A 71588-nucleotide genomic window follows, 5' to 3' on the forward strand; every position below is an offset into this window, starting at 1 on the left:
TTTTTCCTCATCAATCTACACACAATACCCCATAATGACAAAGCAAAACAGGTTTTTAGTCATTTTTGCAAATGTATTAAAAAAAAAAAAAAAATGAAATATCTTATTTACAAAAGTATTCAAACCCTTTGCTATGAGACTCTACAGTATACTGTTTACTTTACTGTATGTAGTATTTCTGTTTGTCATACAACTGCCCCAACTTTCTTTATCCATCAGTTATGATCCGATAAAATAAGTAGGGATCACTTATTACCCCTCCACTCTAATTAGAATGTCATAATCACAGTTAAACCTTAGTGGTAGGCTGTTTGTCTTGGCAGGGTGGCACACTGTGTGGGCATTGCCAGCAGTGCCCTTCTGGTGCCTAGCTGGCTGGCTGTAATTAATGAGGAGCTGGCTGGTTGATAGACACGCCACAGTCCCATTAATCACTGTCCTGGTCTTAACACACTGGGTTTGTTTGTGTGTGTGTGTGTGTGTGTGTGTGTGTGTGTGTGTGGAAAATGATTTACATAGTTTAGGGCTAGTGCCGTATCTGGATTTAGATCCTGACTTCACAGAGCTCTGACACCGAACTGTCTCCAACAGGACACACCTGTCCCTGGGACCTCATTATGCTCTGGATGACTCCTACAGTAGTGATGATGTATTTAAAATGCACAAATGATTTTTTTAAACAAGGTGGTGCCATTTCCTGCAATCCTGCAAAAGGCTTAAATGATTACATAGGGGCGCAGCCAGTCCACAAGGTGGGGCAGTAGCCCTCTTACATTCTTTGGGGTGAACCCTGGCACAGCTGGGTGCCTGCAAACACGAAGCGAGACCTCATCATCATGCGCCATGTCCTGTCTACCATTGTTCTCCCCTCACCACCAGACGCTGTGCCTTGGGACTGATGATGTCACAGTCTATCTGTGTAGTGTTGCAGTTTGGATGAGATCACCGGTTGGGAGGAGATGGTTGCCATGGTGTGCACGTGTGTGTGTGTGCGTCAGGCTCGTGTGTGCGATATCATTTCTATCTGCAATATTCAGAACACTGAGCCCTCCTGAACACGACCCTGGATGGTTTGATAGTCCAAACAAGCTGTATATTCCTAATATTCCTACTGTAACGCTTTGTTATTGCTTTGCTACTTTGCTAGTTCCCATTCATCTGACTGACTGTGTCCCTCTGTTTCTCCCTCTGTCCCCCAGATCGTGTGGGTGTCCCACTGAGCAGCAGCCACCATGGCCCTGATTCAGGCTCTGCCCATGCCGGCTGAGCGCCACCACACCCCCGGCCTCAACGGAACCCCCCGCCGTCGCCCCTCTGCCCCCTACACGCCCCCCAACCTCCCCTCCACCTCACCCGCCTCCAACTCCCAGGAGGCCATGGGCTCCGTCAGCAGCCTCATCGCCCACCGCCCCGGCCCGGCCCACCTGGCGCATCAATACCGGCCCGTTGATATAGGCCCCGAGCCGGGCACCTCCAGGCTCCACAGAACCACATTGGGCGCCACTTCCTGCCTGGGCTCCTCTGACACATCCCAGGATCAGCTGCTTAGTAGCCTCACTCCGCCTGGCAACAGGAAGCCCTTGATGGTGATTGGCTCCAGTAAGGACAGCAGGACCAATGGGAATTACTCATATCTGAACCAGCACTATGAGGGGGACTGGAATGACAACCATGTGGCTCATGGAAGCCCCAGGACCGGGATTGACACAGAGGAGGCCAAGGAGGGGCAGCTGGAGAGCCTCAACGGGAACGTAGGAGGAGCCCCGCCCAAACTGGTCCTCGTGTCGGGGAAGCTGGAGAAGGTGAGTATGGCCCTGTCCAGGCTATATGGTAGTCATTCAGTCTCCTCGAAATGTACAGTAGATCAATCTACTCTCACAGTAACACGATTAGAGCAAATAAATTAAACATTCACTGAATATACATTATTTACAACCTCTTACCCAACAATCCTCTCACCCCTCAGAACATGGAGAAAACAGTGATCCGGCCCACCGCCTTCAAACCCGTCATCCCCAAGAGCCGCAACTCCATGCAGTACCTCTCCCCTCGCCACGACCGGGCCAGCCTATCAGACAGCCAGAACAATCTCAACCTGTTGTCACCTGGTAGCCAGACGGACACTTTGTCGCCCTGCTTGGAGAAACGCACCTCCTACAGCAGTGGGCGCCACACGGGCGGTGGCAGCCAGACCTGCTCCATGTCTGACTCGGGCCGGAACTCCCTGTCGAGCCTGCCACCCTATGGCAGCGTCCCCTACAATCTGGCGCCCGCAGACACCCCGCTTGGCAGTGGCCACCTGGAGCCCATGAAGACGGCGCCTGCCAATGTGCACGGGCACTCCAACTCGGACAGCGGGCTCTCCTCGTCCAGTAAGAGCACAGGGTCGGGGTCGCTGAGCGGGCGCGTCCAGCCCCTGTCGGACAGTGGGTCAGGCGGGCGGTCGCCAGCCCCCGTGGAGGGTGGGTACGAGGGGGTGGTGAGGGACCTGGAGGAAAAGCTGAGGGAGAGAGATGTGGAGCTGCAGCAGCTCCGAAACAACCTGGACGAGAACGAGATGGCCATTTGTCAGGTACGTGGTGGTATAAATGGAAGACACAATCATCTTCCTTCACATATTCTAAAACACATGAAGGCATGCAAACGTACATACACCTGGCACACACACCATTTACCATCACACTCAAACCATTACAATCACTGTACACACACGCAGGCATGCATGCACACATACGATGCAACCCCCCCCCCCCCCCCCACCCAACTTCCTTCCCTGTCTCCCCTCTCCCCCCAGGTTTATGAGGAGAAGCAAAAGCGCTGTGAGCTGGAGCTGGAGGAGCTGCGTCAGACCTGTGCCACACGGATGCAGACCCACTCACAGAAGGCCCAGCGCGCCCAGCAGGTGCTCCAGCTGCAGGTCTTCCAGCTGCAGCAGGAGAAGAAGAAGCTCCAGGAGGACTTCAGCCAGCTGCTGCAGGAGAGGGAGCAGCTGGAGGAGCGCTGCACCTCCTACGAGCACGAGAAGATCGAGCTAGGGCCCCGGCTGGAGGAGACCAAGTGGGAGGTGAGATGGGCCATAATACTGTCTGTGGCGGCCCCCTACCTCCTAGGCCTTGGCACTTCAGTATATATTGTAGACAAAGCGGATGGAGGTCTGTCCCAACACTAGCAGTATGTGTACTACTCAGGTAGAGACAGTGGATTTTAAATACCACTGTAAACCCTTTTGAGTAATTGCTGTAGTCTAGTACAAACGGTCCGCTCTGTAAGATGCTGGCGGGCAAGAGTCTGGCACGGTGTCGCATCATCATCAATCACATTATAACAAAGACACCAAGCTGGCTGCCTTCCTGTCTCTATCTCTTCTCTCTCGCTCTCTCTCTCTCTCTCTCTCTCTCTCTCTCTCTCTCTCTCTCTCTCTCTCTCACTCAGTCACTCTCTCTCTCTCTCTCTCTCTCTCACTCAGTCACTCTCTCTCTCTCTCTCTCTCTCTCTCTCTCTCTCTCTCTCTCTCTCTCTCTCTCTCTCTCTCTCTCTCTCTCTCTCTCATACAGTGCATTCGGAAAGTATTCAGACTCCTTCAATTTTTCCACATTTTGTTACGTTACAGCCTTATTCTAAAATAGATTAAATATTTGTATTTTCTCATCGATCTACACACTATACCCCATAATGACAAAGTGAAAACAGGTTTTTAGAAAATGTATTAAAATAAAAAACAGATACCTTATTTACATAAGTATTCAGACCCTTTGCTATGAGACTAGAAATTGAGCTCAGGTGCATCCTGTTTCCATTGATCATCCTTGAGATGTTTCTACAACTTGATTGGAGTCCACCTGTGGTCAATTCAATTGATTGGACATGATTTGGAAAGGCACACACCTGCGCTCCGAGACAGGATTGAGTCGAGGCACAGATCTGGGGAAGGGTACCAAAACATTTCTGCAGCATTGAAGGTCCCCAAGAACACAGTGGCCTCCATCATTCTTAAATGGAACAAGTTTGGAACCACCAAAACTGAGCAATTGGGGCAAAATGGCCTTGGCAAGGGAGGTGACCAAGAACCCGATGGTCACTCTGACAGAGCTCATGCTGTGGGGATGTTTTTCAGTGGCAAGGACTGGGAGACTAGTCAGGATCGAGGGAACGATGAACGGAGCAAAGTACAGAGAGATCCTTGATGAATACCTGCTCCAGAGAGCTCAGGACCTCCGACTGGGACGAAGGTTCACCTTCCAACAGGACAACGACCCTAAGCACACAGCCAAGACAACGCAGGAGTGGCTTTGGGACAAGTCTCTGATGTCCTTGAGTGGCCCAGCCAGAGCCCGGACTTGAACCCGATCAAACATCTCTGGAGAGACCTGAAAATAGCTGTGCAGCGACGCTCCCCATCCAACCTGACAGAGCTTGAGAGGATCTGCAGAGAAGAATGGGAGAAACTCCCCAAATACAGGTGTGACAAGCTTGTAGCGTCATACCCAAGAAGACTCGAGGCTGTAATCGCTGCTAAATGTGCTTCAACAAAGTACTGAGTAAAGGGTCTGAATACTTATGTAAATGTGATATTTCCGTTTTTTTTTTATTAAAACTTTGCATAAATGTCTAAAAACCTGTTTTTGCTTTGTCAATATGGGGTATTGTGTGTAGATTGATGAGGGGAAAAAACAATTGAATCCATTTTAGAATAAGACTGTAACGTAACAAAATGTGGAAAAAGTCAAGGGGTCTGAATCCTTTCCGAATGCACTGTATATTGTCATATTCCCTCATATATTCATAGGACTTAGTTTGTGGTGTGACTCCTCTATATATTAATGATGGGTTGTTCGCGAATGAACATCTCTTTTTGAACAGATCTTTTTGGTGAACGTCGGGAACCGAATCGCATTTGTAAAAGAGCCGTTCATTTGGCTCCCTGATTTGCATACTGTTACTATTGCTTTTAAGCTCACAATTATCTGCGGATAAATTATAAAAACATTCTGTGAAGATGGTAATTCCTCACCGCAGGAACAATAGAAAGTGAGGAGAGAGAGAGCCTCATTCTGGTCCACACATGTTTTTGCAGTGCGTAAAAATGTTTTCTTAAAAAACATTTGTTGGCCATCTAATAATTTGGTCAGGTAAAAATGTATTTGAACTCTCATGTCGGGATCTGACATAATGGCAGGCAACTTTATAGGTTTAACATAAGAGATTTGCTATTTTTGTCATGGTTTGGACATGTCATGGTACATTTTTAAGCACTACTGAACGAAGAGCCGTTTGGGAGCCAAATGAACAGCTCTTTTAGCTGAACGGAGCCAAATGATCCGGCTCACCGAAAAGACTCGGAATGCCCGTCACTACTACTGAGTGTAGAAAACATTAGGAACACCTGCTCTTTCCATGACATAGACCAGGGATGGGCAACTCCAGTCCTCAGGGGCTGGGGTGGTGTCACACTTTTTCCCCATCCCTAGAAAACACAGCTGATTTAAACTAATTGCATTCTAAACTGAAGATCATGATTAGTTGATAATTGAAGTCAGGTGTGTTAGCTGGAGCAAAAGTATGATACCAATCAGGCCAACGAGGACTGGAGTTGCCCATCCCTGACATAAACTGACCAAGTGAATGCAGGTGAAACCTATGATCCCTTATTGATGTCACCTGTTAAATCCACTTAAATTAGTGTAGATGAAGGGGAGGAGACAGGTTAAAGGATTTTAAATCCTTGAGACCTAGATTGTGTATATGCCATTCAGAGGGTGAATGGGCAAGACAAACTATTTAAGTGCCTTTGAACGGGGTATGATAGTAGGAGCCAGGCGCACCAGTTTGAGTGTGTCAATAACTGCAACGCAGCTGGGTTTTTCACGCTGTGTATCAAGAATGGTCCATCACCCAAAGGACATCCAGCCAACTTGACACCAGCATTGGAGTCAACATGGGCCAGCATCCCTGTGGAACGCTTTCAACACCTTGTTGTCCATGCCCCGACAAATTGAGGCTGTTCTGAGGGCAAAAGGGGGTGCATTAGGTGTTCCTAATGTTTTGTGCACTGCGTATATGACACTAGTTGTGTTTCCTCCAGGTGTGTCAGAAGTCTGGGGAGATCTCCCTGCTGAAGCAGCAGCTGAAGGATGTCCAGGGGGAGCTGGCTCAGCGCGTGGGGGAGATTGTCTCTCTGCGTGGCCAGCTCCGGGACTCCCGTGGTGAGCTCACCACCAGCCAGGCCCTGCTGCAGGAGGCCACCTCCGCCGGCCGCCTGCGCACCCTGGAGCTGGAAGTTTGCCAGAACGAGCTGCAGCGCCGCATGAGTGAGGCCCAACTCCTCCGTCAGAAGGTGGGCCGCCTGGAGGAGGAGACGGCCCGCTTCCGTGCAGACGCCGCAGCCAATCAGACAAGCCTCCAGGGCCCCGCCCACAATGGTAGTGGAGGCAGGCAGTGCCAGGCCTTCCCGGAGGAGCCACATTTGTTGACCTATGAGAGCGACGAAGCCAAGGCCAAGCTGGCCTATGAGAGCGAGGCCCTCCAGAGCCTCCGGGTGCAGATGGAGAGTCTGAGGGCGGAATTAGCCACAGAACGCCAGCGGGGGGAGGAGCAGGCGTGCAGCTTTGAGGAGGAGCATAGGGTCTGGCAGGAGGAAAAGGACAAGGTGATCCAGTACCAGAAGCAGCTGCAGCAGAACTACGTGGGGATGTACCAGAGGAACCGGGAGCTGGAGGGTATGCTGCGGGAGCTCAGTCTAGAACTGGAGACTCGGGACGAGCTGGAGGAGCTGGACGAAGGCAGCGGCAACGAGATCAACTTTGACGAGATCACCGCTACTGAGATCTGACACCACCACCTTTTCTCTCTGTGTCTCCTTCTGTCTCTCTATCTGCCATATGCATGTGATCCACTAGGAGCGTCTATAGGAAGCCGGATAGCCTCTATAATTACTTAGGTCACTTCAGAATCCTTCAGTAGGTCTCCATCAGGGTCTCTACAGTATGTAGTAGTCTTTCTATAGTTGGTCTACTCTCCCTATGTTCCTGCGCTTCCACTCCGTCTCACAAATGTCTTATTATTATGGTTGACTCCCACTGGCTAATGTCGACAAACACACACACAGCGGCTGTTTCTAATCTATATTTCAAAAAGGAGTTGAAGCTCTGTGTGCTACAGTAGGCTCCTCCCACTTGTGAACATCTAGTCAAAACATGGATATTCTAAGCAGATATTACTAATTTGGTTTGTTTCCCTTACCTTTTTTAGATTACGCTGGGCTTATGTTCAATGTAATATAAGACTGCCAACATTTATAAGACCTTGATATTAAGCACACAAACAAAAAATATGAATTTAAACAAAACATTTAAATGCTATATCTGAGGAACTGAGGAAGTCTTAAAATTCTACAAAAAACATACCACTGTGGCAAGCATTTTTGGAGGGTTGAATTTATTGGGCCTTTCTGAAACTGGAGCTGGTGGAGGGGTTGCAGGTAGTCCCTCAGATTTCTGAAAAGATAACACAATTTCAACCCTTATGGGCTTTAAATCGTACACACACAAACACAGTGTGATCTGATGTGACAATATAAGAGTGCACTGACAGGGAGAGTGATGGTGAAGTCAGATGAGTCTCGTACAGCGTGGCGGGAATACATCCTTTCTTTCTGTGGTATTCACTGAACATCATGTAACTCTCCTCCAAATGTGGACTTCCTCCTTGTTCACTGTGGGTGTTCTTGGTAGGTAGAGCCTGATGACACTCGATTTCTTCGGCATGTTGTTCTCGAATACAACAGGTTAATTGGCAAAAAGAAGGGAAACGCTTCAATGTTACCATTACCAAAAGTCTCCTCTTTCCATGACACATTTGAGTATCTAAATATGAATTTTCCTTTTACACACACAGGATGTCATTTTATTCCGTATCTGCACAGTATCTTTAGCTAGCAAAACGGAAACCGTGGAAATTCTAAGGAAACATGTCACTAAAGCACACTCAGACAACAGATATGCTTTCTATTGTTGTGAAGAGAATCAACTTTACCTTTGTGATCTCACTTCCGTAGAAGTACAATAGCATGGATGGATTAATCTCTATGGATCGTTGTGTTTCTCTGCCAATATTTATATGCCGCTCTGGCTATTTGTGAAAGTGCTTTTTGTACAGGTGAGAGGACATGCACTAAGTGAGAGATGTTTAGTCTTTTATAAAGTTAAATTAGACTGGCCAAGCTATGACTGTTATCTTTTCATAAACTTCTGTATAAAGAAGCACACCCATCCACAAGAGGAAGACACTTACATGTCCCCATATCGCTGTTAACCCTTCATTGTAGATATCCCTAATACTGACAAATCATATATGGTGAAATATAGATATTATCTATTTCAAAATAAACATAGCCACTGTGAATAGACCAAAGCAATGTCACATGTTCTGTTGGGTCCTTACAGTACCATGTCTGCATATTGATGTTTGAGTGAATGCCCCTTCATATATTCTAAAGAAAATTATCCACAGTATTTGTATGAAGACATTAAATGTATATTTTCATGCTGTACATTTATTGTACCAACTGACTATGTTTTTAATAAAACGATTGATAAAAACGCATAGCTGATTTTTAAATGGCTAACTGATTGTTTGTTCTAAATGTCATTTTATGACATTTCTGTTATATAATTGTTTGATCAAACAATGTAATTATCAAAAAGCATGTATTGAGTGGTTGATTCTATTAGTAGGTCAGACAAGGAACATCAAGCCACAGCAGTAAAAGAAAAATGGTCAGTTGCTCTTTATTTTATTATGTTAAGTCCCGTTTATACATGTACGTTGTGCTAACATGTCACTCCCCTGTATCCCGATTGTCTGGCCTGTAGACACTTCACCAAGAATTGGAGAAACTTAGGGCATGTTTACACCTGATAATAACATGTGAATTTCCAATCAAGATGATCACTATAGTTATTGGCTCGGTGTGTCTATACATGGTTTTAACATTACCATCAACTGACAGGTGGATCTGATCCAAGCCTGCCATCTTCTGGTCTCCGCTGCACACTGCTCAGACCATAGTGAATTATAGAGGCCTCTAGTGGCCAAAAGGCTGTAATTAGCATGGGCTGATCCCTCCTTGTGACTCTGTTGGAGTCATGTTCAGCCGGGTCATCAGGAGGGATCTGCCAATCGTGAAGAAGAAAAAATGGACTACTTCAAAATGGAGATTGCCTCAATGGCGCTGCCCATGCTGTCACAGACGCTATTAATGGCACATATACAAAGATGAGCCCTCTATTTTTCTCTATGGCTCAGACAGACAACCATTAGTTCAGTTCACAGGGGTCCTGGAAGGCACTCGGATTACAGTTTGCATACATTAGCCGGTGTATTTAATGATTTAAGTAAAGTATTGTCCAAAGAAATGTCTGTATATAAATGTGTATATTTATTTTGCATCATTTGTGAAAGTGATGTGAAAATTAATACACTATAACAAATAATGAAAAGTGAAGGATTGTGTGAACTGGCCTACTATTGGCTCTGAGTGGCTTGACGCTTTAGGTAAGCACACACATCACTGGCTGCTGGTTCCCGTGGCGGCAGGTCTCTTAGTCCCCTCGTTTGATTGGCCAGATCCTCCTGGTTCACCATTGAGGGAACAGGAGTTTCCTAGTAACCCACATAATTCCTTCAGACCGTCACTTTTCACTCCTCACTCTTCTCCCCTTCTTCCAACATACTGCAGCTCTGTTTGTGTTGCTTCTAGGGTTTAGGTCTTGGGCCTCCAGGCCAAAGCTCAATTTTTCTGTGCAGTGAGTCAGTCTTAAGTCAAGGGCTTTTGGGGACTTTGACTATAAACACCATGGGGTCTTTGGCCTTGTTGCTGAAAGCCCTGCGGATGATCTCCACAGCGTGGGGGTGAGTCACGCCCTGCAGGGACACTCCATCCACTGACACCAGCTCAAATCCAGCCTGGGGATGCAACCAGAGGAAGGAAGGTTAGAGATAATGCATTTGCCTTGTGCATGCTCTCAGTTGCTCTATTTTGCACTCACACACACACCTAGCCATCTTTCAATTCAACAACATCACGTTACTTTGTCCTTTGGGCTCAAAAACCTCATTTTGATTGTATTGTCCTATGTTCTCTTTCTATAATGTGGTGCCAAAGAGTCTAAATGCCTCGGTTCAAAGCATGAGTTACTCAAATAATTCCCCCCCTCATATCAGTACTCTGGCTTCAAATAAAAGAGCTCCTTCAAAAGGCTTATTATAACAAGGATCCCTTGAGATTACCTTGGGCCTCTATCTCATCACTATGTTTGATTTCATCACTAGCTACATTCATATTTCCATTAATCAGGTAAGTCAATTCAAATTAGTTGGAAAAGATCTGAATGGAATATGTGGCGTGATGTTCATAAGGTGAAATGCTTATCTGAATGGTGGTTTATGGGTCATGTTGTACTGAGACTGGTTATAGCCTTAGTGGTTATAACAGGTCATATCACAGGTTATAACAGGTATACCTTCAGGACTTCACACGTGGAGGCGGCTCCTCCTGGGAAGATCTTCTCTATCTTCACCACCGGCTGCACCTTGGACTCCATCCCACCAGAAATACTGATCCCTGGACCAGTAAAACACAGGCATTATTACATACACAAACAATAAAAAATCTATTGAATTGTATGAGTGAAACTTTGTATTGTCTCTGTTGTAAGAGCTACTTTGCTGATCCCTTCTATAATAGTGAATAAATATTACAGAGAGGTACTGGAGGTGCAACTGTTTGGTAAACCATGAGGATGGCAAACTGTTGATTTCCCTGACTCAACACATACACATAAGGATATAAAAAGTCTACACACCCCAAGTTTTTGTGATGTAAAAGAATGAGACAAAGATAAATCATGTCAACTTTTTCCACCTTTAATGTGACCTATAACGTGAACAATTCAATTGAAAAACAAACTGAAATCTTTGAGGGGGAATTTTTTTTAATTAAAAACTCACAATAACCTGGTTGCATAAGTGTGCACACCCTCAAACTAATACTTTGTTGAAGCACCTTTTGATTTTATTACAGCACTCAGTCATTTTGGGTAGGAGTCTATTAGCATGGCACATCTTGACGTGGCAATATTTGCCCACTCTTCTTAGCAAAAGCGCTCCAAATCTGTCAGATTGTGAGGACATCTCCTGTGCACAGCCCTCTTCAGATCACCCCAGAGATGTTCAATTGGATTCAGGTCTGGGCTCTGGCTGGGCCATTCCAAAATGTTAATCTTCTTCTGGTGGAGCCTTGCTTTTGTGGATTTGGATGTGTGCTTTGGGTCGTTGTCGTGCTGAAAGGTGAACTTCATCTTCAGCTTTCTAACGGACGCCTGAAGGTTTTGTGCCAAAATTGCCTGGTATTTGGAACTGTTCATAATTCCCTCCACCCTGACTAAGGCCCCGGTTCCAGCTGATGAAAAACAGTGATGCTGCCACCACCATGCTTCACTGTGGGTATGGTGTTCTTTGGGTGATGTGCAGTGTTGTTTTTGCGCCAAACATACCTTTTGGAATTATGGCCAAAAAGTTCAACCTTGGTTTCATCAGACCATAACACATTTTCCCACGTGCTTTTGGGGGACTTGATGTTTGTTTTTGCAAACTTCAGCCGGGATTGGATGTTTTTCTTTGTAAGAAAAGGCTTCCGTCTTGCCACCCTACCCCATAGCCCATTCATATGAACAATACGGGAGATTGTTGTCACATGTAGCACACAGCCAGTACTTGCCAGAAATTCCTGCAGTTCATTTAATGTTGCTGTAGGCCTCTTGGAAGCCTCCCTGACCAGTTTTTTTCTCGTATTTTCATAAATTTTGGAGGGACGTCCAGTTCTTGGTAATGTCTCTGTTGTGCCATATTTTCTCCACTTGATGATGACTGTCTTCACTGTGTTCCATAGTCTATGTAATGCTTTGGAAATAATTTTTTACCCTTCTCCTGACTGATATCTTTCAACAATGAGATCCCTCTGATGCCTTGGAAGCTCTCTGCGGACCATGGCTTTTGCTCTGAGATGCAACTAAGAAAATACATTTGAACTTTATTTGTGATTAATCAGAGTCACTTTAAATGATAGCAGGTGTGTAATGACTTCTATTTAACATGAGTTTGAATGTGATTGGTTAATTCTGAACACAGCCACATCCCCAGTTATAAGAGGGTGTGCACACTTATGCAACCAGGTTATTGTAAGGTTTTTATTTTTCATTTTTCCCCCTTGAAGATTTCAGTTTGTTTTTCAATTTAATTGTTCACATTATAGGTCACATTAACAGTGGAAAAAGTTCTGACATGATTTATCTTTGTCTCATTCTTTTTTATCACAAAAACCTGGCATTTTAACAGGGGTGTGTAGACTTTTATATCCACTGTACATATATTATATATTACATGAACTCACCCAGTGACTGCTTAGTCTTGGAGATGCTGACGATTTTGAGCTCGTACTCTATGACAGGAGCATTGCCATTGAGGCCATTCTCAGAGGAGCTGGGATGACCGTTCACCCGCTCCCTTCCCAACCCTACCACCCCCTCTGCTGTGAAGTCAGCGTCCAGGCCAGAGCCAAACACCCGGGACAACAGGGGCCTGCTGCGTCGAGGAGCGCTCTGCAGAGTGAACACAGTTTCTTTCTCCCTTTTATCAGTTTTCTCCTTTTTACCCTTGGAAGTCCCATTCCTGAACGGAGACCTCCCCCGCTCTGAGATGGTATCTCCCTGGTCCATTGACACATCATCAAAGTGGACCGAGCGGACCGTACCACTGTCTCCTCGTAGGGGGGAACGGGGGTCGGTGGTGTTGCTGTGGGCCAGCAGCCAGTTGGGGAGCAGGGGGCTGACGGAGGGAGGACGGAGGGAGTCTGAGAAGGCGTAGCCATCCACTGGGACATCCAGTAGGGGGGGGAATGCTCTGGAGGTATGGGTGGGCTGCTCCCGGGGGCTCTGGGACCCAGACAGACGCAGCCGCTCTAGCTCCTCCAGCAGCTGGCTCTCCCTCTCCACCTCCTGGGCACTGTGAAGCTCAAAGCCCCCCTGGAAGTCTACATGGGACCGCAGGAGTCAGTGTAACAACCAAGATCCTGGAGAGCAGACTTATGTTCCAGCGCAACACAACTTTAAAACCTGTTTCCAATAATCATGGTGTTCAACCTGAACCACAATTAGTTGAATCAGGTGTGATAGTGCCGGGCTGGAACAAAAGCCTGCACTTCCTCCCCCATGAATGAATGAAAGAAACACTGCTGTACTGTAGATGGGACCGTACTGACCTGGGATGGGGGTGATGAGGTGTCGTCTGGGGGCTCGTCCAGACTGGGGGGAGCGCAGAAGTGGGGATCTGACTACATAATAAAGGAGAGGAGAAAAGGGGTAATTTAAAGAATGGAAACTCTTTCCTTCAAATGTATTATTGAATGTATGTGTAGTGTACATTACTCTATGTATATTCGTCTTTCCTCACCAGAACGGTACTTCAAGATATCATAGGCCTCCACTTCGAACGGGACCACCATATTGTTGAAAAGCCCTAGGTCAGCTGGAGGCAGCAACATTCTAAAGCGGAAGAGAGAGAGAGTTATTAACTTATAAAAGAACACGGTTGTTTTCATTGTCCAGTCATCAAATAATTGGATTTGTGAGTATGAGCCGAATCCTAAATCCTTCAACTGGTCGCTCCCCCTCCAATCTAAATCCTTAAAGTGAATGTTGTTATTATTGTTTTGCCTCTCTATGTACCTGATCTCTCTCAGTAGCAGCAGCTTCTCAGGCCGGTCCAGCACGGCCAGCAGGTGGTGCACCAGGTTCTCCACCACACGCTCTGTTATGTACTGCAAGAGAATAGTGATTATAACACTATCAATGCAAAATCCATGGAATAAGGATGATAACAGTTCATATTTTCGCTGCCTCTCCTGCCCAGGCCCCAGGCTCCATACCCGTCGGCAGGTCTTCATGACAGAGGCCACGTCGTCCTCACTCAGCAGCCTGCGGGCCATGCCCTCCACCACCCCCAGCATCTCTGGGTCCGGCCCACTGGGTCTGCGCCTGCGCTCCCCATCTAAGGACATAACCAACACCCAGTTGATAGTAGTATACCAACTCAACTCTATAACAAAATAACTCTGCTTTTAGCCATACTTACACTACCGTTCAAAAGTTTGGGGTCACTTAGAAATGTCCTTGTTTTTGAAAGAAAATGATTTTTTTGGTCCATTAAAATAACATAAAATTGATCAGAAATACAGTGTAGACATTGTTAATGTTGTAAATGGCTATTGTAGCTGGAAACGGCTGATTTTTTATGGAATATCTACATAGGCGTACAGAGTCCCATTATCAGCAACCATCAGTCCTCTGTTCCAATGGCATGTTGTGTTTGCTAATCCAAGTTTATCATTTAAAAAGGCTAATTGATCATTAGAAAACCCTTTTGCAATTATGTTAGCACAGTTGAAAACTGCTGTGCTGATTAAAGAAGCTAGACTAGTTGAGTATCTGGGTTCGATTACAGGCTCAAAATGGCCAGAACAAAGAACTTTCTTCTGAAACTCGTCAGTCTGTTCTTGTTCTGAGAAATGAAGGCTAGCTATTCCATGCGAGAAATTGCCAAGAAACGGAAGATCTCATACAACGCTGTGTACTACTCCCTTCACAGAACAGTGCAAACTGGCTCTAACCAGAATAGAAAGAGGAGTGGGAGGCCCCGGTGCACAACTGAGCAAGAGGACAAATACATTAGAGTGTCTAGTTTGAGAAACAGACGCCTCACAGGTCCTCAACTGGCAGCTTCATTAAATAGTACCCGCAAAACACCAGTCTCAACGTCAACAGTGAAGAGGCTACTCCGGGATGCTGACCTTCTAGGCAGAGTTGCAAAGAAAAAGCCATATCTCAGACTGGCCAATAAAAAGAAAAGATTAAGATGGGCAAAAGAACACAGACACTGGACAGAGGAAGATTGGAAAAAGGTGTTATGGACAGACGATTCGAAATTTGAGGTGTTCGGATCACAAAGAAGAACATTTGTGAGACGCAGACCAAATGAAAAGATGCTGGAGGAGTGCTTGATGCCATCTGTCAAGCATGGTGGAGGCAATGTTATGGTCTGGGGGTGCTTTGTTGGTGGTAAAGTGAGAGATTTGTACAGGGTAAAAGGGATCTTGAAGAAGGAAGGCTATCACTCCATTTTGCAACGCCATGCCATACCCTGTGGACGGCGCTTGATTGGAGCCAATTTCCTCCTACAACAGGACAATGACCCAAAGCACAGCTCCAAACTATGCAATAACTATTTAGGGAAGAAGCAGTCAGCTGGTATTCTGTCTATAATGGAGTGGCCAGCACAGTCACCGGATCTCAATCCTATTGAGCTGTTGTGGGAGCAGCTTGACCATATGGTACGTAAGAAGTGCCCATCAAGCCAATCCAACTTGTGGGAGGTGCTTCAGGAAGCATGGGGTGAAATCTCTTCAGATTACCTCAACAAATTGACAACTAGAATGCCAAAGGTATGCAAGACTGTAATTGCTGCAAATGGAGGATTATTTGACGAAAGCAAAGTTTGAAGGACACAATTATTATTTCAATTAAAAATCATTATTTCTAACCTTGTCAATGACTACATTTCATATTCATTTTGCTATATTTCCTATTCAAACTCATTTCATGTATGTTTTCAAGTGACCCCAAACTTTTGAACGGTAGTGTATATTCACAGACATGACGAATCACAATTACAGAGTAAAACTCTTTTGAAATAACAGCTAGTTGCACCATTGACTAAATTGATTCTCTTATAGTATACAGGATCATTGAAGGTACTACTAACCTCTGCCTGCCTCGGAATTGGGGGGGGACTTGGAGCGCCCCTTGGAGGTGTCTCTCCTGCGACCCCTGAACAGCAGGTTGACAAAGGTCTTGGAGCGCTGTAGGGTGCTCCTCTCAGGATTCTTCCCTCCTTTCTGCTGTTGTTTCTTCTGCTTCGTCTGCTTCACCTCTATGGCAGGACAGGAAGGAGACGGGGTCTCAACAAAACAAGACTATACTCAGTCATTTTACAACAATAGGTTCTTCTGAGTTGTCCAATCGTTTCAGTAAACTCCCTTTCTATCTAAACCTCTCCACCCCTCTGGCCTCACCTGCTACAGTGACCTGGCTCTGGGAACGGTGGATGGGCTGGCTGGGTCTACTGAGGGCCATGAGGACGGCCGTTTTGGGGGACTCTCCTCTCCCCCTACCTCCCTCCCCTCCCTCCCCCCGGATGGCTGAGTCCTGTAGGAGGGTAGTGGCCCCCAGGCTGTGGCTAGTGTCCGCCCCCATCCTGTGAGGTGAGGGGTCGGTCTGGATGGCGGTGTCAGTACACTGGCCAGACCCAGACCTCTGGTCCTCAGTAGAGATACAGACGTCCACCATGTCCATGCTGAAGGGCAGGCTGGGGGGGAACATGACCTGAGACAGTCCGCTCAGAGAGGAGATAGGAGTCCCAGAGGACAAGGATGAGGCAGAGGAGTTGGAGTCTGAGCCCTGGGAGGAAGACTGCCGAGTCTCATTGCCACTGGCCACTGAGAGAGAGGAGACACACACATCAGTACAGATATAGTGTTTGTTTTGAATTGTTTGTGTAGAAGATCTATATAAAAAAAAGCTACAGATATAGTGTTTGTTTTGAATTGTTTGTGTGGAAGATCTATATATATTTTTTCTTTACAGATACAGTGCCTTGCAAAAGTATTCTTCCACCTTGGCATTTTTCCTATTTTGTTGCATTACAACCTGAAATTTTAATTGATTTTTATTTGGATATCATGTAATGGACATACACAAAATAGTCCAAATTGGTGAAGTGAAATGAAAAAAATTACTTGTTTCAAAAAATTCGAAAAAATAAGTAACGGAACAGTGGTGCGTGCATATGTATTCACCCCCTTTGCTATGAAGCCCCTAAATAAGATCTGGTGCAACCAATTACCTTCAGAAGTCACAAAATTAGTTAAATAAAGTCCACCTGTGTGCAATCTAAGTGTCACAAGATCTCAGCATATATACACCTGTTCTGAAAGGCCCCAGAGTCTGCAACACCACTAAGCAAGGGGCACCACCAAGCAAGCGGCACCATGAAGACCAAGGAGCTTTCCAAACAGTTCAGGGACAAAGTTGTGGAGAAGTACAGATCAGGGTTGGGTTATAAAAAAATATCAGAAACTATGAACATCCCACAGAGCACCATTAAATCCATTATTAAAAAATGGAAAGAATATGGCACCACAACAAACCTGCCAAGAGAGGGCCGCCCACCAAAACTCACGGACCAGGCAAGGAGGGCATTAATCAGAGAGGCAACAAAGAGACCAAAGATAACCCTGAAGGAGCTGCAAAGCGCCACAGCGGAGATTGGAGTATCTGTCCATAGGACCACTTTAAGCCGTACACTCCACAGAGCTGGGCTTTACGGAAGAGTGTCCAGAAAAAAGCCATTGCTTAAAGAAAAAAATAAGCAAACACGTTTGGTGTTCGCCAAAAGGCATGTGGGAGACTCCCCAAACATATGGAAGAAGGTATTCTGGTCAGATGAGACGAAAATTGAGCTTTTTGTCCATCAAGGAAAACGCTATGTCTGGCGCAAACCCAACACCTCTCATCAACCCGAGAACACCATCCCACCACCATGCTGTGGGGAAGTTTTTCATTGGCAGGGACTGGGAAACTGGTCAGAATTGAAGGAATGATGGATGGCGCTAAATACAGGGAAATTCATGAGGGAAACCTGTTTCAGTCTTCCAGAGATTTGAGACTGGGACAGAGGTTCACCTTCCAGCAGGACAATGACCCTAAACATACTGCTAAAGCAACACGAGTGGTTTAAGAGGAAACATTTAAATGTCTTGGAATGGCCTAGTCAAAGCCCAGACCTCAATCCAATTGAGAATCTGTGGTATGACTTAAAAATTGCCGTACACCAGCGGAACCCATCCAACTTGAAGGAGCTGGAGCAGTTTTGCCTTGAAGAATGGGCAAAAATCCCAGTGGCTACATGTGCCAAGCTTATAGAGACATACCCCAAGAGACTTGCAGCTGTAATTGCTGCAAAAGGTGGCTCTACAAAGTATTGACTTTGGGGGGAATGAATAGTTACGCACGCTCAAGCTTTCAGGTTTTTTGTCTTATTTCTTGTTTGTTTCACAAAAAAAATATTTTGCATCTTCAAAGTGGTAGGCATGTTGTGTAAATCAAATGATACAAACCCCCCAAAAATTCATTTTAATTCCAGGTTGTAAGGCAACAAAATAGGAAAAATGCCAAGGGGGGTGAATACTTTCACAAGCCACTGTAGTGTTTGTTTTGAATTGTTTGTGTGGAAGATCTATAAAAAATATTAAAGTTACAGATATAGTGTTTGTTTTGAATTGTTTGTGTGGAAGATATATTTTAAAAAAAATACAAGTTAGCAAAAGTCACCAGTGGCAAGTTGCTTTCTTAAATAATTCAAAAACACCACTGAAACATAATATAGGCTACATGAGATAAGGAGATGGTTACATACACTTGTTAAGCCACCTGTATTCTGCCACCATCTCCTTATAGGCAGGGTATCGTCCCACTTCCTGCAAAGATATGGCCAGAGATATGCAAATAGGTTACAGTAGAGTTCTTGACACATTCATAGGATCCTTATATTTGATAAAGAGTAACTCTAGAAACACAAAGACAGAGTCATATATACCTTAGAGAGAGAGCAGTAAAGGTCCACACGTCTACAACAAGCAATGGAAATCGTTTTCTTCCTAACACATATTCTACCTTTGACATGCTTTGTACTGTTATTTTCCTAGTGCTGGTATAGTGTTTCCCTGTTAAAGAGGGGGCAAGGCGAGGTAAAGAATCAGAGAACAAAAACGTACAAAATGCATCTGTATGCTTTGATCACCACCTGATCCTGGCCGATCTGCCTGGTGAATAATGCATACGGCCTGGCTGTTTTTCACAGGGTGAAACCCAACCCACCCCAAGTAAAGTGAGCAAGCAATATTACGACTGCATGCCAGCTGTCTGCCCTGCCACGCAACCTGCTCTTTTGGGAGTGTGTACTGTAGCAACAGTGTCAGTGTGTTTGTGAGTGAGTGAGTGAGTGAGTGAGTGAGTGAGTGAGTGAGTGAGTGAGTGAGTGAGTGAGTGAGTGAGTGAGTGAGTGAGAGAGAGAGAGAGAGAGAGAGAGAGAGAGAGAGAGACCACTGACAAAGACATGATCAGTCTATAATTTTAATGGTAGGTTTATTTGAACAGTGAGAGAAAGAATAACAACAAAGAAATCCAGAAAAACGCATGTCAAAAATGTTATAAATTGATTTGCATTTTAATGAGGGAAATAAGTATTTGACCCCTCTGCAAAACATGACTTAGTACTTGGTGGCAAAACCCTTGTTGGCAATCACAGAGGTCAGAAGTTTCTTGTAGTTGGCCACCAGGTTTGCACACATCTCAGGAGGGATTTTGTCCCACTCCTCTTTGCAGATCTTCTCCAAGTCATTAAGGTTTCGAGGCTGACGTTTGGCAACTCGAGCCTTCAGCTCCATCCACAGATTTTCTATGGGATTAAGGTCTGGAGACTGGCTAGGTCACTCCAGGACCTTAATGTGCTTCTTCTTGAGCCACTCCTTTGTTGCCTTGGCCGTGTGTTTTGGGTCATTGTCATGCTGGAATACCCATCCACGACCCATTTTCAATGCCCTGGCTGAGGGAAGGAGATTCTCACCCAAGATTTGACGGTACATGGCCCCGTCCATCGTCCCTTTGATGCGGTGAAGTTGTCCTGTCCCCTTAGCAGAAAAACACCCCCAAAGCATAATGTTTCCACCTCCATGTTTGACGGTGGGGGATGGTGTTCTTGGGGTCATAGGCAGCATTCCTCCTCCTCCAAACACGGCGAGTTGAGTTGATGCCAAAGAGCTCCATTTTGGTCTCATCTGATCACAACACTTTCACCCAGTTCTCCTCTGAATCATTCAGATGTTCATTGGCAAACTTCAGACGGGCATGTATATGTGCTTTCTTGAGCAGGGGGACCTTGCAGGCACTGCAGGATTTCAGTCCTTCACGGCGTAGTGTGTTACCAATTGTTTTCTTGGTGACTATGGTCCCAGCTGCCTTGAGATCATTGACAAGATCCTCCCATGTAGTTCTGGGCTGATTCCTCACCGTTCTCATGATCATTGCAACTCCACTAGGTGAGATCTTGCATGGAGCCCCAGGCCGAGGGAGATTGACAGTTATTTTGTGTTTCTTCCATTTGCGAATAATCGCACCAACTGTTGTCACCTTCTCACCAAGCTGCTTGGCGATGGTCTTGTAGCCCATTCCAGCCTTGTGTAGGTCTACAATCTTGTCCCTGACATCCTTGGAGAGCTCTTTGGTCTTGGCCATGGTGGAGAGTTTGGAATCTGATTGATTGAATGCTTCTGTGGACAGGTGTCTTTTATACAGGTAACAAACTGAGATTAGGAGCCCTCCCTTTAAGAGTATGCTCCTAATCTCAGCTCGTTACCTGTATAAAAGACACCTGGGAGCCAGAAATCTTTCTGATTGAGAGGGGGTCAAATACTTATTTCCCTAATTAAAATGCAAATCAATTTATAACATTTTTGAAATGCGTTTTTCTGGATTTTGTTGTTGTTATTCAAATAAACCTACCATTAAAATTATAGACTGATAATTTCTTTGTCAGTGGGCAAAAGTACAAATTCAGCAGGGGATCAAATACTTTTTTCCCTCACTGTATACAGGAAGTGGTAGAAGGACAAAGGTCAAAGGAGGGCCCCCTCACTCACCTTGATGGTCAGCATGATGTGTGTGTGGCTCTTCAGCACCTCCACAGCACTGCTGTGGCTGATGTCCTCAAAGCTTACACCGTTGGCCGCAAGGATCTGGTCGCCCATCTTAATGCCGTTCTGTTCACCCAGACCTCCAGGATCCAGTCTGACACAGCACAGCATAATAATATCACTATACAGCACAGGTAATACATATAATATATCATATATATAATATAGTCCGGCACAGCACACAGCACAGGAAATACAGACACTGCAAACTAAGCAGAGATTTAAATGATGAATTCAAAAAGCGGTTCAACTTTATTTCTAATGATTTCTTTGTTTCTCTAGCCTGAGATGTTACAGTATGTGCCTACTTGGAGACGTAGATGCCCAGGCCGAACTCCTTGCCCCCTCGGATGTTGAAGCCCAGGCAGTAGTCGTCTGAGGTGGTGTAGAGGTGGACGATCCTCCGCAGTGCCCCATCTGAGCTGGCCACCGAGGCGGAGGGCGTACGCCCACTCTCCTCCACCACCATCCTACGTTGAATCAGATCCACCCTGCAATGGAGATATGTTATAGGGTTGAGCGTTTTTGTGAAGTATACTGGTACATATGGATACACACTGTAATAGAGTTATACTCCATTTTGAGTAATCGAACCATTGATATATACTGAGTGTACAAAACATTATGAACATTATGCTCTTTCCATGACATAGACTGACCAGGTGAATCCAGGTGAAATCTGTGATCCCTTATTTATGTCACTTGTTAAATCCACTTCAGTCAGTGTAGATTAAGGTGAGGAGACATGTTAAAGAAGGATTTTCAAGCCTTAAGACAACTGAGACATGGATTGTGTATTTGTCATTCAGAGGGTGAATGGGCAAGACAAGTGCCTTTGAGCGGGGTATGGTAGTAGGTGCCAGGCACACCGGTTTGAGTGTGTCAAGAACTGCAACGCTGCTGGGTTTTTCACGCTCAACCATTTCCTGTGTGTATCAAGAATGGACAACCAGCTAACTTGACATCTGTGGGAAGTATTGGAGTCAACATGGGCCAGCATCCCTGTGGAATGCTTTCGACACCTTGTAGAGTCCATGCCCCAACGAATTGAGGCTGTTCTGAGGGCAAAAGGGGGTGGAACTCAATATTAGGAAGATGTTCCTAATGTTTTGTACACACAGTGTATACTGGTACATAAGGATACACACTGTAATAGAGTTATACTCACTTACATTTAGGCTATGAGTAATCGAACAATTGATATATACTGTACACATGTAAAGACACATGAACAGACCTGTATAAGTACTTAAAGATAAACTATGGAAGTTAAGTTGCTAATTAGATAAAGCTTTATTGACAGGATTCTAACTAAACACAATCAAATCAGGTAGACAATTCAAGTGGTAAAAGTGACTCACAATTCCAAACCGTGCCTATGAAGTGACAGAGAAAATGTGTCATTTCTAATAGGAGGTCTGTGCTTACCAGGTTGTCTTCTCCTTGGAGTAGCGGATGCCGGGTACTTTGCCCACGCGTCTCACCACCATCCTCAGTCTGTTGTTCCCTGTCAGGACTTTAACTGCACTGCCCATAGTGATGCTCTCCAGGCTCACCCCATTCACCTCCACCAGCTTGTCCCCCACACACAGGCCTGCCTGCTCTGTGGACATATACAGTGCATTCGTAAAGTATTCAGACCCCTTGACTTTTTCCACATTTTGTTATGTTACAGCCTTATTCCAAAATTGATTAAATAGTTATTTTCCCTCATCAATCTACACATAATACCCCATAATGGCAAAGCTAAAAATGGTTTGTAGAAATGTTTGCTAATTTATTAAATATACAAAACGGAAATATTACATTTACATAAGTATTCAGACCCTTTACTCAGTACTTTGTTGAAGCACCTTTGGCAGCGATTACAGCCTCAAGACTTCTTGGGTATGATGCTACAAGCTTGGCACATCTGTATTTGGGGAGTTTCTCCCAATCTTCTCTGCAGATCCTCTCAAGCTCTGTCAGGTTGGATGGGAAGCGTCGCTGCACAGCTATTTTCAGGTCTTTCCAGAGATGTTCGATTGGGTTCAAGTCCCGGCTCTGGCTGGGCCACTCAAGGACATTCAGAGACTTGTCCCGAAGCTACTCTTGCGTTGTCTTGGCTGTGTGCTTAGGGTTGTTGTCCTGTTGGAAGGTGAACCTTCACCCCAGTCTGAGGTCCTGGGCGCTCTGGAGCAGGTTTTCATCAAGGATCTCAATGTACTTTGCTCCGTTCATCTTTCCCTCGATCCTGACTAGTCTCCCTGTCCCTGCCGTTGAAAAACATCCCCACAGCATGATGCTGCCACCACCATGCTTCACCATAGGGATGGTTCCAGGTTTCTTCCAGACGTGACGCTTGGGATTTAGGCCAAAGAGTTAAATCTTGGTCTCAACAGACCAGAGAATCTTGTTTCTCAAGGTCTGAGATTCCTTTAGGTGCCTTTTGGCAAACTCCAAGCGGGCTGTCATATGCCTTTTACTGAGGAGTGGCTTCCTTCTGGCCACTCTATCATAAAGGCCTGATTGGTGGAGTGCTGCAGAGATGGTTGTCCTTCTGGAAGGTTCTCCCATCTCCACAATGGAACTCTGGAGCTCTGTCAGAGTGACCATCGGGTCACCTCCCTGACCAAGGTCCTTCTCCCCTGATTGCTCCGTTTGCCCAGGCAGCCAGCTCTAGGAAGAGTCTTGGTGGTTCCAAACATCTTACATTTGAGAATGATGGAGGCCACTGTGTTCTTGGGGACCTTTAATGCTGCAGAAATGTTTCGTACCATTCCCCAGATCTGTGCCTCCACACAATCCTGTCTCGAAGCTCTACGGACAATTCCTTCAACCTCATGGCTTGGTTTTTGCTCTGACGTTCACTGTCAACTGTGGGACCTTATATAGACAGGTGTGTGCCTTTCCAAATCATGTCCAATCAATTCAATTTACCACAGGTGGACATCTCAAGAATGATCAATGGAAACAGGATGCATCTGAGCTCAATTTCGAGTCTCATAGCAAAGGGTCTGAATACTTATGTAAATAAGGTATTGCTGTATTTTCTTTCTAAACATTTCTAAAAACCTGTTTTCGCTTTGTCATTATGGGGTATTGTGTGTAGATTGATGAGGGGAAAAAATATTTAATCAATTTTAGAATAAGGCTGTAACGTAACAAAGTCAAGGGGTCTGAATACTTTCCGAATGCACTGTACATGCATGGACACAGACATGCAGATGGAGACGCTCTCTCACACACACACACACACACACACACACAGTCGGTCACTCAATTAAAAAACAGTCAAGGTAGAACAGTGTCACTCATGTTATGTCACAACTGTCATGTGTAGACTAAATGTGTAACACAGATATATAGTTGTCTGGATGTATTGTTTACCTGCGGAGCTGTTGTCCTCTACCTTGCTGACAAAGATGCTGAGGCCGTGCTCTGAGCCTCCACGCACGCTGAAGCCCAGCCTGCCGTCCACACTCTTATCCACTGTGACCGTATGGATGTCCTCACTGTCATCTCCACCTGAGAAACACGTCATAATCGATACAAATACTGCCAGCTAAACCCAGAGTGGAAATTCTGTTGTAAGTTTGATGAGTGATACTTTGATAATATCAGGGATCACAAAAAGGTACCTTTAGCCTATATGTCATATAACAGAGTCATACGGGGTTAATTTTATGCCACAATTTATAATCGTTCTTCAAAGAATATCCATTACATCAACAAAGTAATTTTTCCAGAGCTGAACACATTAAATAAGAAAATGAATTGTGCTTAACTTGGCTGTGTAGCAGTATATGGATTGTGATGAGGGGAGGCCTATACAGTGCCTTGCAAAAATATTCATCCCCCTTGGCGTTTTTCCTATTTTGTTGCATTACAACCTGTAATTTAAAGACATTTTTATTTGGATTTCATGTTGGTGAAGTGAAATGAAAAAAATAACTTGTTTCAAAATATTCTAAAAAATAAATAACGGAAAAGTGGTGCGTGCATATGTATTCACCCCCTTTGCTATAAAGCCCCTAAATAAGATCTGGTGCAACCAATTACCTTCAGAAGTCACATAATGTCACGACTTCCGCAGAGGCTGCCTCCCCTCCTTGTTCGGGCAGGCTTCGGCGTTCGTCGTCACCGGCTTACTAACCACTGCCGCCCCAATTATCATCATCACATTTGTCTTGTCTTGTCAATCACACACACCTGGTTCTAATCCCCTCATTAGTCCGTGTATAAGTGTTCCCTCTGCCCCCTTGTCCTTGTGGGTGATTGTTTGAATGTGAGAGTAGTGTAGCTCGGTGGAGCTACTCATACCATTTTGTTGCCAGGGTAGACATTTCCCCTGTGCCTATGTATTGTATGGAGATACCGTTACAGTGTATTGCCAGGGTAGATAGTTTCCCCTGTGCCTGTTTCGTTTGTCGCTATTCCAGCGTATTTTGTGTAACGAAGGAATAAACTCTGTATTCAGTGATTACCCTCCTGCGCCTGACTCCTTCCATCACACTCATCACACATAATTAGTTAAATAAAGTCCACCTGTGTGCAATCTAAGTGTCACATGATCTGTCACATGATCTCAGTATATATACACCTGTTCTGAAAGGCCCCAGAGTCTGCAACACCACAAAGCAAGGGGCACCACCAAGCAAGCGGCACCATGAAGACTAAAGAGCTCTCCAAACAGGTCAGGGACAAAGTTGTAGAGAAGTACAGATCAGGGTTGGGTTATAAAAAAATATCAGAAACTTTGAACATCCCATGGAGCACCATTAAATCCATTATTAAAAAATGGAAAGAATATGGCTTCACAACAAACCTGCCAAGAGAGGGCCGCCCACCAAAACTCACGGACCAGGCAAGGAGGGTATTAATCAGAGAGGCATCAAAGAGACCAAAGATAACCCTGAAGGAGCTGCAAAGCTCCACAGCGGAGATTGGAGTATCTGTCCATAGGACCACTTTAAGCCGTACACTCCACAGAGCTGGGCTTTATGGAAGAGTGGCCAGAAAAAAGCCATTGCTTAAAGAAAAAAATAAGCAAACACGTTTGGTGTTCGCCAAAAGGCATGTGGGAGACTCCCCAAACATATGGAAGAAGGTACTCTGGTCAGATGAGACTAAAATTGAGCTTTTAGGCCATCAAGGAAAACGCTATGTCTGGCGCAAACCCAACACCTCTCATCACCCTGAGAACACCATCCCCACAGTGAATTCTGGTGGTGGCAGCATCATGCTGTGGGGATGTTTTTTCATCGGCAGGGACTGGGAAACTGGTCAGAATTGAAGGAATGATGGATGGTGCTAAATACAGGGAAATTCAGTCTTCCAGAGATTTGAGACTGGGACGGAGGTTCACCTTCCAGCAGGACAATGACCCTAAGCATACTGCTAAAGCAACACTGGAGTGTTTTAAGGGGAAACATTTGAATGTCTTAGAATGGCCTAGTCAAAGCTCAGACCTCAATCCAATTGAGAATCTGTGGCATGACTTAAAGATTGCTGTACACCAGCGGAACCCATCCAACTTGAAGGAGCTGGAGCAGTTTTTCCTTGAAGAATGGGCAAAAATCCCAGTGGCTAGATGTGCCAAGCTTATAGAGACATACCCCAAGAGACTTGCAGCTGTAATTCCCGCAAAAAGTGGCTCTACAAAGTATTGACTTTGGGGGGTGAATAGCTATGCACACTCAAGTTTTCATTTTTTTTGTCTTATTTCTTATTTGTTTCACAATAAAAAATATTTTGCATCTTCAAAGTGGTAGGCATGTTGTGTAAATCAAATTATACAAACCTAAAAAAAGTATATTTTAATTCCAGGTTGTAAGGCAACAAAATAGGAAAAATGCCAAGGGGGGTGAATACTTTCGCAAGCCACTGTATGCCAGACACCGGTCATGCCTTAGAGGGCACGCTGATCTGATCTGAGCCAATCTCTGGTGTGGTGTATCAGAGGGCCCTCCTCACCGTCCACAGGAGAGTTGATGAGGATGACCCGGCCCATGGGGGAGGAGGATCGGATTCCACGGCGCTGCTGCTGCTTCCGAAGGAGGTGGCGCGTAGCCGTGCCTGACCCGGGGGTTGCGTCCCTGCGGGAGGGGTTTGACGAGTGAGCCATGGCCAGGAGCGGGGTCCTCTTTCACACACTCCTTCAGGGGCTCAGCGCTGGATGGAGAAGCCTAGAACAGAAGGAGATGTAGGCTCAGGATTGATGAAACCAGATAGCAGTGCAATTCAATGGCTTGGAATTTTCATAAATGCATGCACGAAGCCAGAGCATAAACTACCATAATTTGGCCCAAAAACGATGTAACAGAATATCTTGGCATGATTGAGTAGCATGGTAACTCACCAGTGCAGATGGGTGGTTTGTGACATGTTGGCAGACCCTCTGCCTCCCTGGACTCACACTCTGGTCCATTCCTGGCCATGGTGAATCTCACTCCCCCACCTAACACCATGAGAAACACAGACCTGTCCAGTGCATGCAGTAAGTCAGATATCATGCAGGGTCAGATACCTCATCCAATTGAATAACCAACCAAATGTTATGTGCAAACTGATAAGGATACATGTCACTCAATTATTTCCAAACATGCTGCAATTTCCTCAATCATAGCACTTTGGGCAATGATGAACGGCTGAGTTCTTTTTGATAACAGTTTCTTGAGCTTACTTTCATCAACCTGCCTGACCCAATTACAGACACGATGTCACATGCTTTCGATGCCATGGATACCTTGGACTAAACTTAACCCAATGCGTGATAAGCCCGGTGTCGTCATGAAGGAGGATTTCCCCCATGCGCCTAGTAAGGCTTGTCAGGACCTTGGACAGCGACGTTGAACTAACTTTGCCTAAATAGAATGCACTGTTGCCAACATTATGTTAGTAAAGCATCCAAACTACTGGCATGTAAAGTAGGCCGGCTTTAAAGCACACTTTCCTTATTATTATATTTTTTATTAGAACTAATGCGTACCTTATCTGCGTAGTTCGTCAACAACAGCAACAGCCTGGGAGCTGTACAATAGCCTACCGTGGCATGTCTTGCCATTTCTATATAGTCTAATTAAAATACATAAATTAAATAAATAAACCGCTCCGACAAACTGAATGGTACGGCTAATAAATACATTTATAAAAACTAAAGCCTTGATAATGTGCAGATATTCACATTACAGCACCATTGCACCAACGGGTATGAAGACAACAATGACTGACTACTAAGTTACTGGAAGGTGAAACATTAATTCGCAAGGAAAATTGGACTGCATATAGATATTCTAGGAGAAACAAGCTATTGTTTTAACCGTATTTTAAAGTTTTAACATTACCTTTGTTCATGTTGTGTTGAATGACCTCGCTCACCTGGGAAATGCAGTAAGCTAACGAAGTCCCGCCCTCTACAGCAATGTGATTGGATGTCTTTATTTTGACTGGGACACAAAACTGCTTTCAGATTGGCTGCTGAACCTGCTCATCGTTCCTCTGAGTAGAAAATACAGGTAGGCTACTCATGGCAAATGGGCATACTATAGCCTACTTTTATGAGCCATATTTTTATATAAGCCATAATGATCCATTTAGATATCAAATAAAGGTATTTGATCAAATCCACTGTCTTGACATAACAGCAGTCTTCATTGTGCCTTTTTTTTTACATTGTCTAAATGATACTCCAGTGGAGACATTACACAAAGGGCTCAGTTTATTGTCTGTGAGGGTATACAGTACAATGCAACACAATTGTATCAGCCTGTCTGTTATGAGCTGGTTGGAGTGATGAAACTGAGTGTAATGCATCAGGTCTGATCCCTCAACAATTTAGACACAGACCATCATTAACACACTCACAGAACCACAACACCATCAGCACTAGACATATCTGAACATAGCGAAATGACTTGGGCTTGTGCCACACACCCTTACTGAACACTGAGGTCAAAATAGATCTATATACTTCAATTATGTTTTCTTAGTATAAGAAGTAGACGGTTTTCTTAGATTCTGTGTATTGTTGAAGTCTTTGCTTTGCCTACCATACATACACTGAACACATTTTTTAACGCAACATGTAAAGTGTTGGTCCCAGGTTTCATGAGCTGAAATAAAAGATTTGCACAAAAAGCTTATTTCTCTCAAATGTTGTGCACAAATTTGTTTACATACCTGTTAGTGAGCATTTATCCTTTGTCAAGATAATCCATCACCTGACAGGTGTGGCATATCAAGAAGCTGATTAAACAGCATGATCATTACACAGGTTCACCTTGTGCTGGGGACAATAAAAGGTCACTAAAATGTGTAGTTTTGTCACAACACAATGCCACAGTCATGTGAAATCCCTAGATTAGTGTCTAATGAATTTATTTAAATTGATTGATTTCGTCATATGAACAGTTAAATCTTTGAAATTGTTGCATGTTGCATTTATATTTTTGTTCAGTATACAATTAGTTTGTGACATACAGTACATGTACACCACTTCTGAGGCCTTCACTTCACCACCATCTTTCAATATCCAATCTATTTCCCCTTCTTGATCTTCTTTGCCGCCTGCAGGACAGCGGGAAGGTCAGCTTTGTCCCCAAACTCCTTCTCCCGGTGCTCCAGCAGAATACCCTTCAGAATAACACACACGCCATTTAAAATGTATATGATTCACTAAAAACAAAATGTAAACTCATATGATGAAACCAGTAGGGGAAATGAGGAACTTACCTGTTTCCCTGCTCCAATCACATAAACACCACCGAGGATGAAACCCTCCCCCTTCTTGTTACCCTGGTAACCCTTCTTCCTGGCTTGAAGGAGGTTCTGCCACACCCCCAGACGAGCCAGACCAAGACCCAGTCCCATCCTCCTCGGCTTGGGACCATAGAAACATTGCTGTAAAAGACAACTTCCTATCATTAGTCTTTCTCACATTACCTGACTGGAGAAAAGTTCAGCGAATATAACTGAACTTTAAAAAAACATTTCAAAAAAAAATCTGACCTTCTCATCCACAAAAATCTCCCCATTGAAGTAGGGTCTGAAGTTCTGGATCTCTGTGCCGATGTCCTCCTTCACTACGGCATACAGAGGGACCCCAAGCTCCTCCAGCTGGGGCTTCAGAGAGGACAGCTCAGAGGCCTCCTGGAGGATGAGTATATGTGCACAATTCATGAGTATACACAGCCACATATACAGCATGCATACACACTCATACCCCTACAAATATACTGTACCTCTCTGCATAAGGATCATCCGGGGCGCCTCACAGCCATGAGTACTGCACCAGTCTTTTCCCACAGACTCCTGGCTTTAACAGTCTTATCTGCAGAGACACAACCAACAATATTGCATACAATAGTAAGAAGATTTCAGGTGTATAGACGTTACATAATTAAATTGACACCGGCACTGAATCAAAGACCACTATCCTGCTGGGTGATTATTCTAGAAGTGCTTTTCCATTGAAAGCAAGATCAGCTAATGAAAATGAATCAGTACAGTTTTTGTTTTGGTCTCACCGGCTGCGGGTGTTGATTGGAGCTCCATGTTCTCCAAGTGCTCCAGAGTGGACGGGGCTGACTTGGTCAGGAACAGGTCAGTGTTGGCCAAGATAAGGCCAGCCAGCCAGGCAACCAGCAGCCAGAGGCCCACAGACCATACACTGAGGGACAGGAGCTCCCCCTCCAGGAGGAAAGGCAGCACTGTAGGGAGAGACAAAACTGATTAAAAAAGGTCCAATGCAGCCGTTTTTATCTCTACAACAAATAATTTCTGGGTGACTTTTAAGTACCTTACTGTGATTGTTTTCAATGAAAAAGGTCAAAAAGAAACAAAAATAGCTTCTTAGCAAAGGACAATTTCTCAAACAAGATTTTTGCTAGGACTGTCTGGGAGTGGTCTGAGTGGAAAACAGAAAATTAGCTATCATTGGCAGAGAGGATTAGAACTCTTTCTTATTTGTCTATTAACTAATGTACTGCATGGTGATGTCACCATGGAAAGCCAAAACTCAATCCCACCAAAACAGGCTGAAATTTCAGGCAGTCTTTTCAAACAGCTCGTACACTAAAATAGCATTATAATTTTCACAATGTCACAGTTTATTCAAACCTCAGTCTGGATATATAAAACACACAGGAAAATCATGTTTTTGACTGCACTGGGCCTTTAACACACCAAAGCCCCATTAATTTTCTCTGCCTTGTCATTGACCACATTTACATGCACATAGTATTACGGATAGTAGCTCATATCCCACTTAAGGTCCTATTCGGAATAAGCTGTTTACATGCAACTTTGATATCCCGCTCACGTGTATCCCTGTAGCCATGAATAAACAGAATATTCCTCATTTAAGTTCATAGGGGTTAAATGGAATAGTAACTGAAATATGGACACTGACTGTAGGCCTATAACCTCGCACATGTAGCGTGATATAATATTAACTCCTGCAGTATTATGCATTTCTTGCAGTAAAATGATACAACTGGAAAAACATGATTTCTTTCTTTCAGCATCTCTTGAGAAAATGAGAATGTGTGTGTAATATGTTATCTTTTACACTTATTTTTATTAATTTGTATATATTTTTTCTCAACTATATACACATAAAATATGCACCCAAGACAAAGTTAGGTCTTACACTACATGACCAAAAGTATGTGGACATCTGCTCGTCAAACATCTCATTCCAAAATCATGGGCATTAATATGGAGTTGGTCCCCCCCTTTACTGCTAAAACAGCCTCCACTGTTCTGGGAAGGCTTTCCACTAGATGTTGGAACATTGCTGCGGGGACTTGTTTCCATTCAGCCACAAGAGCATTAGTGAGCTTGGGCAATGATGTTAGGCGATTAGGCCTGGCTCGCAGTGATGTTGGGCGATTAGGCCTGGCTCGCAGTCGGCGTTCCAATTCATCCCAAAGGTGTTCGATGGGGTTGAGGTCAGGGCTCTGTGCAGGCCAGTCAAGTTCTTCCACACCGATCGCAACTAACAATTTATGTATGGATCTCGCTTTGTGCACGGGGGCATTGTCATGCTGAAACAGGAAAGGGCCTTCCCCAAACTGTTGCCACAATGTTGGAAGCGTTAAGATCTCCCTTCACTGGAGCTAAGGGGCCTTGCCCGAACCATGAAAAACAGCCCCAGACCATTACTCCTCCACCAAACTTTACAGTTGGCACTATGCATTGGGGCAGATAGCCAAACCCAGATTAGTCCGTCGGACTACCAGATGGTGAAGCATAATTCATCCCTCCAGAGAATGCGTTTCCACTGCTCCAGAGTCCAAAGGCGGCGAGCTTTACACCACTCCAGCCGACGCTTGGTATTGCGCATGGTGATCTTAGGCTTGTGTGTGGCTGCTCGGTCATTTCATGAAGCTCCCGCCAAACAGTTCGTGCTTGTTGCTTCCTACTGTATTTAGTATTCTGGGGCAACAAGTTAGGCTATGACAAAAAAATTATGCATGCATCTACCTATAGTTGACAAATGGCCTACCAAAAGTTGGAAATTATATGCAGAAATGTAGGGGTGAAAGTAGCCAAATCACTTTTTGAAGTCTAAGATCAGCATATCCCAGGTATCTTATCTGGGTTTCTCATAGCCGGGATACAACCTTTTTTTTGTGAGCATTTCAATACACCTGTTGAATTCGGCGCATGTGACAAAAAAAGGGGTATCTTCAGTAGATAGACCAAACATTTTTTGGGGAACAAGATCAAGTGTGGAAATGAACGGCGGTTTCATGTCAAAGGTAATGTTCTGATACTTAAAGCCTGACTAGCTCCGGTAAAACTCCTGAAGACCCCTCCCCCTTCATTCTGCAACAGTACATTTTATTCCTAACTATGAGGAGCCACGGTGTAGCCTTTGCAGTGGTTGATTCAAGGGCACATTGTGTCCCAGCCATGACTCAGTTCTGATAAGGCTCCAATTGTATTATCACATCACATTCAGTCGTCTCAGACGAGGTCACGGATAATGTGAACATTTCTGATAAGACCTGTTTCACAATCCCCCTCGATATTGGCGGACACTCACTGCTACATTTTGTAAGCTGTAGAAACAATCTTATGACTAAGTGTAACATTGCACATTTAATAGATACTAAAAACAGCCTGCTTCAGGACAGGGATGTTAAACAATATTTAGATCAAACCAGATGAGTTTATTATAAAGGCAGTTAACATTTCTGCTTATCACAGATGTTCTTTGGGCAATAGCAAAACAGAGCAAGGTTATTTTGGGAGGTGGGTCAAAGTCGAACAAAAACAGTTACATGTGTTTGCCACTAGTAATAGACCCTACTCACTAACCATATACAATTCAGTGTGGCATCTGATGTACAAGTTGCAGACTCAAGGTCAAAAGTTGAGTGATGATTGATTCCACCATTTACAATGTATAAAAATCCCTGTATGGACAGTCAGAGTCAACTTGTTTACCTCTCAATAGTATTGAAAATAAGTTTACATGCATTAAGTATAACATTGTTAAGTCCTAAGAGACAAAAGAATACCAACTTGTTGCTGTAGTTTTCCCAGGACATAGAACAATAGATAGGACATGCAGTGTTGCTCCCATTGAGTCAGTTCCCGTCGTCTGTCCAACAGTGTAAAGTCTGGATGTTACACACACCCTATACTCACCACTTAAAAACAGGAGGTTGCCAGAGGGGGTCATTTGAATGATAGAGGATTCAGCCAATCACAGCCCTCACACATAAAATATAACTGACTTTGGTGCCTAGAGCTATCCAAGGTCTTACTAAAACAGTCAAGACATTAAGAAACACAAACACTGGAAACTTAACTTTATTTAATTGTAGTTTGCCAATAAAACCAAACGTGTCGGTTTAACAACACACAATGAAAACAGACTTCGTGAGTAGTCAATATGGTAGAATTAGAGATACAAATTATGAAGTGGACATTTGAAAACCTGTCAAGTCAATCATTAACCTCACCAGAGAAAAGAGAGCAGAGGGGTACTGATGCATAATGAGCTCTTTATTGTCAAATAGAGGTCTTTCAGGTCCTCGGGTAGCCTGTCTATCGACTGTAAATGGGAGATGAGTGTAATGCATCAAGTCTGGTCACCCAACAGAGTTTAGACACAGACCATCATAAGCACACTCACACAGCCCAACAAATCAGCAGGACGAGACCCAGGAGATCCCAGAGAGAACACTGCAACTACGCACAAGACGTCATCTACCCACCCTTTCTACATCCTAAATTGGGTGGAATTTGTGGTTTCAGTTTCTATCAAAGGCACATTACTTCTCCAAAGACACAAGTTCAGTTTGTACTTTTCTGGCAGCTTTCAGGACATCCATAATGTTGACCTTATCCCCGAACTCCATCTCCCGGTGCTCCAGCAGTATACCCTGCAGATGACAGCAAAAAAAAATATATATAGATATTCGCTTTGGTTGTGCCATTTGATTCATTTAGCCAGCATTTCCCCGAAAACTCTTATTTTACCATCCATGCTATCAGTAAGTGAGATGGCGGAGTGAGTATTTCCTGAAAAGACCTACCTGCTGGCCTGCTCCAATGACGAACACCCCACCTAGCACTAAGCCCTCTCCAAACACATTTCCTAAGAAGCCATTCTTGAAGGCACGCAGGCCATTCATCCACACGCCCAGACGGAGGAACGCCAACAGACCCATCTTCCGCTCACGGGGCCCGTAGAAACATCTCTGAAAGACAGAACAGAAGGCTTTGGCATTTCAACAAATTGCTCTATTCATATTGCAATAATCATGACCGATTAGATAGGGTGTTGCATAAATTACTAGTTTTGAGACGTGAACCACAATGGTGCTCATTGAACAAGAGGATTCATTTCCTATAAATTAGACTGGGAAACCCAGCCTATGCACCTTCGCATCCATGAAGATCGCCCCATTGAAGTAGGGTCTGAAGTTCTGGATCTCTGTGCCAATGTCCTCCTTCACCACGGCGTACAAAGGGACCCCGAGCTCCTCCAGCTGGGGCTTCAGAGAGGACAGCTCAGCGGCCTCCTGGAGGATGACAACATATGCAGTTTGCCAAATGACAGACATAGGGCCTAGATCAGACCACAGGTCAAAAGATTTGAGTTACAGCTGAGTGTTGATTCTAGGGCACTTAACCATAATTTGCACCAGGGGGCACCATACTACTGTGGCCCTGTAAAACACCACATTTCACTGCAGCTATCCGGTGTATGTGACAAAACAAATGAAGTATTATTTGAGTCAGAGGCATCAACACCAGTGTTTTTACGACTGTTGAGTTAATTTCCGTTAACTCAGAGTGAAAGACATGGGAGGTGTCTCATATCCTAGCATACTCGGTTGTAGGTTGATTTTTAGAATAGTTTGTTTTAATATCCATGTTTCTGCACACATTAATTGATCTTAAATATAAAACAATTCTCTAAACTAATCCAATCTGTAAGGGGTTATACTAATTTCACCTGTTATTGAGATGGTTGTTTCAGTTTAGATGGTTAAGGTTAATCTCATTTATCAATCTTCCTTACCTTGGCAGTCACTAACTGCATATTGCAGGTGATTAAAAGTTCAAATTGTTGGCTCTCCTAACTCTGGCTGGATTCCAATAGGAATTGTATAACACTTTGCAAGCCAACATAATGTGATTTGCCAATGTGGCCTACAAACCACATAAACAAATGCATAAATAATTAAATGTTTATGATAAAATATTCAATTATGTACCCACTTGGTGAAGGCTACAGGACTGAAAGCCATCAAACGCAACAATCATGTCTGTCACTAGCAAACAGTTATGGTGGTACTGGTACCTCAAATTCACTCAAAAGACATCCTGGGAAATAAATACGCAAATAAGGCTTTACACAGCAACATGTGTTACTTCTCAAATAAAATGTTTATAAGGGCAAAGGTAAATAGTGACTCAAAGCTATACCTCTCTGCACAAAAATCATCCAGGCCGCCTTACAGCCATGATAACTGCTCCAGACTTCTCCCATAGTCTTTTGGCCTTCAAAGGCTTACGCTCTAAATCAAGAAAAGAAAAAAGTTGTAAGGTTAAAATTAAGCAAATATAGGTCACGGGTTGCCTGGAAACCTGATGTTACCGGGCAGAATTTAGCATTTGAGTCAGGAATGTTTCCTCTGAAGAACTCTACAAGCCAGAATGTTGAATAAAATGATATTTGAACATACTTCACCGGTTGTCCGTGCAGTTGGTCCTTTTGGCGGTAGGAATGGGAGAGTATAATTAAAATCAGTAAAGTATAATTAAATCAACCGCCAAAAGGACCAACTGCACAGACAACCGGTAAAGTAAGTTAAAATATAATTGTATTCAATATTCTGGCTTGTAGAGTCCATGATGGGACATTTTCCTGATTTAAAAAATGCCATTTACTGCCCGATTCAACATCAGGTTTCCAGGCAACGTCAAGGCTGCTTCAGTCCAGATAGGCCTAGGGGGAAAACTGCAATTTTCACCAATACGGTCTATAACCATCCATTGGACACCAATACATTAGATAACAATACGTTTAGAAAGTACTTTACAAACCTACCTCCTTTCAATGGTTTGAGGTCAGTCTCCTCTAAATATTTGAGGGTGGCCCTCGATGGCGGAGTCAAAAACAAGTCGCTGAAAGAGCGCAAACCGGTAGCGATTAAGGCAACAACTGCGCCCAATGATTGGACCACAACATCCATCACAAAAGTTAACTTTGTATCGAAATTGGGAAGGAAAACAATTCACTCTTGGCCCATATTGAAGTGAACACGCTCAACAATGGTAGTACGCCACAAACTGTGGAGGCACGCGGTCAACCCTTGGCATAGATTGGCCACTTATGACTCACACGTTGCAGGCTGGGTTTAAATCCCCGAAGAATTAAATCCAGCCCAATAGTTAACCAAACATTGTTTTGATATTTCACAAGTGATTTCGAAAGTACCTAGATAAATGTTATGTGAGCTTGAGCTATCCTGTCGCTGTCTCGCCAGCAAAGTGATTGGATTGATGCCGCACAGATGTTGCGTTAAAGCTGCAATTCGACAGGCAGCCCAATACTGATCATTTTTTTCACTTATTCGTCTTTTGCCCAATCAGATCAGCTCTGAAAAATAGCTGACGTGAAAATATCTGATGTGATTGGTAAAATACCAATTAGTGGAAAATTTTCAGAATTGGGCTGCCTGTCTAAATGCAGCCTCAGAGTGGCGCCCTCACTATCAACCATGTTGCACATCAATCTGTAGCGTTCAAAGAGTACATGAGAAGCTGATAATATCTACAGTATCCTGCCTATTGCCATAGTTTTTCTAACTACAGGAACCAGAAAAATAATAATCACAACAATTAAACATTTGACTGCTTAAAAAATGCCATTCATAATAAAATACAATTGGAAGCACAACGTACAAATGTATTGCACAGATGTATTCATAGCAAACTGAATAGACATATTACACAAATTGAGATATATCCCCCTCTTGGAGACATCATGCATTTAATTAGGCGTTAGTCAAGCTTCTCTACTGATTTCTCAGATGTAGAATGTTATAACATATATATCTTTAGGCTATTGTTGCATTTGAACAAACTTCTTTGTCCAGATAATGTCATGTAGGAAAATTATCATTCCACATCTTAGTCGTCCTCCTCTTCCTCCTCTTCCTCCTGAAAAACAGAACTGGGTTTAGATGTAACTGATAGGCTACAGATTTGTTAAATTACTATAAACCTGTTTAAACCTGTATTCCTTGGTCATTCACTCTTGAGTATAATGTCTTCTTATATTATGCATGATATCATTGTAGTTGAACAGTTTAAATGTCTCTCGAAACAAAAGCCTTCTCTGTGTTAACCTTCTCCTTGGCTTGGTCATCAGGAGTTGTATGTTCAAGTGCCCCCCATGACGTCTCCACTCCCTCCTCCGCTCCCTCCTCCACTCCCTCCTCAGATTGCGTCACATCGGGTCTGACATCATCACTCTCTGAGGCTGCCACTTCTTGTGTGAGATCAATAGCGTCACTTGTGACAGGGTTATCGGTCTCCTATGTTGAGTTTGTCAAAGGGAAACTGGTTGAGTAATAAAACATGTTTTAAGCCTGCCTCTCTCATTTTGTGGGTATCCCTCCTCTGACATCACATGCAATACCTCCTTCTCCTCTGATATTCTGATCCCTATCTGTTAACTCTTGGCTGACTGAACACCTCACAACACCTTCCTCCTTCAGACTTGACTCCTCATTCTGTCTTGTCTAGACATATTTTATTTTCTTCTCTGGCACTCATTTCACCATGATCTTTCCTCTCTCCTTTCCTGGTTTGTCATCCCTTCCTTTTGTCTTTCCTTCTCTGAATGAATTATATTTTGTCAATTGCTATGTCTTTGGGTAAAAACAGAAGATAGACATCCTCAGCATATCTCTAAAAATACAAATACATAATCATTTTAATATGTCTTGGGTGTGTCACATGAAGCCATCACCTTCTCTTGGTCCTGATGTTCCTGTCCCTCCTCAGACAGAGTCTCGTCTGGTTTGACATCATCATTCTCTGGTCCTGAGGTTGGCTCTACTTGTGTAGAATCAGCAGGTTCACTAGTTTCAGGTTTATCAGGTTCATCAGTCACCTGGTGAAAATGTTTTAGGAAGAGAAATGGCTGGGTTCAGTTCACAATGTACTTATTCTCCCTCGTCTTCTGGTGTTTCTTTGCTGATGGCAGTCCCCTAAATGTGCGATACTAGTGTGACTGTCTGGTTAAAAATGTCCTCACTGCATCTCAAAGGAAGATCTTTTTTTCGGGTTGATTATTCTGCTTTCCTGCTTTTTTTATTCTTGCTCCTACTATCTTTTCTATCATTCAGTCAAGAAAACAACACTGACTGTTTCCCAAGTCCCAATGACTTGTCTTATTTTCAATAATCTATCATCTTTACTGTGAACTTGTCCAATGTATCCCTTCTGTCTTGTCTAGACATTCTTCCCTCTCTTGTCTGGCACATATTTCACCATGTTCTTTACCATCTCTTTTTCTAGTTTGTTATTTCTCATGTCCCTTGTTTCAATCTTTGTTTGGTATAAGCCATCAACTTTTCTTGGTCTTGATGAAGAGGTTTGTGTTTGTCTTGTGGATCCTCAGTTTGTCCCCCCTCATCATTCTCTGGTGCTGAGATTGACTCTGCCTCTATTTGTGTACACTCATCAGGTTCACTGGTTTCAGGTTGATCAGTCAACTGGTGACCAGTTTGTGAGACAAAACAATATTAGAATCATTGCAGCCATTCATCCACATCTGTAGTTCCTGAGTGGCGCAGTGGTCTAAGGCACTGCATCGCAGTGCTAACTGTGCCACTAGAGATCCTGGCTCGAATCCAGGCTCTGTCGCAGCCGGCCGCGACCGGGAGACTCATGGGCGGCGCACAAGTCGTCCAGGGTAGGGGAGGGAATGGCCGGCAGGGATGTAGCTCAGTTGATAGAGCATGGTGTTTGCAACACCAGGGTTGTGGGTTCGATTCCCACGGGGGGCCAGTATAAAAAAAATATGTATTCACTAACTGTAAGTCGCTCTGGATAAGAGTGTCTGCTAAATGACTAAAATGTAAATGTAGATTTCTAGTCCTTCAGCTCTAGCCTGCACGTCTAGCCTTTCTGAATCTAATTTATTAACCTCAGGGAGAGGGCAAGCCATGCAAAGAATGTGCAGAAGCAGTCACCATCAGCCAAAGGACAGAACTGGAAAAGCCCTCGGATGATTGATAGATTAATTATTAATGACTAATTATTACACCCTGAAACAGTGTGAAATGTGTTAGAATGTGTGAGTATAGGACCAGTAAAGACTATGACATTGAGCTACTATTTAGCAATGTGAGTAAGAGTTAGACCAGACAACAAAGGACAAGGAGAACTGTCTACAGGCAACTGAGAAACCAAGATAACTGAGGAATTTAGGGAGGAGAGATACTGTTAGGCTTGGAAGAGTGTATGTATGTGTGTGTGTGAACTGATGGTCAGGAGAGCAGTTTTAAAGTGGAAAACTACAGCCCGCCTAAAGAGGGGAGGGATCTTCATATGACCTGTGCGTATAAAAATATTGTACGACCATTTGGTGGCTGAATTCTCAATGAATAAATCTCTGACTATGCAGACCGGGACTCTGTCCGTTTCTTAAATCCCAAAAGACTTACAACCTTTTGGGAGATGCACAGAGACACTGAAATAGTTTGTTAAATAATTCACGTAACAATGATACAGAGAGGTGCGAAATAAATGGTGACCTAGAGAGGATAGTGTAGCAACCACCAAAGGCACACAGATTTTAGCGGAGTATTCTTGAGATCTGGGACTGATGTCACCTCCTGTTTGGTGTTATCTTTGTCTTGAATGTCTTCAGTGGCCTGCTCATTTTCAGAGGTGGAGGTGGTGGGTACTTCTGATTTCAATGGCTCATTCTCCATGACACCTTGCGATATGACCCTGGTGGTCTGACTCTGACCAGACCCTGTAGGCTCCTCTTGAAATATCTGATGATGTGTTGATGAGATTAAACCCTGGACGATAAAATTCTCAACTCTCTCTACTGATGGCTGATAATAATCTATATTTCAAAATGCAGTTGAAGCTCTCTGTGTGCTACAGTAGGCTCCTCCCACTTGTGAACATCTAGTCAAAACATGGATATTCTAAGCAGATATTACTAATTTGGTTTGTTTCCTTACCATTTTGAGATTACACTGGGCTTATTATGTTAAATCTAATATAAGACTACCAACATTTATAAGACATCACAGATTCCCTGATATTAAGCATACACAAAAACATACAATTTGTTTTGAAAACAAAATATGAAAATGTTATAAATGAGGAAGTCTTAAAATTCTACAAAAACCATACCCAATCATCGCCCTCCTCCACTGCAGCAAGTGTTGGAGGGTTTAATTTCTTGGCCCTTTCTGAAACTGGAGCTGGTGGAGGGGTTGCAGGTAGTCCCTCAGCTTTCTGAAAAGATAACAACACAATTTAAATCCTCATGGGCTTTAAATCGTACACACACACACACACAGGGCTGGTCCTTGCCGTGCTGCCGCCCTGTGCGAGACCCAAAAATGCAGCCCTGTGTCCCAGTAAGCAAAATGACATTGAAAAGATGTCTAAAATACGTATTTTCCAGATGTTGAAGTTAGGTTCAATTTAGGTTCTGAATGAAAGTTGAAAAGGTATTTTCCATATGTTTCAAATACATATTTTCCAGGACGTTGAAAAGGCATCTTTTCCGGATGTTAAAAAATACGTATTTTCCAGACGTTGAAATCAGGTTCATTTTCGGTTCTGAATGAAAGTTGAAAATACTTATTTTCCGGATGTTGAAAATACATATTTTCCAGACGTTGAAAATATGTATTTTCCGGATGTTGAAATCAGGTACATTTTTGGTTGTGAATGAAAGTTTAAAATAAGTAATTTATAGACGTCTACGTTTGGGCCAAATCAAGGCTGGTCCAGACCGCACCAAATCTGAACCAAACATAGACGTTTATGATTGGTTCAGACCGGACCAAAAACCAATGTCTGTGGATGTGGAAATCAAGGCCAGTCCGGACTGCACCAAAAAAAGATGTCCAAAAGGCATCAGCGTCAGTCCGTGCTTACTGAGGTGTAGCCTACAGTGTTGACTGAAATTTAATTTTATGAATGCCCATCTATGTGGTAAGTCTACCGTTTGTAAAACACAAAAAAAAGACATCCGGTGCGGACAGGACCAAAAAATTAAGTCCAAATGACATCGGCTCACTGGGGTGTAGCCTACCATGTCGGTCTGCAATGGAATTGTATGAATGCCCATCCATGTGGTAGGCCCACCGTTTGTAAAACAGGCCGTAGCATTGGCTTTATTAGTCCTGATTCGTGTGACTAATACATTAGGCTATTTAAGCTCTGAATATCAGCTACCCAACTTTATCAGGAGTTATCGTGAGCCTATTTGCAATGTGTTTACACAGCGGAAAATGCAGAAGTATTTTCTATTTCGCTATGATCAGCTTTTCAAAAATGTATGGATACAAACTTGAAACCACTGATCATGACAATGGGGTGAAACTCCTGGACAACAGTTGTGATTGTCTATTCAATATTGTCCATTTTACTTTGACCTGTCCTGTTTTTAGGATATGTTGTTTGTTAACATGACAGGTCATTTTTTATTTGATTGAGCGCCATTTAGGTTCAGCTATTTGATCGGAGAAACCTGCATGATGTAAAATGTGTCCATCTCATTACATTGTCATACATTTTATCTCCAGCCTGTAGAGACGCGCTTGGAATGGACAAGCAAAATATTTTGCGCCCCTGCCTTTGACAAAGTGGGCACTGCTTATCAGGGCAGCATCAGCACTCACCTAAAAAGCCCATATGTCACTGGTTGAGAGAAATTGTAATTGTCTTTGGGCAGAATTATGTGAGGTTTTATGTGTTGTTGTTGGAGGTGCGTCTTGATCCGCCCAATCCTGTCTAATGAACGGGCCGGCCGTGCACACACACACAATACATACTTTTGTTTCTTTGGGTTCTTCTGGGACTTCCCCTGTGATTTTATATTCTTCCTCCTTCATCTGCCTCATGTGCACTGCATCATCTATGGCTTTCTGCTGCTCCTGCTCCAGTTGGTGCTGGAGGGCCTTTTTCTGAAATGATCGGAGATATTCCAATAATATCACAATACTAGCCTAATAATAGTATATTCAAGTGTTTTATAGTCCGGTTATCTACCAACATTGGATGACAGTATAGGCTCAGAAAAGTATACATTGACATAGTTAATCAAATCAAATTGTATTTGTCACATGCGGCGAATACAACACTTATCCAGTTTATTGACATTGTGGATTTACCGTGAAATGCTTATTTACAAGCCCTTAACCAACAATGCAGTTTTAAGAAAAATAAGAGTTCAGAAAAATATTTACTAAATAAACTAAAGCACCACCACATACCAAAGATCACGTCTGGATGAGATTGCCTAGACAACATTTGGGTATAGGCTGCCCCACATTGGCAATAGGCTGAACATCATTACTCACTCTCTCCTCATTGTCCATGTTTTCTTTATACTTGTAAATCCACTGTGCAAGAAATTCGATCGGGTCCATGGGGCGAAGCTCGGCCACCTCGGCTAATCCTTCTATAAGACATTTTCCCATACCCCTTTTCAAGTATTCTGAGTCCATTTTCCTGTATGCAAGAAAATGCAATAATGTATGAACACAATAGCTACACATGTCTTACAGCTAAGACAACAGGGGTACAACATATTTTCTACTTTATTTTTTACATTTAGCTCAAGCGTTACTTGTTACGTCGTTACGCTAGCTATCAAACCTATGAACAATAAAACAAGGTTTCCAGTGTAAAACGTTCCTATTTGTTTGTAAATACTTTGCAAACAAAATGTGTCGACAGAAAAGACCATTGTTACTTAAATGTTACTATTTTATAATAGGATAAACTGACTCTAAATATAATTATTTTGAAACCAGACCCACCTGTCTTTTTCGTTCAGAGCGTCCGGATATGTCTTTTATCTCCATGGTAACGGTGCTACTTCATAAATCTTCCCTCCAATTTTGCTGAGAAGGTTCCGTTTTGTGCTAAGAAGTAGAGCATGCAAAGATGTACCACGTGCATTTTATTTCTGTTTTTTAAATATAGACTATAATTTCATTGAAATTACATAAAATGTGTACCAGATAATACGTCTGTATTTCAACCCATTTACACTTCCATTATGGTTTTTATAGGCCTGTGTGAACTAAATAATTCCATAACTAATTGAAATAGAAAAAGGTTTGCTAGGTATCTTATACATTTTGTTCTATATGGAGTTAGGGCGCATGCTACAGTATTTACCCACTCAGCTATGACCATACAGCTGTAAATTAGGGCAGGGAATCCATAGAATTAGGAATTAGAATAATTATTGAATAATAATTAGTAATTTAATAAGATCTGGAAGTCAGTGATTTGGGTTGCTATGATGTTTCAGTTGCTCGTCTGGGGTCATTAAGTTTGAAACACACACACAAACACATTTTTCACTGCACTCAGCAGAGATAGGGTTTGTGATGTTTATCAATAATCCGATGCTTTTGTTTTGGTTGTGACATATTTTAGGGTTTAGGGTTCATGAAACTAGAGATTGTCAGGGTCACACACATCGGTGAGATATACCGGGATCCACCAACACACCCTGCACATTCCCCCATAATTGCTGGGGAGGAAAGGGGATCTCAGCCCTACGCACGCTGCCGCTGCTTAGCGGTCACACCAGCAATCATCTCACCAACACCTGACACAGATCCCCAAGCACCACCACATACCAAAGAGTACGTCTGGATGAGGACATTTTAATTGGAAAGGTTAGCACTAATAACAGGAAATTGTAGGCTATTGAACACTTTATTAATATTGCAACACCACTTCAATAAGACTGTTGCATCCATGATTATATTTCTAGTGTAGTCCACACAGGATGGATACCATGGGACAGTTCATATTTGAGAAGCTCATGTTCAAGTATGTCTTACTTTTCACACTTTGGAAGCCCTTGGAGGCTAAAATATTAATATAGGCCTATACCATTTAGGTCCACGGTATAGTGTAAAATCAAGTCCCACTTTAATTGGGCTGTTGGATAACTTGGCAGGAAAGTTGATTATATACACCTAGAGCGAGAGTCATTGTCCTTTGGTTTGACCTCTGTCTGAACTCTGACCCCACTCTGTGTTGTCGTTACAGTATGGGGCCAGGGTCAGCGATGTCTTGTAGTAGACAGGATGACAAGAAAATTAACTCAGACTTGTTACATTTTTTAAGAAACAAGCAATGCTTTATCCATAACACTTCTTGTCCATTCTAAAAAATACCTGTAAATAATTTGATGGTTCATCGTTTAATGCTCAACTGAATGCATTGCATCATGCGGGATAGTGCCTTCTCGTTTCAATCAGGCATGTCTTCATTAGAAAGCCTGGATTCCAGCAGCTACTGCCAGTGCTGGGCTTATAACTCTAACGGTCTGCCTCTGTGTACACAGGCACAGTGATCCCGCCAGGAAAGTGAGGGGCCCCTTGTGACAAAGAGAGAGAGAATAGGTGGGGAATAGACAAGAGAAGCCGCTCCATAAAATTAATTTTCATTTTTCACGGTAATATAATACACCACCCCATCTGGTGACTTTCTATGAACAGGGCATTTGTTGAATAAACCTCAAGGAAGACAGTGGTTGAATGGAAGGGTCCACTGTTCAGCACACGAGGAGTTAAAAACAAGTTTATCCAGGAAATTGTAATCCCTCTCTTCCTTTTCTCTCTTCTGAATGGTCTAACCCGCCGGTTCACATGAGTGTGTGTGCATGAGTGTGTATGTTGTCCTTGCCTTATATAGAGGAGTGTTGTGGCTCCAGTAAAGTCTCTCACATTCCCTCTCTCCTCCCTCTTTCTCTCTTAGCCTCTTGCGTAGAAGGACGCAGTAGCTGGTACAGCAGCCTCTCTGCTCTACTTGTCATTTCCTATAGTTATCTCTCTATTTAGGCTTTTTAGCCTACTCCAACTTTCTCTGCTTCGTTGAGCTGCTCAGACCACAATGAACGGGCCAGTGGACGGATTGTATGACGCTGAGCACTATGGGTCATTCATGTTTACCTCTGAGTCTGTGGGAGAAGGACACCCAGGTGAGTAGACAGCTCTAGTAGACAGCATGGTCCCCATGCAACAGAACAAAACCATAGAATGTCATGCACTGCATCATTAGAAAGTGTTTTTTTTTTTTGATCCCACCGCTGACACCAATGGGTTTTATGAATTAGTTGTACTGTGTGTGAATAGTTGCTTATGCCATGCAGGAAGAAGCGTAAGGAGGAGACACGAAGGAGATGATTTACAAAGAGTTTGCACCATGTAAACTGAGAGAAAACAGATTGAGAGAGTACAGAAATTGGTAGTAGAGTTGGATGCCTGCACAATTCAATCAAAACATGCTGCAGAGGTGCTGTAGAGACATACCATTGACAATTTATGGATGCATGTGTTGCTGTTACTCCCCAGTTACTCGAGTAGGATGGGTCAAGCAAATGGCAGGGGAAGGGGGTATCATTTACTTTAACCTCTATTGACATACAGTAGGCCTACTAAACTCCTGACAGTACTTACAGTACAGTACTAATCAGTAGCACATTAACACATGGCTGTAACTGCTACTGTGAATGTGTAATTATGAATATAAATGTTGATATATACTTACCAAAGCGCCCTCTCTCTTTCTTGCTCCCTTAAATATGTGATGTATACTCCAAACCAGTGGAGGCTGCCGAGGGAAGGATGGCTCATAATAATGACTGGAACGGAGAGAATGGAATGGTATCAAACACATAGAAACCACCAACCTCCTGTGCTCCACACATGCTTACACATACACCTGGAGCAGTGCCATGCAACTTAGGCAACATATGCCCTAACACCTGCTTCATGATGACCAAGTACCTTCTCTGCATTTAATGTCACTAGGTCTTCAGAGACAACTTGATCTGCTGATATATTTACATTTACATTTACGTCATTTAGCAGACACTCTTATCCAGAGCGACTTACAAATTGGTGCATTCACCTTATGATAGCCAGTGGGACAACCACTTTACAATTATTATTATTATTATATATATTTTTTTTTATTCTTAATTTTTAGAGTATATTTATAATTTTTTCCAAATCGTTTTTTATTTATATCTATATATATATAGTGGGGGAAAAAAGTATTTAGTCAGCCACCAATTGTGCAAGTTCTCCCACTTAAAAAGATGAGAGAGGCCTGTAATTTTCATCATAGGTACACGTCAACTATGACAGACAAAATGAGATTTTTTTTCTCCAGAAAATCACATTGTAGGATTTTTAATGAATTTATTTGCAAATTATGGTGGAAAATAAGTATTTGGTCAATAACAAAAGTTTCTCAATACTTTGTTATATACCCTTTGTTGGCAATGACACAGGTCAAACGTTTTCTGTAAGTCTTCACAAGGTTTTCACACACTGTTGCTGGTATTTTGGCCCATTCCTCCATGCAGATCTCCTCTAGAGCAGTGAAGTTTTGGGGCTGTCGCTGGGCAACACGGACTTTCAACTCCCTCCAAAGATTTTCTATGGGGTTGAGATCTGGAGACTGGCTAGGCCACTCCAGGACCTTGAAATGCTTCTTATGAAGCCACTCCTTCGTTGCCCGGGCGGTGTGTTTGGGATCATTGTCATGCTGAAAGACCCAGCCACGTTTCATCTTCAATGCCCTTGCTGATGGAAGGAGGTTTTCACTCAAAATCTCATGATACATGGCCCCATTCATTCTTTCCTTTACACGGATCAGTCGTCCTGGTCCCTTTGCAGAAAAACAGCCCCAAAGCATGATGTTTCCACCCCCATGCTTCACAGTAGGTATGGTGTTCTTTGGATGCAACTCAGAATTCTTTGTCCTCCAAACACGACGAGTTGAGTTTTTACCAAAAAGTTCTATTTTGGTTTCATCTGACCATATGACATTCTCCCAATCCTCTTCTGGATCATCCAAATGCACTCTAGCAAACTTCAGACGGGCCTGGACATGTACTGGCTTAAGCAGGGGGACACGTCTCGCACTGCAGGATTTGAGTCCCTGGCGGCGTAGTGTGTTACTGATGGTAGGCTTTGTTACTTTGGTCCCAGCTCTCTGCAGGTCATTCACTAGGTCCCCCCGTGTGGTTCTGGGATTTTTGCTCACCGTTCTTGTGATCATTTTGACCCCACAGGGTGAGATCTTGCGTGGAGCCCCAGATCGAGGGAGATTATCAGTGGTCTTGTATTTACATTTACATTTACATTTTAGTCATTTAGCAGACGCTCTTATCCAGAGCGACTTACAGTTAGCGCATACATTATTTTATCGAACGTCTTCCATTTCCTAATAATTGCTCCCACAGTTGATTTCTTCAAACCAAGCTGCTTACCTATTGCAGATTCAGTCTTCCCAGCCTGGTGCACGTCTACAATTTTGTTTCTGGTGTCCTTTGACAGCTCTTTGGTCTTGGCCATAGTGGAGTTTGGAGTATGACTGTTTGAGGTTGTGGACAGGTGTCTTTTATACTGATAACAAGTTCAAACAGGTGCCATTAATACAGGTAACGAGTGGAGGACAGAGGAGCCTCTTAAAGAAGAAGTTACAGGTCTGTGAGAGCCAGAAATCTTGCTTGTTTGTAGGTGACCAAATACTTATTTTCCACCATAATTTGCAAATAAATTCATAAAAAAATCCTACAATGTGATTTTCTGGATTTTTTCCCCTCAATTTGTCTGTCATAGTTGACATGTACCTATGATGAAAATTACAGGCCTCTCTCATCTTTTTAAGTGGGAGAACTTGCACAATTGGTGGCTGACTAAATACTTTTTTCCCCCACTGTATATATATATTTTTTGGTGGGGGTGGGGTAGGGGATTACTTTTATACTATCCCAGGTATTCCTTAAAGAGGTAGGGTTTCAAGTGTCTCCGGAAGATGGTCAGTGACTCCGCTGTTCACATTTACGCCATTTAGCAGACGCTCTTATCCAGAGCGACTTACAGGAGCAATTAGGGTTAAGTGCCTTGCTCAAGGACACATCGACAGATTTTTCACCTAGTCGGCTCGGGGATTAGAACCAGCGACCTTTCGGTTACTGGCACAACGCTCTTAACCACTAAGCTACCTGCCGCCCCGCTACCTACCGCTGTCCTGGTGTCGTGAGGGAGCTTGTTCCACCATTGGGGTGCCAGAGCAGCGAACAGTTTTGACTGGGCTGAGCGGGAACTGTGCTTCCGCAGAGGTAGGGGACCAGCAGGCCAGAGGTGGAAGAACGCAATGCCCTCGTTTGGGTGTAGGGACTGATCAGAGCCTGAAGGTAAGGACGTGCCGTTCCCCTCACAGCTCCGTAGGCAAGCACCATTGTCTTGTAGAAGATGCAAGCTTCAACTGGAAGCCAGTGGAGTGTGCGGAGGAGCGGGGTGACGTGAGAGAACTTGGGAAGGTTGAACACCAGACGGGCTGCAGCGTTCTGGATGAGTTGTAGGGGTTTAATAGCACAGGCAGGGAGCCCAGCCAACAGCGAGTTGCAGTAATCCAGACGGGAGATGACAAGTGCCTGGATTAGGACCTGTGCCGCTTCCTGTGTAAGGTAGGGCCGTACTCTGCGAATGTTGTAGAGCATGAACCTACAGGATCGGGTCACCGCTTTGATGTTAGCGGAGAACGACAGGGTGTTGTCCAGGGTCACGCCAAGGTTCTTTGCACTCTGGGAGGAGGACACAACAGAGTTGTCAACCGTGATGGCGAGATCATGGAGCGGGCAGTCCTTCCCCGGGAGGAAGAGCAGCTCCGTCTTGCCGAGGTTCAGCTTGAGGTGGTGATCTGACATCCACACTGATATGTCTGCCAGACATGCAGAGATGCGATTCGCCACCTGGTTATCAGAAGGGGGAAAGGAGAAGATTAATTGTGTGTCGTCTGCGTAGCAGTGATAGGAGAGGCCATGTGAGGATATGACAGAGCCAAGTGACTTTGTGTATAGAGAGAATAGGAGAGGGCCTAGAACTGAGCCCTGGGGGACACCAGTGGTGAGAGCAGGTGGTGCGGAGACAGATTCTCGCCACACCACCTGGTAGGAGCAACCTGTCAGGTAGGATGCAATCCAAGAGTGAGCCGCGCCGGAGATGCCCAACTCGGAGAGGGTGAAGAGGAGGATCTGATGGTTCACAGTATCAAAGGCAGCAAATAGGTCTAGAAGGATGAGAGCAGAGGAGAGAGTTAGCTTTAGCAGTGCGGAGAGCCTCCGTGACACAGAGAAGAGCAGTCTCAGTTGAATGACCAGTCTTGAAATCTGACTGGTTTGGATCAAGAAGGTCATTCTGAGAGAGATAGCAGGAGAGTTGGCTATAGACAGCACGCTCAAGAGTTTTGGAGAGAAAAGAAAGAAGGGATACTGGTCTGTAGTTGTTGACATCGGAGGGATCGAGTGTAGGTTTTTTAAGGAGGGGTGCAACTCTCGCTTTCTTGAAGATGGAAGGGACATAGCCAGTAGACAAGGATGAGTTGATGAGCGAGGTGAGGTAAGGGAGAAGGTCTCCGGAAATGGTCTGGAGAAAAGAGGAGGGGATAGGGTCAAGCGGGCAGGTTGTTGGGCGGCCAGCCATCACCAGTCGCAAGATTTCATCTGGAGAGAGAGGGGAGAAAGAAGTCAAAGCATAGAGTAGGGCAGTGTGAGCAGGACCAGCGTTGTCATTTGACTTAATAAATGAGGATCGGATGTTGTCAACCTTCTTTTCAAAATGGTTGACGAAGTCATCCACAGAGAGGGAGGAGGGAGGGGGAGGAGGAGGAGGAGGATTCAGCAGGGAGGAGAAAGTGGCAAAGACCTTCCTAGGGTTAGAGGTAGAGGCTTGAAATTTAGAGCGGTAGAAAGTGGCTTTAGAAGCAGAAACGGAGGAAGAGAATGTAGAGAGGAGGGAGTGGAAAGATGACAGGTCCGCAGGGAGTCTAGTTTTCCTCCATTTCCACTCGGCTGCCCGGAGCACTGTTCTCTGAGCTCACAATGAATCGTCAAGCCACGGAGCAGGACGGGAGGACCGAGCCAGCCGGGAGGATTGGGGACATAGAGAGTCAAAAGATTCAGAGAGGGAGGAGAGGAGGGTTGAGGAGGCAGAATCAGGAGATTGAAGGGAGAAGGATTTAGCAGAGGGAAGAGATGATAGGATGGAAGAGGAGAGAGTAGCGGGAGAGAGAGAGCGAAGATTGCGAAGGCACATTACCATCTGAGTAGGGGCAATGTGAGTAGTGTTGGAGGAGTGCGAGAGAGAAAAGGATACGAATGTAGTGGTTGGAGACTTGGAGGGGAGTTGCAGTGAGATTAGTAGAAGAACAGCATCTAGTAAAGATGAGGTCAAGCGTATTGCCTGCCTTGTGAGTAGGGGGGGACGGTGTGAGAGTGAGGTCAAAAGAGGAAAGGAGTGGAAAGAAGGCAGAGAGAAATGAGTCAAAGGCAGACGTAGGGAAGTTAAAGTCACCCAGGAAAGGAACTTATCAAGGCGTCAAGCTCATTGATGAACTCTCCAAGGGAACCTGGAGGGCGAAAAATGACAAGGATGTTAAGCTTGAATGGGCTAGTGACTGTGACAGCATGGAATTCAAATGAGGAGATAGACAGATGGGTCAGGGGGAAAAGAGAGAATGTCCACTTGGGAGAGATGAGGATTCCTGTGCCACCGCCGCGCTGACCAGATGCTCTCGGGTTATGCGAGAACACATGATCAGACGAGGAAAGAGCAGTAGGAGTAGCAGTGTTTTTTGGGGTAATCCATGTTTCCGTCAGCGCCAAGAAGTCGAGGGACTGGAGGGTGGCATAGTCTGAGATGAACTCTGCCTTGTTGGCCGCAGAACGGCAGTTCCAGAGACTACCGGAGACCTGGAACTCCACGTGGGTCGTGCACGCAGGGACCACCAGATTAGAGTGGCAGCAGCCATGCCGTGTGAAGCGTTTGTATGGCCTGTGCGGAGAGGAGAGAACAAGGATAGACAGACACATAGTTGACAGGCTACAGAAAAGGCTACAATAATGCAAAGGAGATCGGAATGAAATTAACTAAGCATCTGCGAAAGCGAGAGAGCGGGGCCTCCCTCACGTTTCACTGAAACACTCAAATATAACTCTCCCAACTTCCACTTTAGATTAATAGACTTTAGTTAGTGTCTGGTCTGTTAGCGATGTTACCAAACAGACTAGTTCTGTCTCTTACCTCTAGTTAGCGTCTGGTCTATTAGCGATGTTACCAAACAGACTAGTTCTGTCTCTTACCTCTAGTTAGTGTCTGGTCTGTTAGCGATGTTACCAAACAGACTAGTTCTGTCTCTTACCTCTAGTTAGTGTCTGGTCTATTAGCGATGTTACCAAACAGGCTAGTTCTGTCTCTTACCTCTAGTTAGTGTCTGGTCTATTAGCGATGTTACCAAACAGACTAGTTCTGTCTCTTACCTCTAGTTAGTGTCTGGTCTGTTAGCGATGTTACCAAACAGACTAGTTCTGTCTCTTACCTCTAGTTAGTGTCTGGTCTATTAGCGATGTTACCAAACAGGCTAGTTCTGTCTCTTACCTCTAGTTAGTGTCTGGTCTATTAGCGATGTTACCAAACAGACTAGTTCTGTCTCTTACCTCTAGTTAGTGTCTGGTCTATTAGCGATGTTACCAAACAGACTAGTTCTGACTCTTGCCTCTAGTTAGTGTCTAGTCTATTAGCGATGTTACGAAACAGACTAGTTCTGTCTCTTACCTCTAGTTAGTGTCTGGTCTGTTAGCGATGTTACCAAACAGACTAGTTCTGTCTCATGCCTCTAGTTAGTGTCTGGTCTATTAGCGATGTTACCAAACAGACTAGTTCTGACTCTTACCTCCAGTTAGTGTCTGGTCTGTTAGCGATGTTACCAAACAGACTAGTTCTGTCTCTTGCCTCTAGTTAGTGTCTGGTCTGTTAGCGATGTTACCAAACAGACTAGTTCTGTCTCATGCCTCTAGTTAGTGTCTGGTCTATTAGCGATGTTACCAAACAGACTAGTTCTGACTCTTACCTCCAGTTAGTGTCTGGTCTATTAGCGATGTTACCAAAATATATATATCAATTACTGTACCACACTTTCCCTCACTAATTATGGTATGCTCTCATGTCGTCTCACGTTAAAAACACTCCATGCATTGCATGGTTAATAAATGTTTTGAATGGTCAGATACATGGTGTGAGGAGGCGTGGCTGTACTGGACATGTTACTGTGTGTAAATGTCACTGTCCAATGTCCAGTGTTAGGGCACACTGAAACGGTGACTGAGTTTATCAGGAAGTGTATAGGTGATGTTGTGCCCACTGTGACTATTAAAACCTACCCTAACCAGAAACCGTGGATAGATGGCAGCATTCGCGCCAATCTGAAAGCGCGAACCACCTCATTCAACCATGGCAAGGTTACATTACATTTTAGTCATTTAGCAGACGCTCTTATCCAGAGCGACTTACAGTTAGTGAGTGCATACATTTTCATACTGGCCCCCCGTGGGAAACGTGGGAAACGAACCCACAACCCTGGCGTTGCAAGCGCCATGCTCTACCAACAGTGTAGCTACTCACTCCGCAAGGCAATTAAACTGGAAAAACATCAGTATAGAGACAAAGTGGAGTCGCAATTCAACGGCTCAGACACGAGACGTATGTGGCAGGGTCTACAGACAATCACAGACTACAAAAGGAAAACCAGCCACGTCGCCGACACCGACGTCTCGCTTCCAGACAAGCTAAACACCTTCTTCGCCTGCTTTGAGGATAACACAGTGCCACTGACGAGGCCCACTACCAAGGCCTCTCCTTCTCTGTGGCCGACGTGATTAAGACATTTAAGCATGTTAATCCCAGCAAGGCTGCCGGCCCAGACGGCATCCCTAGCCGCGTCCTCAGAGCATGCGCAGACCAGCTGGCTGGTGTGTTTATGGACATATTCAATCTCTCCCTTTCCCAGTCTGCTGTTCCCACATGCTTCAAGATGGCCACCATTGTTCCTGTACCCAAGAAAGCAAAGTTAACTGAACTAAATGACTATCGCCCTGTAGCACTCACCTCTGTCATCATGAAGTGCTTTGAGAGACTAGTCAAGGATCATATCACTTCTACCTTACCTGTCACCCTAGACCCACCTCAATTTGCTTACCGCCCCAATAGATCCACAGACGATGCAATCACCATCACACTGCACACTGCCCTATCCCATCTGGACAAGAGGAATACCTATGTAAGAATGCTGTTCATTGACTATCGCTCAGCATTCAACACCATAGTACCCTCCAAGCTCATCATCAAGCTTGAGGCCCTGGGTCTGAACCCCACCCTGTGCAACTGGGTCCTGGACTTCGTGACGGGCCGCCCCCAGGTGGTGAAGGTAGGAAACAACATCTCCACTTTGCTGATCCTCAACAGTGGGCCCCACAAGGGTGCATGCTTAGCCCACTCCTGTACTCCCTGTTCACCCATGACTGCGTGGCCAAGCACACCTCCAACTCAATCATCAAGTTTGCAGACGACACAACAGTAGTAGGCTTGATTACCAACAATGACGAGACCGTCTACAGGGAGGAGGTGAGGGCTCTGGGAGTGTGGTGCCAGGAAAATAACCTCTCACTCAACGTCAACAAAACAAGGGAGATGATCGTGGACTTCAGGAAACAGCAGAGGGTGCACCCCCCTATCCACATCGACGGGACCATAGTGGAGAAGGTGGAAAGCTTCAAGTTCCTTGGCGTACACATCACAGACAAACTGAAATGGTCCACCCACACAGACAGTGTGGTGAAGAAGGCACAACAGAGCCTCTTCAACCTCAGGAGGCTGAAGAAATTTGTCTTGGCACCTAAAACCCTCACAAACTTTTACAGATGCACAATTGAGAGCATCCTGTCGGGCTGTATCACCACCTGGTATGGCAACTGCACCGCCCGCAAACGCAGGGCTCTCCAGAGGGTGGTGCGGTCTGCCGAACGCATTATTGGGGGCAAACTACTCGACACATACAGCACCCGATGTCACAGGAAGGCCAAAAAGATCATCAAGGACATCAACCACCTGAGCCACTGCCTGTTCACCCCTCTATCATCCAGAAGGCGAGGTCAGTACAGGTGCATCAAAGCTGGGACCGAGAGAATGAAAAACAGCTTCTATCTCAAGGCCATCAGACTGTTAAATAGCCATCACTAGCACATTAGAGGCTGCTGCTACCTATTGAAATCACTGGCCACTTTAAGAAATGGAACACTAGTCACTTTAATAATGTTTACAGTCACTTTAATAATGTTTACATATCTTGCACTACTCATCTCATATGTACAGTATATACTGCATTCTATTCTATAATATTGTACTGTATCTTAGTCCATGCCGCTCTGTCATTGCTTGTCCATATATGTATATTTTCTTAAATTCCATTCCTTACTAGTTTTGTGTGTATTAGGTATATGTTGTGAAATTGTTAGATATTGCTTGTTAGATATTACTGCACTGTCGGAGCTAGAAGCACAAGCATTTCGCTACACCCGCTATAACATCTGCTAAACACGTGTATGTGACAAATGACATTTGATTTGATTTGATTTGATTGTGTTGATGTGTTGCTTGACCCTTTCCCTCAACGTTCTGAGTCTCACACACTCTGTTTCTCTCTGTCTACTTTATACTGTGTGTCCTTCATCTCACCTTATCTCACAGCTACAAAACTGTTAGCAGATTACATCTATGCTGAACAACAGTATAAACGCAACATGCAACAATTTCAGTACATCATTACAAAATCAGTCAATTTAAATAAATTCATTAGGCCCTAATCTATGGATTTCACATGACTGGAAATACAGATATGCATCTGTTGGTCACAGATACCTTAAAAAAAAGGTAGGGGCGTGGATCAGATAACCAGTCAGTATCTGGTGTGACTGCCATTTGCCTCATGCAGCGCGACATCTCCTTCAAATAGAGTTGATCAGGCTGTTGATTGTGGCCTGTGGAATGTTATCCCACTCCTCTTCAATGGCTGTGTGAAGTTGCTGGATATTGGCGGGAACTGGACCACGCTGTCGTACACGTCAATCCAGAGCGTCCCAAACATGCTCAATGGGTGACATGTCTGGTGAGTGTGCAGGCCATGGAAGAACTGGGACATTTTCAGCTTCCAGGAATTGTGTACAGATCCTTTCGACATGGGGCAGTGCATTATCATAATGAAACATGAGGTGATGGTGGCGGAGAATTGGCACGACAATGGGCCTCAGGATCTCGTCATGGTATCTCTGTGCATTCAAATTGCCATAGATAAAATGCAATTGTGTTCGTTGTCCGTAGTTTATGCCTGCTCATACCATAACCCCACCGCCATCATGGGGCACTCTGTTCACAACGTTAGCAAACTGCCCACTCACATGACGCCATACACGTGGCCTGCGGTTGTGAGGCCGGTTGGACATACTGACAAATTCTCTAAAACAATGTTGGAGGCGGCTTTTGGTAGAGAAATTAACATTACATTATCTGCTAACAGCTCTGGTGGACATTTCTGCAGTCAGCATGCCAATTGCATGCTCCCTCAAAACTTGAGACATCTGTGGCATTATGTTGTGTGACAAAACTGCACATTTTAGAGTGGCCTTTTATTGTCCCCAGCACAAGGTGCACCTGTGTAATATTCATCCTGTTTAATCAGCTTCTTGATATGCCACACCTGTCAGGTGGATGGATTATCTTAGCAAAGGAGAAATGCTCACTAACAGGGATGTAAACAAATTAGTGCACTGAGAGAAATAAGCTTTTTGTGCGTATGGAAGATTTCTGGGATCTTTTATTTCAGCTCATGAAACATGGGGTTTATATTTCTGTTCAGTGTATAATATAATAATAATATGCCATTTAGCAGACGCTTTTATCCAAAGCGACTTACAGTCATGCGTGCATACATTTTTTTGTGTATGGGTGGTCCCGGGGATCGAACCCACTACCTTGGCGTTACAAGCGCCGTGCTCTACCAGCTGAGCTACAGAGACCAGAAACATAATGGTTACAAACATAACAAGTACAATTTTTATTTATTTAGATTGATGGGTTAAGACTGAACATCTCATATCTCTTTAAATGAAGGCATATCAACATCAATCAAAGAATATAACAAAAATGTGAAATTATCACAGTCCTGATTATGAATATGAAATAGTTTGAACACTCAACCTTCTTGTGAAGTTTACACAATGAGTATCCACATATATGGTGGTGTATATTGACTGCCAGTGTGGAGTAAAGCACGCTACAGAGGTATGCATCAACAGAACTAAAGCTATTCCGAGGGTTGGAACACCTAATATGAGCCAACCAAGAGTAGTACTCTGACGGAAGGGGTGAAATATAATCTAGGTCTTGACTTGGCTTCTGCCATGTGCAGCAAAAGGTCAAACCAGGAAACCACCTCATCAACTTCAGGAGGCCCATTATGGTCAGTTACAGTGCCTTCAGAAAGTATTCATACCCCTTGACTTATTCCACATTTTGTTGTGTTACAGCCGAATTCAAAATTGCTGAAATATATATTTATTCTCACCCATCTACACACAACACCTCATAATGACAAAGTGAAAACATGTTTTTAGATTTTTTTGTAAATTTACTGAAAATCTAATACAGAAATATCTAATTTACATAAGTATTCTCACCCCTGAGTCAATACTTTGTAGAAGCACCTTTGGCGCTGATTACAGCTTTGAATCGTCTTGGGTATGTCTGTATCAGCTTTGCACATCTGGATTTGGGGATTTTCTCCCATTCTTCCTAGCAGATTTTCTCAAGCTCTCTTAAGTTAGATGGGGAGCGACGGTTTTCTCAAGCTCTGTTAAGTTAGATGGGGAGCGATGGTCATAGCAATGTGTTACTGAGGAGTGGCTTCCGTCTGGCCACTCTACCATAAAGGCCTGATTGGAGTACTGCAGAGATGGACAATTCCTTCGACCTCATGGTTTGCTCTGACATGCACTGTCAACTGTGGGACCTTATATTGACAGGTGTGTGCCTTTCCAAATCATGTCCAATCAATTGCAGTTACCACAGGTGGACTCCAATCAAGTTGTAGATCTCAAGGATGATCAATGGAAACAGGATGCACCTGAGCTCAATTTCGAGTCTCATAGCAAAGGGAGTTCTTATGTAAATAAGGTATTTCTGTTTTTTATTTTTAATAAATTAGCAAACATTTCAAGAAACCTGTTTCTGCTTTGTCATTATGGGGTATTGTGTGTAGATTGATGAGGGAAAAAAATAATGTAATCAATTTTAGAATAAGGCTGTAACTTAACAAAATGTGGAAAAAGGGATGGCGTCTGAATACTTTCCGAATGCACTGTAAGTCAAGGGGTATGAATACTTTCTGTACAACACCTAGCAACCTGATCAAGAGTTTTGCACCTCTTGGTGTAACGGTTAAGGTGTTGGACTGACAGTCACAGCGACCCAGGTTTGAGTTCCTGTCAAGCTAACCCCCAGAATATACTACTGGATTTATTAATAATCTACATCCCATTGCATTACCAAACAATTATGCAAACAGAGTCAAGGCTACATTGTTGACATTGACAAATGAATGACATTACAACATTATTTTTCTAGATAAGATATGTGACCAGATCAGTGACGCTGTGCTGGATGCTCACCTGAAGCAGGACCCAGATGCCAAGGTGGCCTGTGGTGAGTGGAGGAGAACATCTCACCACTATATAGCAGCAGAGGACAAACTTCTCAGCCTTTGATCAGGGATGTACATATGTAGAATTTGATCACCCTTTTGCAGGATAACTTTCCTATAATGCAGAACATTTAAAACTTGTAGTGTATTTTAGGTTTTAAAATGTTTCTGAATTTTGTAATTCCCACTTTGAAATGTCAGACTTGATTTTCCATTATGAAAAATGTATCAACCCCCTACAATCTTTTTTAAATATAATCCACATAATAATTCACATAATTTTCCTGCTGTAGAAAACTGGCTCAAATTAAGATCCTACACCTGTATCAAGCGTCTCAGAGTAGGAGGAGTGCTGATCTAGGATCACTTTTGCCCTATTTATCACAATGAATATGAGCACGTCTATTTTGAGACTCTTGATACATACAGCCCCAGATGCTGTTGAAGTTCTTCAGTCTTGGCCTGAGCATAGATTATTTACGGAAACGACATACCGTCTTTCTCAACATTTTATACTCTTTTCAGTGAAATGTACACTGAGTGTACAAAACCTTATGAACATGACATAGACTGACCAGGTGAATCCAGGTGAAAGCTATGATCTCTTATTGATGTCACATGTTAAATCCACTTAAATCAGTGTAGATGAAGGGGAGGAGACAGGTTAAAGAAGGATTTTTAAGCCTTGAGACAGTTGAGACATGGATTGTGTATGTGTGCCATTCGGAGGGTGAATGGGCAAGACAAAGGGTTTAAGTGCCTTTGAACGGGGTATGGTAGTAGGTGCCAGGCGCACTGGTTTGTGTCAAGAACTGCAACGCTGCTGGGTTTTTCACGCTCAACAGTTTCCCGTGTGTATCAAGCAGTGGCGGCTGCTGAGGGGAGGACGGCACATAATAATGTCTGGAACGGAACTAATGGAATGGCATCAAACACATGGAAACCATGTGTTTGATGTATTTGATACCATTCCACTTATTCTGCTCCAGACATTACCACGAGCCTGTCCTCCCCAATTAATGTGCCACCAACTTCCTGTGGTATCAAGAATGGTCCACCACCCAAAGGACATCCAGCCAACTTGACACAACTGTGGGAAGCATTGGCGTCAACGTGGGCCAGCATCCCTGCGGAACGCTTTCGACACCTTGTAGAGTCCATGCTGAAACTGTTCTGAGGGCAAAAGGGGGTGCAACTCAATATAAGGAAGGCGTTCCTAATGTTTTGTACACTCAGTGTATGATGATCAGGGATATGGTCAGCATTCTAACCATTGTGTGTTGTGAACAGAGACTGTGTGTAAGACTGGCATGGTGCTGCTCTGTGGGGAGATTACATCTCGGGCCAACGTGGACTACCAGACGATTGTGAGGGATACCATCAGGCAAATCGGCTATGACAACTCAGATAAAGGTATGGTTGGACTTGTATAAATAATTTCCTCTACCCTAGCATATATGACATTGTTTTCCCACTACCCTTTTCTCTTCAGCATGAGTTATCATAGCCCAGGTGTGCACAGCATACGTTTCCCCCCCCCGGCCCGCATGGCAGTTATAACATGTTTCACTCCTCTGAGGTTTTGACTATAAGACCTGTAACCTGCTGGTGGCTCTGGAGCAGCAGTCCCCTGACATCGCCCAGGGAGTTCACATAGACCGGATGGAGAGTGACATTGGAGCAGGAGACCAGGTGATTAAACAGATCCTTCAACAATTGGGGTTTGAGGTGTCAGGTGTGTGAGATGATGTCATTCCAAACTGCCTGTTCTTGGTTTGCAGGGTCTGATGTTTGGCTATGCCACTGATGAGACCGAGGAGTGCATGCCTCTCACCATCGTCCTCGCCCACAAACTCAATGCCAAGATGGCTGAACTGAGGCGGAACGGCACTGTCCCCTGGCTCCGCCCTGACTCCAAGACACAGGTATGATGATGGAAGATCGATATCGTTACGCTCAGAGATGGGCATTATTTCGGTTCCATGTATTTGAAATATGTATTTCAATAACTTTTGAGTATGTTGTCATTTGTATTACACTGGGCTGAACTACACTCCAATGTATTTTGTAACAAGATACTTTCGAGAGCTGTAATTTGTATTTACAAAATACTTTTCTACACATTTCTTTTTATAGAGGTTCACCATTTTGTGGCCCCCTTTCATCAGAAGTCTGATGGCACTATGGTGTGTGAGAGAGAGAGAGAGAGAGAGAGAGAGAGAGAGAGAGAGAGAGAGAGAGAGAGAGAGAGAGAGAGAGAGAGAGAGAGAGAGAGAGAGAGAGAGAGAGAGAGAGAGAGAGAGAGAGAGAGAGAGAGAGAGAGAGAGAGAGAGCTTTTGTCAAAACAGACTTTTCGTACCAGGGTTAGGAGAACTTACGCAGCAGGTTAGGAGAATTAACGTAGCAGGCTAGGAGAATGATGTTAAGCTGTATCCCATCTAGACATGACCCATAAGGCCAATAATAGTACCCAGTGTGCTTTGCAGTTCATTTTGATATGTTCATTTTCACATATACATTTAGGTTATTTAGCAGACACTATTATACAGAGTGACTTACAGTCAGTGCATTCAACTAAGGCGGATAAACATATCACAGTCATAGCAAGTCAAAAGTTTCAGTAACCGTTACTGAGAATGTTGTTGCTGTTCTGGCCGGCTAATTACAAATGTATTTGTGTATTTTAAAATACTAAATACATGTATTTCATTAAATACATTTCAAAATACAAGTATTTTGTAGTTTATTTGATACATTTATCTTTATGGTAATTTTTGACCATCCCTGGTTATGTTCTGACTGAAGAGCCTGGAGCCCATCCTTGTTGTCATTCCATTATACATCAGTTAGATGTTTTTATAAATGGCCATTGCACATGAACCCTCTCAAAGCAACAGGAGCTCCCCTCTTTTGGAGACCCACCGTCCCTTGCTTTCCAATATCCAGTCTTATATAAGAACTTTCTGCCCTTCCACTCATACACACATAGTCCACATTCACGTGAACATCCTCACAAGTCAAGGTGATTGCCTTTAAAGTCGGATGGACTGGAAGCTATTCTGGTTTTTACATTGAACCCAGTCATCGATATTGGTTTACACCGTGACCATGATGACATAGAGAACATGGATTCCAAGGCCTGGACTCTTCCCATGGTCTGTTTTACTCTCCTCCCCCATCTTCCCATGGACAACTCTCATTGGTCTTTAGGGGCCCTTGGGAAAAGCTCCAGCGCTAAAATGATTGGTCCTCTTTGGAATCTGAGAACTCTCTCAAGGTGCTATTTGGAGTTCCAGGGGTTCAGTGGCGATGAAAGTGAAGTGTGCCACATTTAATCTTGGCGCAGGTGATCTATCAAATCTAATTTTATTTGTCACATGCTTCGTAAACAACAGGTGTAGACTAACAGTGAAATGCTTACTTACGGGCCCTTCCCAAAAATGTAGACAGAGAGAAAATAGAGAAATAATAGAAACTTTATAATAAAAGTTATAATAAATACACAATGAGTAACAATAACTTGGACTATATACACGAGGTACAAGTACCGAGTCGATATGCAGGGGTATGAGGTAATTGAGGTAGAAACTGTACATATACACTACCAGTCAAAAGTTTGGACATACCTACTCATTCAAGGGTTTTTCTTTATTTTTACAATTTCTTACATTGTAGAATAATAGTGAAGACATCAAAACTATGAAATAACACATATGGAATCATGTAGCACCAAAAAAGTGTTAAACAAATCAAAATATATTTGAGATTCTTCAAATAGCCACCCTTTGCCTTGATGACAGCTTTGCACACTCTTGGCATTCTCTCAACCAGCTTCATGAGGTAGTCACCTGGAATGCATTTCAATTAACAGGTGTGCGTTGTTAAAAGTTAATTTGTGAATTTCTTTCCTTCTTAATGCGTTTGAGGGGCAAGGTGGGGGGGGGGGGGGGGGGGGGTGTACAGAAGATAGCCCTATTTGGTAAAATACCAAGTCCATATTATGGCAAGAACAGCTCAAATAACCAAAGAAAAACGACAGTCCATCATTACTTTAACACATGAAGGTCAGTCAATACAGAACATTTCAAGAACTTTGAACGTTTCTTCAAGTGCAGTCGCAAAAACCATCAAGCGCTATGATGAAACTGGCTCTCATGAGGACCGCCACAGGAATGGAAGACCCAGAGTTACCTCTGCTGCAGAGGATAAGTTCATTAGAGTTACCAGCCTCAGAAATTGCAGCCCAAATAAATGCTTCAGAGTTCAAGTCACAGACACATCTCAACATCAACTGTTCAGAGAGGACTGTGTGAATCAGGCCTTCATGGTCGAATTGCTGCAAATAAACCATTACTAAAGGACACCAATAAGAAGAAGAGACCTGCTTGAATGGATGATCTCTGCATGTGTAGTTCCCACCGTAAAGCATGGAGGAGGAGGTGTTATGGTGTGGGGGTGATTTGCTGGTGACACTGTCTGTGATTTATTTAGAATTCAAGGCACACCAGCATGACTACCACAGCATTCTGCAGTGATACGCCAGCCCATCTAGTTTGGGCTTAGTGGGACTATCATTTGTTTTTCAACAGGACAATGACCCAACACACCTCCAGGCTGTGTAAGGGCTATTTGACCAAGAAGGAGAGTGATGGAGTGCTGCATCAGATGACCTGGCCTCCACAATCCCCCGACCTCAACCCAATTGAGATGGTTTGGGATGAGTCGGACGGCAGAGCGAAGGAAAAGCAGCCAACAAGTGCTCAGCATTTGTGGAATCTCCTTCAAGACTGTTGGAAAAGCATTCCAGGTGAAGCTAGGTGAGAGAATGCCAAGAGTATGCAAAAATGTCATAAAGGCAAAGGGTGGCTATTTGAAGAATCTCAAATATAAAATATATTTTTATTTGTTTAACACTTTTGTGGTTACTACATGATTCCATATGTGTTATTTCATAGTTTTGATGTCTTCACTAGTATTCTACAATGTAGAAAATAGTAAAAAATAAAGAAAAACCCTTGAATGAGTAGGTGTGTCCAAACATTTGACTGGTACTGTATATATGGTGGGCACGAAAACCAGATTGAAATTTTTCTAAAATAAAGTTGCCACAAATGATTTAGCTGTTTGAACACCAATTTCCCCAGAATTTTGCTTAAGTATGGAAGGTTGGAGATTTGCCGAAAATTGCTAAGAGCTAAAGAATCTAGATTACTTTTCTTCAGAAGGTGTTTCACCATAGCAGATTTTAGTGCAGTGGGGAATTTGCCTGTGAACAGGGAGTGATTAACAATAGCTTGCACTTCTTCAGATATGCAATTAAAAACAGTTTTGAAGAAGGTGGTGGGGATAGAATCGAGAAGGCAGGTAGAAGGCTTAAGTTGTGATATCACTTTACTGAGCATGTCTGTGTCAACCAGGGAAAATAAATCCATAGTGCCTTTGCATGGTAGGCTAGGGCACATATCATCAAACTTCTCATCAGGTCTTGCTTGACTGATACCCAGCCTAATGTTGGTTGTCTTATCTCTGAAATATGCCGCAAACTCATCACATTTAGGTGTGGAAGAAAGTTCACATAGGTTTGCGAGGGTAGGATTTATCAGGCCATCAATGGTTGAAAAGAGCACTCTCAAATGATTCTGAATAATAGTGATCAAGTTAGAAAAATGAGCCCATCTGGCATTTCTAATTACCTTGTTATATATATATGCCAAGTTGTTCATCAATGGTTGCCCTTACTTTGCTATTAAAGTTATCAACTAAATCATCACAAGAAGAAGGCAGAATAGGTGGTTGAGTATTGTTCATACACTCAATAAAATCTCTAGCAACTTCAGAGGTAAGATAGCATTTCTTAATAATGCGTTCAGTATTACCCTGTGCTATTGGCAACAAGGTAGTAAAAAATACACCGTAGAGATTAGATAAAGCAACATCAACAACAGAGGATATGTCAATAGAAAACCCCTTGGTAATAACCAGGTCCAGAGTATGGCCGCGGTTGTGGGCGGGCCCAGTAACATGTTGGATAAAGTCCATAGAGCTCAAAAGATTCATAAATTCAATGGCCTTGGAGTCAGTTTCTTTGTCAACATGAATATTAAAATCACCCAACACAATGATTTTATCACAGTTCCCAAAGACAATAGACAATAGTTCAGATAAATCAGTAAAGAAAGTGGGGCAGTGCTTTGGTGGTCTATCCAAGGTTCTAAGCATCCGGATCACACCCCTCAACCCATGACACCTTCACAATACACAACACAGCGGTCCTGGAGAACTATAGGGTGTGATGGCTTTTGTTCCAGCCCAACAGTAACACCTGATGTAACTAACCATGGTTCAGAATGAAGATTAGTAATTTGATTAGATATTCTATTAAAAGTGTGTTAGTGCTGGGCTGGAACAAAAGCTGGGTTGGAGAACTCTCCCCTCACTCCCCTTCTCTCCAGGTGACAGTTCACTACACAATGATTTTATCACAGTTCTCAAAGACAATGGACAGTAAAGAAAGTGGGGCAGTGCTTTGGTAGTCTATACAATGTTATGGCCAGCACTGGTGGCTGACATTTAATGACCACAGATGTTAATGGTACGGGGCGATAGTCATTTAGACAGGTTACCTTAGCGTTCTTGGGCACGGGGACTATCGTGATCTGCTTGAAACATGTAGGTATTATAGACTGGGTCAAGGAGAGGTTGAAAATGTCAGTGAAGACACTTGCCAGCTGGTCAGCGCATGCTCTGAGTCCATGTCCTGGTAATCCGCCTGACCCTGCGGCCTTGTGAATGTTAACTTGTTTAAAGTTCTTACTCACTTCGGCTACGGAGAGCGTGATCACACAGTACTCTGGAACATCTGGTGCTCTCATGCATGGTTCAGTGTTGCTTGCTTCGAAGCAAGCATAGAAGGTATTTAGTGGGCAGCTCACAGCTGGGTTTCCCTTTGTAATCCGTGATAGTTTGCAACCCTTGCCACATCCGACGAGCATCCGACGAGCGCAGTAGGATTTGATCTTAGTCCTGTATTGACACTTTGCCTGTGTGATGACTTGTCGGAGGTTGTACAGTGGCTTGCGAAAGTATTCACCCCCCTTGGCATTTTTACTATTTTGTTGCCTTACAACCTGGAATTAAAATGGATTTTTTGATTTACACAACATGCCTACCACTTTGAAGATGCAAAATATTTTTTATTGTGAAACAAACAAGAAATAAAGACAAAAAAACTGAACTTGAGCATACATAACTATTCACCCCCCCAAAGTCAATACTTTGTAGAGCCACCTTTTGAAGCAATTACAGCTGCAAGTCTCTTGGGGTATGTCTCTATAAGCTTGGCACATCTAGCCACTGGGATTTTGCCCATTCTTCAAGGCAAAACTGCTCCAGCTCCTTCATGTTGGATGGGTTCCGCTGGTGTACAGCAATCTTTAAGTCATACCACAGATTCTCAATTGGATTGAGGTCTGGGCTTTGACTAGGCCATTCCAAGACATTTAAATGTTTCCCCTTAAACCACTCAAGTGTTGCTTTAGCAGTATGCTTAGGGTCATTGTCCTGCTGGAAGGTGAACCTCCGTCCCAGTCTCAATTCTCTGGAAGACTGAAACAGGTTTCCCTCAAGAATTTCCCTGTATTTAGCGCCATCCATCATTCCTTCAATTCTGACCAGTTTTCCAGTCCCTGCCGATGAAAAACAACCCCACAGCATGATGCTGCCACCACCATGCTTCACTGTGGGGATGGTGTTCTCGGGGGGATGAGAGGTGTTGGGTTTGTGCCAGACATAGCGTTTTCCTTGATGGCCAAAAAGCTCGATTTTAGTCTCATCTGACCAGAGTACCTTCTTCCATATGTTTGGGGAGTCTCCCACATGCCTTTTGGCGAACACCAAATGTGTTTGGTAATTTTTTTCTTTAAGCAATGGCTTTTTTCTGGCCACTCTTCCGTAAAGCCCAACTCTGTGGAGTGTACGGCTTAAAGTGGTCCTATGGACAGATACTCCAATCTCCGCTGTGGAGCTTTCAGGGTTATCCTTGGTCTCTTTGTTGCCTCTCTGATTAATGCCCTCCTTGCCTGGTCCGTGAGTTTTGGTGGGCGGCCCTCTCTTGGCAGGTTTGTTGTGGTGCCATATTCTTTCCATTTTTTAATAATGGATTTAATGGTGCTCCGTGGGATGTTCATAGTTTCTGATATTTTTTTATAACCCAACCCTGATCTGTACTTCTCCACAACTTTGTCCCTGACCAGTTTGGAGAGCTCCTTGCTCTTCATGGTGGCGCTTGCTTGGTAGTGCCCCTTTCTTAGTGGTGTTGCAGACTCAGGGGCCTTTCAGAACAGGTGTGTATATATACTGAGATCATGTGACAGATCATGTGACACTTAGATTGCACACAGGTGGACTTTATTTAACTAATTATGTGACTTCTGAAGGTAATTGGTTGCACCAGATCTTATTTAGGGGCTTCATAGCAAAGGGGGTGAATACATATGCATGCACCACTTTTCCGTTATTTATTTCTTAGCATTTTTTGAAACAAGTTATTTTTTTCATTTCACTTCACCAATTTGTACTATTTTGTGTATGTCCATTACATGAAATCCAAATAAAAATACAGTTAAATTACAGGTTGTAATGCAACAAAATAGGAAAAACTCCAAGGGGGATGAATACTTTTGCAAGACACTGTAGCTGGATTTCTTCTAAGCGTCCGGATCACACCCCTCAACCCATGACACCTTCACAATACACAACACAGGGGTCCTGGAGAACTATAGGGTCTGACGGCTTTTGTTCCAGCCCAACAGTAACACCTGATGCAACTAAGCATGGTTCAGAATGAAGATTAGTAATGTGATTAGATATTCTATTAAAAGTGTGTTAGTACTGGGCTGGAACAAAAGCTGTGTTGGAGAACTCCCCCCTCACTCCCCTTCTCTCCAGGTGACAGTTCACTACACCCAGGAGAACGGGGCGGTGATCCCTCGTAGAGTTCACACAGTGGTCATCTCAGTGCAGCACGACGACTACGTGAGCCTGGAGGAGCAGAAGGAGATCCTGAAGGAGAAGGTCATCAAGGCCGTTGTGCCGGCCAGATACCTGGACGACAACACCATCTATCACCTGCAGCCCAGCGGACGCTTTGTCATTGGCGGGCCCCAGGTAACCATTGTCATTGTCCCATTTGTTCGCTCAACCGGGATTGTCACAAGGTTTTTTACATTTTAGTCATTTAGCAGACGCTCTTATCCAATTTAGGGGTTAGTGCCTTGCTCAAGGGCACATCGGCAAATGTTTCACCTAGTCAGCTCAGGGATTCGAACCAACGACCTTCCTGTTACTGGCCCAACGCTCTCAACCGCTAGGTTACCTGCCACCCCCTCATCTCTTTAAGGCAAGGTGACTGTTCCTCCCTCCACTGAGGAGATCTTCCTGACCTTACTTTATCTACTTCCAGTTCACTTCAAGTTATCAGTAAGAGTTCCTTCCTCTCCAGTAGCTCAGTTACAAAGGATGGCTGAGTCTTTGTAGTGTCTGGGTGGTGATTAATTTGATTGATGACAAGTTCACCATTTCATATGAGTGAGATACAACCTGTAGTCTTTGTCCGCTTTCATACATTCACACATCTCTGTTTATGAAAGGGTGATGCTGGGGTAACCGGTAGGAAGATCATTGTGGACACGTATGGTGGCTGGGGTGCCCACGGTGGCGGGGCCTTCTCTGGTAAGGACTACACCAAGGTGGACCGGTCTGCCGCTTACGCCGCACGCTGGGTCGCCAAGTCCCTGGTCAAGTCCAATCTGTGCAGGAGGGTGCTGGTGCAGGTGAGAGATTCAACCGTATACTTCTTTAACCTTTGGACACTGTTAAACAGACCGAAGTAAACAATGCCAGTCATTTCTATTGGAACTGATGAGTTGATATCCTGTGTGTGTTTGTGATCCAGGTGTCCTATGCCATCGGAGTGGCAGCCCCATTGTCTATTTCCCTGTTCACCTATGGTTCCTCCCAGAAGAGTGAGAAGGAGCTGCTGCATATCGTCAACAAGAACTTTGACCTCCGGCCTGGGGTCATTGTCAGGTGGGACAATATTCTTATCTATTTCATACATAGAGTTTTTCCTGATCACGCAACCAGGCCATGAGAAATTCTGGGCCTTAGTTATAAGCACCAAATAGGACCCAGAGTTTTTCCTGATCAGGTCACATGCTAAGAAAACGTGTTTGTGTGTATGTAAATATTCCCTGTCGTCAACACTAAGTGGCAGCAATGGGATTTGACTGGAATACCTTGTTGGATATTTGTCCACAGAGACCTGGACTTGAAAAGGCCCATCTACCAGAAGACAGCCTGCTATGGCCACTTTGGCAGGAAGGAGTTTCCCTGGGAGGTGGCCAAGAACCTCAACTTCTAGTGTGTGGAGCAGCAGGAAACGGGCAGCGGTGACATGGGCAGCTTTCTATGTTCTGCTGTTGACCAGTGCACGACAGCCATGCTGGTAGCTGTTAGGGGTGCAGGGGAGGGTGGGCAAGGGTGGAGTAGGGGGGAGTGTACTCTCTCTCGCTCTCTCTTTGGCTGAAAACTGAAAACCCAAACATCTCGGTCATTTGATGAGGGGTGGCTATGACCTCAATGGTCATTAGATATGTGAGATGGCTGTTTAGTATTTTCAAAGTATTTTTAGCATACACTACACACCCCCATACATGTGGCTTGTCTCACAAACATAACTTCCTTTTTGGTGCAGTTTTCGTTTTTTTGTTTGTTTTCAGTAATGCCTAAAATATTAAGATGGATAAAAAAGAAATTGACCAAATCTAAAGGTAGAATAGCCATACTTTACATAGCAGTTCTATATTCTTTAAGGCCCAATGCAGCCGTTTTTTATCTCAATATCAAAATAATTGGGGTAACAATTAAACACCTTACTGTAGTAATTTTCCATTAAAATGGTCATGGCTTTTTAGCAAATAGCATTTTTGCAAAAAACAACAGCGTGAGTGAGCGACCTAATTGGAGGCGCCTAATGGGAAGGATATGTAACCTGAAAAATAGCTATTATTGGCAGAGAGATTTGGAACTCTCTTTGTTATTGGTCTATTAATTTTACCGCCTGGTGATGTCACCAGGCAAGCCAAAACTCCACCCCCTGCTTTGTGAAACTAATTCAAATCAAGCTGCAAATCTCTTTGAAAGATACACTACTTCTGCTTTTTCTGAGTGTGAAGGGTTTAGAGTAATGGTTTGTAGCCACATTTAGTTTCAATCTAGAAAAAACTACTGAGAATGTTGTGTCAGTGCTGTTACCTTGTGCCGCTTGCCTCGTCATCTACATAACCATCTCTCTCGCATTACTGTAACTGCTCTAAAACCAGGTGAACTCAGATCCTTCATACAGTTTGTCAATAGATAACACAGGAAAATGTAAATAGGGTTTTGAACAATAAAACATTAAATGTATATGTCTTTTCATTAGTCTCTATAAGAGTTAATTCTCAGAAAATGGTTTTATTCTTTGCTGGTGCATTGCTAATGCTCACCTTAAAGTAATAATCCACTCAAACCCAAAATGTTTTGCATGTCAGAAATCAGGTTTTCAAGATATAGAACTTTCAAAACACTGATTGGTATGATACATGTTGTATTTCTGCCTGCTTGAACAGCAATTGCTCAGATACGCATGAAAACATGAAATGACCCCGGGAATCAATAGAACATAGCTCAGAGATTAACAAAAACAATATAACATTCAAAATGGGTGAATCTTTCCTTTTAAGATACAAAAGCAATTGGAAAATTATGAATTACAAAAACAGGTTCTAGGCGATAAATAGACAGATTTTAGATCAAGTAAAAAATAAGTCTATATTTGCATTAATACATGAAATATTGGACAGCATACATAAAATAACATGTTTGTATTAATATTTCTTATTCTTGTCATCAATTTGGTACAAGGATACACTTTCAAATATGGCAAAGTGATTAATTTCTCTGGTTTGCTTCCCTTAGGACTTTCTTTTCCACTGTAACACTTTCTCCTCTGCATCAGATGACACAGCAACAAAACCATTGATCAGGGTGCCCTCTACTGGTTTCAATGCATAACACACATCACCAAATAAAGGTTATCAGACACCTTTCACATAGTCCCTCACAAAATGAAGCAACAAGGGACACTGCACCTGGACAGAACCTCCCTTCACCCTATTTGCCTTTTATTTCATACAATACAACAATTAAACCTCTGATATAAAACAAATATCTCTGAGCACAGAAAACAACAATACCTCTTTTGTTTGACTTTAAGTCTGCTTCCCTTTAAGGTCCTGTTAAAAGGTACTGAACAACAGCTGGTGATGTAACAGATTTTCCTGAGTAGAAACAATGCAATGCAGAGTTCAGTGTCTGAATGGCCAAGCATAATAACACAGGCACTGACCCAGCCATATTCTGCTTAGTCATCAAAGATTTTTCAGGCACTCAGTCAAGACAATGGATCTGATACACGGCAAGCGCACACGTTCTCGTAATCAAGAGTGATTACATAATGATGAAAGGACAGGGAAGGTGTGTGTGTGTGTGTGCGCCTGCCTGTGTTCCTTCCAAATGGCACTTGTAACATAATATGTTTTGCAATCCACCCTGTACTGTCTACTGCAACGTAGTACAAATATGGCAATAACATGATATTAGTCTTTGGTCATTGGTTAGAAAAGCTTTCGGTGCTTTAGCTATGTGCAATACCGAGCAGGTCCATTTGCAGGGTCTGTCGTCCTCATGCCCTTTGGTGGTCTATGATTGGTCAGGCATCCACTCTTCCCACTCCCACCCTGTTTGTGATTGGTCAGTGGGCACAGAAGCCTCCCTTTGATAGGCCTACAGCATGGCTATGCCATCTGGTTGGTAGTGGTGGTTGGGCCCTCCTGCCTCCTCAGCCTTGTGGTCACTGCTGGAGAAGCCCTGGACACCCCCTCCTCTGGCCAGCACCACCAGGGTGTCCCCGGACATGTCCCCAAACTCAAAGGCAAAGGTCCCAAAGAAGAGCATGATGATGATGCAGAAGAGCCACTCAAAGATGGCGGAGGCGTGCTGCAGGGCAAAGCTCTCCTGGATGAAGAAGACACCGCCTGGGAGGGACAGAGGGTTAAGGAGAACAACAGCTTCTATCTAGACAGAGGGAGTACTGAGAGATAGCATGTGGAAACACACAGACGCGCACACACACACACACACACACACACACACATGCATACTCATATCAACAGCATGTATGCAAAATATGTCTTTATCCAGCAGGGGGCCATGTAACACA

General features: G+C 43.7%; 4 protein-coding genes and 2 pseudogenes across 8 annotated transcripts in view; 2 read left to right on the top strand and 4 right to left on the bottom strand.

The window, feature by feature from the left end:
- Positions 1-1232: 1232 nt before the first annotated feature.
- LOC311131525 (leucine zipper putative tumor suppressor 2 homolog) lies at positions 1233-6829 on the top strand (the record flags this gene model as incomplete). The annotated part of the gene is made up of 4 exons (XM_084164558.1): positions 1233-1802; positions 1967-2572; positions 2795-3064; positions 6083-6829. The coding sequence occupies 4 exons, from the start codon at positions 1233-1235 to the stop codon at positions 6827-6829; spliced, it is 2193 nt and encodes a 730-aa protein (XP_084020684.1).
- Positions 6830-8770: 1941 nt separating this feature from the next.
- LOC311131147 (PDZ domain-containing protein 7-like) lies at positions 8771-28505 on the bottom strand. Its single transcript, XM_084163983.1, has 17 exons — positions 28246-28505; positions 27261-27382; positions 26876-27087; positions 24290-24427; positions 22349-22523; positions 21229-21411; positions 20867-21014; positions 18586-18646; positions 16184-16606; positions 15874-16041; positions 13982-14103; positions 13782-13873; positions 13507-13598; positions 13316-13387; positions 12449-13087; positions 10521-10621; positions 8771-9963 (listed from the first exon to the last, which is right to left on the bottom strand). Exons 3-17 carry the CDS (start codon positions 27024-27026, stop codon positions 9820-9822), a joined length of 2709 nt encoding a protein of 902 aa, XP_084020109.1. The 5' UTR covers positions 27027-27087; positions 27261-27382; positions 28246-28505; the 3' UTR covers positions 8771-9819.
- Positions 28506-28597: 92 nt separating this feature from the next.
- Positions 28598-33541, bottom strand: LOC311131880 (peroxiredoxin-like 2A; annotated as a pseudogene). Its single transcript, XR_014615200.1, has 6 exons — positions 33434-33541; positions 30427-30609; positions 30142-30230; positions 29909-30049; positions 29633-29800; positions 28598-29533 (listed from the first exon to the last, which is right to left on the bottom strand). The product of XR_014615200.1 is annotated as a peroxiredoxin-like 2A (transcript).
- Positions 33542-33708: 167 nt separating this feature from the next.
- LOC311135789 (peroxiredoxin-like 2A) lies at positions 33709-36717 on the bottom strand (annotated as a pseudogene). The gene is made up of 5 exons (XR_014615201.1): positions 36477-36717; positions 35852-35943; positions 34801-34941; positions 34453-34617; positions 33709-34299 (listed from the first exon to the last, which is right to left on the bottom strand). The product of XR_014615201.1 is annotated as a peroxiredoxin-like 2A (transcript).
- An 8839-nt stretch (positions 36718-45556) lies between these two features.
- Positions 45557-68687, top strand: LOC311134057 (S-adenosylmethionine synthase-like; the record flags this gene model as incomplete). The annotated part of the gene is made up of 9 exons (XM_084167657.1): positions 45557-45644; positions 58192-58269; positions 59558-59680; positions 59847-59959; positions 60049-60192; positions 67214-67432; positions 67915-68097; positions 68220-68353; positions 68585-68687. 9 exons carry the CDS (start codon positions 45557-45559, stop codon positions 68685-68687), a joined length of 1185 nt encoding a protein of 394 aa, XP_084023783.1.
- A 1080-nt stretch (positions 68688-69767) lies between these two features.
- LOC311128581 (transmembrane protein 150A-like) overlaps positions 69768-71588 on the bottom strand; it is a 34482-nt gene continuing 32661 nt past the window's right edge. For 2 of the 3 annotated variants that reach the window (XM_084160769.1, XM_084160768.1), the window contains exon 8: positions 69774-71403. In XM_084160769.1, the coding sequence (XP_084016895.1) occupies positions 71153-71403 (251 nt within the window). In that variant the 3' untranslated portion in view covers positions 69774-71152. Of the gene's footprint in view, positions 71404-71588 lie in introns of all 3 variants that reach the window. The other variant, XM_084160767.1, reaches the window with a different exon arrangement.

The sequence above is a fragment of the Coregonus lavaretus genome, assembly GCF_964263955.1.
Source record: "Coregonus lavaretus genome assembly, chromosome: 1".
Lineage (NCBI taxonomy): Eukaryota > Metazoa > Chordata > Actinopteri > Salmoniformes > Salmonidae > Coregonus > Coregonus lavaretus.

What these genes read in the sequence shown, in the direction of transcription:
- LOC311131147 (XM_084163983.1), bottom strand. Translation starts at nt 27,026, where the DNA reads ATGGCTCACTCGTCAAACCCCTCCCGCAGGGACGCAACCCCCGGGTCA. An exon ending in CAATTCCGAGGCAGGCAGAG is followed by an intron (nt 14,104 to 15,873) that starts GTTAGTAGTACC and finishes TTATGTCCTTAG; the next exon opens with ATGGGGAGCGCAGGCGCAGA. An exon ending in CTGCTACTGAGAGAGATCAG is followed by an intron (nt 13,599 to 13,781) that starts GTACATAGAGAG and finishes CTTCCGCTTTAG; the next exon opens with AATGTTGCTGCCTCCAGCTG.